This window comes from Humulus lupulus, chromosome 5 (assembly GCF_963169125.1).
Source record: "Humulus lupulus chromosome 5, drHumLupu1.1, whole genome shotgun sequence".
Taxonomy (NCBI): Eukaryota; Viridiplantae; Streptophyta; class Magnoliopsida; order Rosales; family Cannabaceae; genus Humulus; species Humulus lupulus.
Genome location: NC_084797.1, coordinates 114,801,254 through 114,873,342, shown reverse-complemented (window position 1 = coordinate 114,873,342; position 72,089 = coordinate 114,801,254). Strand labels below are relative to the sequence as shown.

General features: G+C 42.6%; 1 protein-coding gene across 1 annotated transcript; it reads left to right on the top strand.

Moving 5' to 3' along the window:
• Positions 1–37,127: 37,127 nt before the first annotated feature.
• LOC133780556 (ubiquitin receptor RAD23d-like) lies at positions 37,128–38,070 on the top strand. The gene is made up of 4 exons (XM_062220223.1): positions 37,128–37,389; positions 37,497–37,544; positions 37,647–37,756; positions 37,851–38,070. Exons 1-4 carry the CDS (start codon positions 37,336–37,338, stop codon positions 37,939–37,941), a joined length of 303 nt encoding a protein of 100 aa, XP_062076207.1. The 5' UTR covers positions 37,128–37,335; the 3' UTR covers positions 37,942–38,070.
• Positions 38,071–72,089: the final 34,019 nt, after the last annotated feature.

Sequence of the window (72,089 nt, the reverse complement as noted above, 5' to 3'; positions counted from 1 at the left end):
AGTCTCTCTCTCCTTCGGTTCTCTCTTTCTCTTCCTTGGTGTTTGAAGGCTTGGATCAATTGGAGGATTTTAGACTTAGTTCTTTGAGGAATTGGAAGCTGGCTGTGGTTGAGATTAGTTCAAGGTTAAAGATATCAACAAGGTAAGGAATTTCAACCATTAAATATGTTAAACTATATTGAATTTTGTTAGAACCTCAAAGCTTGAATGAAAATGGATTCTAAGTATGATTTGGATGTTTGCTGAGTAAATAAATTGTTTATGAGATTTTTCATGGAGAATAGGTTGTGTGGAAGGGAAGTTTAGGCTTGCTTCTGGGTTGAATTGGTGTTGGGGTATGAAAATTGGGGTTTAGGCTCGAGGAAAACGCATAAAAGAGCTGGGATTTCTGGGTTTGGGGGCTCGGGCCGCGGCCCTATTCTTCAGGTGTTGTGGCCTGTGTGTCGAAGAGGCTAGAAAGTCCCTGATAGCCTTGGCATGCCGCGACGAAAGGTATAGCGCGCCGCGGCCTGTGTCCCTCAGCAGAGAGGCATTTTGCCTCTGACTTGAGTGCGCCGCAACCCTTAAGGGGCTGGGCCGCGGCTCAAATGCAAGATATTGGCTATTTGAAGGTTTTTAGCTCAGGAACATAAATGTTAAGGCTCGGGAAGGATTTTACTACCCGGTTTGGTAGAATCCAAGGTCTTGGAGGATAGATTTATATTATGAAGTTATTTATTGATTTATAACTTGATGGATGGTTATTATGAATACGTTTTGACTAGGATTTCAACAAGGCTCTGGTTAGAGGAATGTGCTCGAGATTGTGGTGCTCAGATAGCTCGAGACACAGGTAAGGAAATTGTTGTACCCGTAGAGCAAGGCATGGCCATATTATTTGTATTGCAGGGCGTGGCCCTAATGTTTATATTCAGTATGTGTTTAATTATCTGTTTATATTGTGCTATGTGATGCATATATGTGAGTGAACGACGAAGGTTGGGAACGGCGAAGGCCGGGAACAGCGAAGGCCGAGAACAACAGGAAGCCAAGTACTGCAAGGTCCCGGGATCGGTGTTGATCACGTTGAGTGCAGGCCGTTAGGGCGAGACCCTCCTAGGGTGCTGGAGTCACCCTCTCGGTGAAGACCGCGAACCCAGGGCCTAGTAAGCGCCTGGGACGGCGTTGGTCGCTATATGTTTAGCTCGTTGGCTATTTTTTATATATTGTGGATTGTCATATATATGTTATATGCTTTGTGTTGAATTTTCTTGCTGGGATTCAGCCCACGGGGGCTCTATGGTGCAGGTAAGGGCAAGGGAAAGGTCGACCAACCATGAGTACGGAGAGCTTGGAGCAACGGGTACATGTTCGACCTGCCTGGCCACCATGGATAGGGTTATTTTTTGGAAAATGTACTATAATAGTTGTTTTATTGCTTGGGTCGATCTTAACTATATTTTTGTGTTGTAAAGTATTTTCTAAACAGTATTTTTGGATCCCAAATGTACAACTCTTTACGATTTCAATGAATGAATACACTTTCATACTTAATGTCTTTAAACAACTTTTATTTCAGTTTTAGTTACACTTTTAACTTAAAACCTCGATTAACGGGCTAATGGCACATTTTAAACTCACATAGTAACGACTCTAAGGAAGTAGGGCGTTACAACCACGACCGAGGTTTCTCTGAGGAACTAGGGTCAAACCCTAATTTGTCGCTTAGGTCAGCAGTTTGAAATTTTTGAGTTGTAATTACCCTTTTGAAACTGTAAATACTTACCTAGTTTTTCGGAAACAAGAATACGTTATGAAATAAGAGTTGGAAAGAAAGGATTAGAGATGAACAATCACAACTTTTGTGTGGTTGGGGCCTTAATGAGCCTTAGTCCACGAGTCACTAGTATTAGGCTTTGGAGAGTTTAGACAATGGAACTTTTCTTCAAGGTTTAGCAAAGTTTTTGCTTACAAGAGAAATTACGGGATCCCTGCTATAGAGCACAACTGGTCCTATTTATAAGCAGTCAAGCAGCTTGGGTCGGACTAACTGGGCCCAATAGGGATGTAATTACAATTTGCTCGCTAACAGAGCCATAATACAAAGAATGTAATATAATTAGATGTTATCAATCTTGGCCAATCAGACCGGCTTAGGGTGGCCAAGCCTTATAGCTACCCATTGTACATTACCACAGACTGGTCCACGTGGGCTACTGAGAGGATCCTAGGAACAAGATATGTCAGAGTAGTGGCAGTACTGTTTCCTAGGAACAGTTTACATTCCGTGCATGCCTTCTTTTGCAAGTTAGTTGAGGAGACCAACTGCCGTATTTCGTGGGGACAGGTCAACATCGGGGAAAATTAGGCTTGCCCTATTTGGACATCTGGTTCGGGTTCGTTTACTATTGTCTCAGTTCATTTACCGGAGTCCTGGTTCGTTCACTAGGACCCGAGTTCATTTTCCAAGGTGGACACCGTGACACTGAAGATCTCCCCTGGATTCTTGATAAGGTTCGTCTCCAGTGAAAAGTTAGTTTTCCAGCTTAATTAGCATTCCAGGGGATGTAGGTTGGTAGTGGCTTGGGAGATGAGCTGGGCCTGCATCTCGGTCCCGGTTCCTTCATTATGCTCGCGCCTATTGAATGTTGTTGGGCTCGATAGTGTTAGGGTTATCAGGGTTTCCTCCTTCCCCATTCATTGGGCTCAGGATGGTCCAAACCTCTTAAGAGGGCCCACGGACCCATTGGGTAATGCCATGTGTCATGGGTGGAAAACAGGGATAACATTTACCCCAAGTCTTCATCCATGTTCACACGGTGGAGACTTGCCTCACTCTCCCGGATCAATCTCAAATATCCTGGTTTGTTTATCTAAAGTCGGGTTCATTTACTTGGCAGCCATTTGGGCGATCCCCGTCCTTTGAAATTCTCAACGTCTCAGACACGTGTCTCTAGGTTGATGGTGCGTCTGTGCCACTCGCGCCCTAAAAATCTGAAAAGAATCTTTTGATTACCCAGGCGAACGATGGGTGTTAGCGCAATTCTCAAAACGTCTCGTCTATACGAAAAAGGTTTTTTGGGTACTCGAGTGGGCTGTTTAATGCTTCTGCATTATCCTGAACCATTGGATGGGGATAGTCTTGAGATTTTAAACATGGACCTGGTCCTCCAAGAAGAGAGGATGAAGATGATGTCTCAGGCTTGGGACGAAGGTCGAGAAAAACAAGATGAGGTGGCCTGGGCCCTAATCATTCGGAAAAAATTGAAGTTTGTTGATAGTTCGGAGGCTTTCTATGTGCCCCATCAGATCGTGGACCGACTAGGGGCTGAGATCGGGTTTCGGCTTAAGTTGGGTCAGGACACGGCCCCGTTTGCTGCATAATTGTTGGCCTAGGTGGGGACTATCATGTCCACTCTTGAGATCAAGCGGTACGACACCTTAGCTAGCCAGGATGCCCTCTTTGTCTCCTATAACATTCGTCATCAGGCCACAGCGGTAAGGCACATATCTGCTTTGTCTTTTCTTCCATCATCATTATTTCTTGAGAATTTTCTAACTTTGATTTATTCGAGGATGCCATGTTGGCCCATAGGAATGAGTAGTTGGTGGCCGAGATGGAGGTGAAGCTGGACACGACCTAAATGGAGCTGGAGGGGGCCGTCATTCAACAGGAAGCTATCCTGGAGACCATTGCCAAGGAGGATGCCTGGGTTCAGGCTGAGCATGAGAAGGCAGGTTTGGGCTCAGCACGAGGAAACTTTGTATAAGAAAGACACCGAACATAAGAAGTTGGTGGATGAACTGGAGGCAGAGCTTTCTCATCTTCGTGGCTCGGAGGCAACGACTACAGCCTTTTTGGAGGGGGCTAAGGCCCAACTTCGCCAGGAGCAAGAAAAGGTGGCAAACGTTGGGTCTCAGAATCAATCTTTGGAGGGCATGGTCCAGTAGGAGATGAAGTGGAGTGAGGAGGCTCGCCAGGAGAAGGAGCAGGATAATGAGATGTTGGTAATCACTTTTGACGAGGCCATTTACCTGGCCTGACTTCAGGACAAGAACATGAATTTCCTCCTCTATTTGGATCCGATTGCAAAGAGGGCTGAATTCGAAGCCAAAGAGAAAGCTGATGCGGCTCTCCTAGCTGGGGATCAATAGGATGAGAATGTTCCGGATGACTCGGATCAAAATGAAGCCCAGGCTTAAGCCATTGTATTTTAATTAGGGCTCCATTTCTCCTTCTTTCTGTTTTTGTACTCGTATCATTTTTATGGACACCAATTCTTCCAAGACAATTGTTTATTTGTCTACACTGTTATAGTAGTTTTATGTTTTGTGCAATTATTCTCGTTTTATATTCATTCATTTTCCTCAAAATTCACTAAGTGTTTTATCACTCTGCATGAATCTGGGTTGAATACTGAGTCCTGATTCCAATGGCCAAGACCATTAGGGGAAATATTGTAACTTGTCCTGATACCCTTGTTTGGGTCTTGACGGCCTGGACCATCTTCGAATTAACCAATATAACTTACCTAATTTTCACCGACTCTATGGTTCAGGTTCCAACGGTCTGGACCGTTATGGATTTTTTAGATATGACAGTTAATTAACTTATTCTAGACCCAATGTTCAGGTTCCAATGACCTGCACCGTTAAGGGTTACAAACTGCTGTCTGATTGATCCATCCTAACTCTGATGTTCAGGGTTTAATGGCCTGGACCATTAAAAATATGGCTTAGGTAGAACGTAGTAGATTAAATTATCTCGACCTTGGGGTTCAGGTTCCAACGGCCTGGACCGTTTACATGACCAAATATAATCAATCTAAGCCTAAGATTCAAGTTCCAACATTTCTAGACTGTTAAGGAAAACATGAATAAGGATTGGACTATTCTAGACTATGTTAGGTTTGGACCAATCTCTTGGGAGTTGGATTTTGAACCCACCGGACAACGTGGATCCAAGCTAGGATCGGGCTTTGAGCCTTGCATCTCGTTTTGGTTGAACCCCCCCGGATCACACAGATCCGGGTTAGGACTGGGCGTTGAGCCTCGCATCCATTTTTATTGGGTGTTGGGTTTCGAATCTCCCGAACAATGTGGGTCCGGGCAAGGACTGAGCCTTGAGCCTTGCGTCCTATTTTGTTGGGAGTTGGGTTTTGCACTCCTAGTCTATACGAGTCTGGATCAGGACTAAGCTCTGGGCATTGCATCCTTTTTTTTCTATTATTCCTGGACTTGTATAGACGACCTTACCCCCCAAGTCACCAATGAATGTAGTCTTAGGTCACTTGTAAAAATTAAAGACAGACATGAATTTTTTCTTTCCTTACAACATTTATTATGGTGTTTTGTGCACACCATTTCCATTAACACAAGAAATTGCCCTGGGGAGTACATTGGTAGAAATAAAAAATGTTAGAATAGAGCAGAATTAGATCCTCCTGACAACTGATAGTACCGATGGAGGTGTTCTGCATTCCAGACCCTTGGGACCTCTGTTCCGTCTAGTCGCCTTAAGCGATACGTTCTCAGACAAACTTTGTTTTGGATTTCATAGGGTCCTTCCTAGTTTGGTCCCATAACCCCCACTCATGGATCTTTAGATGCAGGGAAGACTCTTCTAAGGACTAGATGGCCGGTTTCGAACCTCCGGCTCTTAACACCTGAATTAAAGTGTCTAGCGATCTTACCCTGATACATCTTCAGCTGCACTTGTGATTCCTGCCGGATCTCTTCGATGAGATCTAGAGATTCCTGCAGTAAGGCGTGGTTCCAGACAGGATGATATGTGTCCCGTTTGTGAGACGGGACCGCCGTTTCTACTGGGATGACTGCTTCACATCCATACACCATTGAATAGGGAGTATGTCCAGTTGACGTTCTTTTTATTGCCTGGTAGGCCCATATGACGCAGGGAAAATCTTCTGGCCACTTGCTCTTGAAGACTTGTAGCTTTTTCTTTATTGTTCCCATCAAAATCTTGTTCACGACCTCTGTTTTCCCATCTTCTTGAGGCCTTGCAAATGCAGAGAAGCTATTGATGATGCCATGTCTTTCATAGAAGTCGGTGAAGTGGACACTATCAAATTGCTTCCCATTATTGGACATGATTTTGTGAGGGTGAAGGTATCGACACACAATGTTGTTGACAATGAAGTCCAAGACCTTTTTGGAGGTGATGGTGCTCATATGTTCCGCCTCGAGCCACTTGGTACAGTAGTCAATGGCTACAATATTATATTTTAATCCACCCTTCCCAGTCGGGAGGGATCCTATCAAATCGATACCCCACACTGCAAAAGGCCAAGGAATGGTCATCAAAGTTATCTCCGTTGGAGGGGCTCACAGGATCTTCACATACCTTTGGCATTGTTCGCACTTGCAGACGTAATCTACACAATCCTTCTTCATTGTTGGCCAAAAATATCATTGCTTGTGGATCTTCTTGGACAAGCTGAGTCCGGCCGTGTGATCTCTACAAAAGCCTTCATGCACTTCATGCATGATTGTGCTCATTTCGGTCTCAGAGACGCATCTAAGATAGGGCATGGACACCCCCCTGCGATAGAGTGTTTTAGCCATCATGATGTATCTAGGAGCCTGGTACTAAAGTTTTCTGGCGGCAGCCCTGTCCGCAATCAATTCCCCAGTGGTTAGGTGATGGATGACAGGACCCATCCAAGACATAGAATAATCAATGACGTTGATGATTGTGGGGGCTTGAATACTGGGGGCAGGTAGATGGTCGATTGGGTGCACTCCGGAGAGCTCTGCTTCAACATCAGTGGCCAATTTTGCCAATGTGTCTGCAAACACATTCTGATCCCTAGGGATTCGGTGTATGAAGTATTTATTCAAATATTGGAGTAACTCTTGGGATCGCGCCACGTAGGTGGCCATCTTCTCCCCCTTTGTTTGTTACTCCCCCTAAATCTATCTGACCACCAGTTGGGAGTCGCTGTGGACTTCAATATTTGCTGCCCCTACCTCTCGGGCCAAGTGTAATTTGGCCAACATGGACTCATGCTCAACCTCATTGTTCGATGCTTTGAACCAGAAGCATAGGGTGCCTTGCAACTGGTGACCTTGCAGGGATATCAAGATGATCCCGGTCTCGACCCCATTCTCATTGGAAGCTCCATGTACAAAGATCTTCCACAAAGGCATTATGGGGTAGACAAGTTCTTCATCTTCGGTTATTGCAGTGCATTATTAGATGAATTCGGCCAGGGCATGTCCCTTGATGGAAATTTTGGGGACATAAGCGATGTCAAACTAGCTAAGCTCCGTGGCTCACTTCAAAAGTCTTCCTGATGATTCAGTTTTCTGTAGTACTTGTCGCAGGGGATGGTTCGTCAGTACCTTGATGGCGTGGGCTTGAAAGTAAGGTATCAACTTCTTGATGGCGGTCAATAAGTGTCAGCTTCTTGATTAAGGGATATCTGGACTCCGCACCCAGCAACCTTTTGCTTACGTAATAGACTGGGAGCTAGACCTTTGCCTCTTCTCGCACTAAAGCGGCCCTGATGGTGTGTTCTGACACTGCCATGTATAGGTACAATGGCTCCCCATCCACTGGTTTTGGCGAGATTGGCGCTTGGGTTAGCTGTTCCTTCAATTTCTTGAAGGCTTCTTTGCAGTCGGCCGTCCATTCGAACCTCTAGTTTCCGTAAAGTATGTTGAGGAATGGGATGCACTTGTCTGGGGACTTCGAGATGAAGCAGCTCAAAGCAGCTATTCTTCCCGTCAAGCTTTGAACGTCTTTGTGGTTTTGTGGTGGTGGCATCTCGATCATCACTCTGATCTTGTCTGGATTGGCTTCTATTCCTCTCGAGCTTACTATGAAGCCCAGAAACTTCCCGGATGCCACGCTAAACATGCTCTTTTTGGGGTTCAACTACATCCTATTGTAATACCCCAAATTCTCCGATGTGGTTTAGTGGCGGTTTAGTTGGCCGGGAGGGCCGTAATTGTTTAATTACGCCATTAAATGAATATATGCATGTTTATGTGAATTATATTATAATATGATGTCATATGCATGCATGTGGGTCCACATTTGATATATTATGTTGTTTTGATAATTTGGCCCATTGAGGGTAAATTTGTGTATTTGGGTGCATGATGTGATTTGTGAATGAGATTCTATTATTATGGAGATATATTCGAGCTATTCGGCATGAGACGGTCATTTTTAGTGGATTAGCGGTTTTGTCATAACGGGGTCAATTTTGGGGTAATAGAAATGTTTATTTGATGATAAATTGGGAATATTTGAGATCATGGTGAAATTCTGGAAGTTTTGACTATGATGTCCCCGGGGGTATTTTCGGGACCCCGAGCATTAAGTTTTATTTAAGGTTACTTAAGCTTGAAGTAGCTGTCAGATAGAACGTACGATTAGAAAACCTCTCGTTCTCCTTCGTTAGTTCATTTTTGCCACCCGAAGCATAATTGAAGAAATCTTGAGTTCTAGGAGTTGGAGTCGAGCGAGGATCGAGGCCTAGCGATCCTAGGAAAGATTAGAAGCTTCTTAACCGAAGGATTTGGTAGAAAACAACCTAATCGAAGGTAGTCTAAGTTTAAAGTTTGAGCTTTTAGAGTTTCTAAGCTTTGAATTGGACTTTGTGAATTGTTGAGTTTTCGATTCGTTTGAACCTTGGGTTTTGAGGGTTTTGGTGCATTGGGAAGCTTGGGAATCTTGTTTTGATGATTGGGGAATGTTTAGGTATGATTTTGGAGGCTTTGGAGTGTTAAAAACATGTTTGGGAATGGCCCAGAGTTGAGGGTCGCGGCCCTGTTCTTGGGATGTCGCGGCCCTGCCTTGAAGAAGCAGGTGGGGTTTTTGTGCCTGCTGGGCGCCGCGGCCCTTGATGGAGGGCGTCGCGGCCCTTGCCTCAGGGAACTCTGGGGGCCACGGCCCAAGGTGCTAGGGCCACAGCCCTTGCCTAGTTTTCGCCCCGTTTGCTCGTTTTGACCCCGGGAACCTAGTTTTAGGCCTTGGGAGTGTCCTTACTACTTGGATTAGTTTGGATTGATCTCTTGGAGGCTAGATATTGGTTTGAGAACCTTTGATTATCATGTTATTGATGGTATCCTATAATGTGTTATGATTAGGTAACCGCTAAAGGACTAAAAGCTAAACCATTCTCAAAGGTCGTTCTTTTGTTCATTCTAGCTCGAATCAGAGGTAAGAAAACTGCACCCCATATGTGACATGCATGGTTATTCATGAGGCATGTTGGTTGTATAAATGTGGACATGAATTGAGTGTGGAATACTTAGCAAATGTTGCTCACTGGTGCATGGTACTGACTCATTAGTCAGATTTGGCAAAGGTGCTGGTATCAACTGTGAAGTTGTGACTCATTAGTCAGGTTCGGCAGTGGTACTGGGCACTGGTCACATTGCACTGACTCATTAGTCAGGACGGCCTTAGCGTGTTCAACGCAAGCCAATAAAGATTAGATCTAATCGACTTTCTGCATTGAATGACTCAAGGAGCATTAATGCCGGACCGACCTCAAGTTTGAGGAATATTATAAGCGCTTGAAGGCTAGTGGCTTACCCATCAGCCACTCTTCCATTTGAATTAGTGACTTGCTTGTCCGTCACTCAGTATGGTTTCCCAGAACCTATTGAAGGCTAGTAGCTTACCCAACAACCACTCTTCCATTTGAATTAGTGACTTGCTTGTCAGTCACTCAGTATGGTTTACCAGAACCTCAAGTGATATTCACTCAACTGTTTGAAAGCTTTGAGCTCTGTGTGATTATAATGATAATCATTTGATGATGTTTACATATAATGTTATGTTTTCTTGCTGGGCTTTGGCTCATGGGTGCTATGTGGTGCAGGAAAAGGAAAAGAAAAGCTCACCTAGCCTTGAGTGGAGAGCTTAGGTGGTGATGTGTACATATGCGGCCGCTTGACCACCACGGCCAAGGAGTTCTCAGAGGAACTAGGGGGTTTACCCTATTTTTGTCGCTTAGGTCGGCAGGGTTTGAAATTTTGGAACAGTAATGACCTTTTTTAGTTGTAAATAACTTGTAAATGTTCTTGTGGGCCCATGAACAGTTTTATGTATCAATAAAACATATCCTTTCCTTTTTACTGGTTTTCACCTTAACCTGTTAATAACACTTAGATCACGTTTTTAACCAAAGGACTCAGGCAATGAGTCAAATTTCCAGTTCACCGTAATTGTTCTGGGGTAACCAGGGCGTTACACCTATACTTTCGAATAATGGAAAATGCTTCTGCCAAATCATTCGCGTGTTGGGCCGAGGTCTCAGACTTGACCAACATGTCATCTATATAGACTTCCATGTTCCTCCCCAGTTGGTTTCGGAACATCTTGTTGACCAGCCTTTGATAGGTGGCCCCAGCATTCTTAAGCCCGAAGGACATGAAGATGTAGCAGTATACACCCTTGTCTGTCTGGAACCTGGTGTGTTATTAGTCTGCTACATGCATTGAAATCTGGTTGTAGCCGGAGTAGCAAATCGTCCTTGATGTAGTCTGCTACATCCATGAAGCTCAGCAAATCATCCTTGATGTAGCATCCACCATCTGGTTTATTCGGGGCAGAGGAAAGCAGTCTTTCGGGCAGGACTTATTAAGATCCGTGAAGTCGATGCAAGTCCTCCATGTTCCGTTTGGCTTCGGTACAAACATCGGATTGGCCAGCCAAATGAGATACAAGGCCTGTCGGATGAAGTTGATCGAGGAAAACTTCTTGACTTCTAGCATGAGGGCCTTTGCCCATTCCGCGCCTAGGGGCATTCGCTTCTACCGGACGGGAGTTGTGTTTTCGTCAATGTTTAGAGCGTGACATATGACGTTGTGGTCGATCCCGGTCATATCTGAATGAGACTAGGCCAGGACATCTTGGTTCTCTTTCACCTGGGGGATTATGGCAGCCCTGACCTTTGGGTTCAAATTTTTCCCGACTTGGATCACTTTTGTCGAGTCGGTGTCATCGATGCACACCTCCTCCAACCCCTCCATGGGTTCTAATGCCCTATCCGTTTCTATTTGCGGATCCGGTTCATAATCTTCCCGGACCACTTTCCATGTTGGTCGCAGAGGTGGAACTAGATCTACGTCTTCCTCTTCAATGGGTTCTTCGCAGACCATGAAGATTGGTCGACCAGAAATGTGATAGCACATTCAGGCGCTCTTCTGATCTCCCCGAACAGTTCCCAAACCACCATTATAACATGGAAACTTCATGCAAAGGTGGCAAATGGAGGTGATGATGCTGAAGTCGAGTAAAGTAGGACGACCGAAGATCACATTGTACGCAGTGGGGTAGTCCGCCACTATGAAAGTGCAATACTTGAACATGCCTTGAACCTCATTCCTCAATGTCACTGGTAGTTAAATCTTGCCCATCGAGAGCAATGAATCCCCATTGAAGTTGTATTCTGTGTTGGGAAGGAAGCTAGATTTGGCTCTGTTAGGCCAATCACTATAAATACCAACTTGAATAGGACGTTGACGGAGCTCTCATCATCTACCAACACTTGGGATACCCTTTTGTTGGAAATTTGGGCATCAATGACCAAGGGGTCATGATTCGAGAAATTAACATTTCGGGCATCCTCTTCTGTGAACGTGATGGGCAGGTTCATCAACTTTGGGCGTTTGGTCGGAGTTTGGACCAAGGCGCACACCTCATGGCCATGATCGAGTTCTCTAAGGTACAATTTTTGATCGTTTCAAGACGGTCCTCCTAGATGCGGGCGTCCTAATATAGTGGCCATGTGGCCATCTACTTGAGGAGGCACGGTTTTTGGAGGATACGGCATTCCGTGCCCAAGGAACACTAGGCCTTCAGGTGATTGCACTATTGAGGCCCCCTGAGGGGTCGGGTCTCCTGAACCTCGAGCATAACCTCCCCGAGGAGCTCGGTACGATCCCCGTGCACCCAGAGCCAAAGGATGTCTGGGAGTTGTTGGTAGTTCCAGAACTCGTATTGGCATCTTGACCCATTGGTGGAGATGCCCTAGTTTGATAAGATTCTCGATCTCGTCCTTTAGCTGACGACATTCTTTTGTCATGTGGCCCATTTCTTTATGGTAGGCGTACCTTTTGTTGGTGTCCCTTGCATTCCTTCCTCATTTAAAGAAGGGCTTGGTTTCCAGTAATGGATTGCATTGCCTGTTGCAAGGTAGATGTTTTTCCGGGTGTCCACCAAGTTTCCGGGTGTATTAGGGATCATACCCCCTCTTCCCCTTCATTTAGGGCCCTTTTGTAAGGCGCTCTAGACACTGTACCTTTAATTCTTTTAACTCAGCTGGGGCCATTCTGTAAGGCGCTCTAGACACTGGCTCCGTCCCTGCTGCCAGTTCTATAACGAACTCAATTTCTCTGTGCGGTGGCAACCTTGACAAATCTTCTGGAAACACACCTAGACTCTCACATACAAGTCTAGTATCTTCTGGTCTCACTGGCATGACCTGAGTGGTATCAACCACATTGGCTAAGAATCCAATGCAACCTCTTTGCAATAAATCCCTAGCCTTCAACACAGAAATCATAGGAATGCGAGGTCCATGCATAGCACCAACAAACACAAAAGGATCCTCACCTTCAGGCTCAAAGGTGACCATCTTTCTTCTGTAATCAATGGTTGCCCCATACTCTGCCAACCAATCCATACCCAATATCATATCGAAGTCAGTCAGAACAAAATTTACCAATTTTACTGATAGCTCTCTGCCCTCAACTGTCACTGGCAAAGATCTGACCCATCTCCTAGATACCACTTACTCTCCAGTAGGTAACAAGGTGCCAAACCCCACAGCATAAAAATCACAAGGTCTACACAGTCTATCAATAATACTGCTAGCAACAAAAGAATGTGTAGCACCAGAATCAATCAACACATTATAATGGGTTCCAGCACGAAGAAGCTGACCTGTAACAACTGAGGAAGAAGCCTCAGCTTCTGCTTGAGTCAACGTGAACACTCGAGCTGGGGCCAAGCTGTCCACCTTTTTGGGTTCTTCTTTTCTTATCTGAGGGCAATCCTTCTTAAAATGACCCACTGCTCCACACAAGTAGCAGGCCTTTGCCCTACACTCTCCCAAATGACACCTCTTGCATCTAGGGCATTCAGGACGAGTCTTCTAGGCTTCACTACCCCCTGGACGACCCATTGTAATACCACGGGGCTGCCTGTCAGGGCCTGGAACTGGGAAGGTGTCAGGAACCTTCCTCTTCTGATCACTGGGGCCAACACCCCTACTAGAACCCACAAATGGAGGAACTGTCCTCCTGAAATCCTTTCTGGCTGCACTGTCACGCCAGATCTTGTTCTCTGCACTCTCAGCTGTGAGTGCCTTCTCAATCACCTGTGCATAGGTAGTAACCCCAGCCACAGTGGTGATACGATCATCACGGGCTAACCTGGGCTGTAGCCCCTACAAGAATCTCTCTCTCCTGGTCCCATCAGTGGGCACCAGCTCCATGGCAAACTTCGCCAAACGATCAAACTTTAAGGCATACTCAGTGACTGACAAACTTCCCTGAAGTAGCCTGATGAATTCCTCAGCTTTAGCTGCCCTGATGGCATCATTGTAGTATTTCTCATCAAACAAAGTTTGAAACTCCTCCTAACTCACGACATTTACATTCTTGGTCTGGGTAATCACCTCCCACCAAATCCAGGCATCCTCTCGAAACATATAGGTGGCACAGGCCACCCTCTCGTTACCAGTTACCCTCATGAAATCAAGGATAGTGGTAATCATACTCATCCATTGTTTTGCCTTGGCAGGATCTGCACTGCCCTAAAAAACTGGAGGTTGTTGCTTCCTGAACCTTTCATAAAGAGGTTTCCATTTATTTCCTACCTCAGGCAGTTGCTCTGCTGCTGGCACCGACACAAGAGGTGCCTCTGATACATTGGCCACTACAGGCGCTTGCTGCTGTCTTAGGACACGAAGCTCCTCTCCTTGTTTCAATACTATTGCCTGCAAATCATTAAACAACTGCTGCCAATTTGCAGGAGCCGACTGTGGAATCTGAGACTGGTCATTCTCTTGACCCTGACTGTTATTATTATTCTGGCCTTGATCACTTTGGCCAGCTAAAGTGTCTGTCTACCCTGGATTCATTCTGATTTATGATACATTACTGAAACATTGATCAATACGGCCAGTCAGGTAGTAATAACTAAACCTCTTGCCGCCTCACGGTCCAAGAACAAGCAGACAATTGTCATATTCCACAGCATGTTTAGTAATGTACAGGCAGATACATGTTTATAGCATTTAGCATTTAGCATGTATCACATAATAATTCTTAATCAACAATCCTGATGAGTATGTTCCAGCAATTTCAGTACTAATTAGCACACATTTGCTGAGGATATAATATTTCAGGGCACAGGTTTAATAAGGTGTCTCATGCATACAGGTAAAGCATATATACTGTATTTAAGCAGTTATACATATAACTACATAACTAGTTACCAAACCATGAGTCGAGATTGACTTCAGTGATGTGTGTACATGCCCAGCCAGTCTACAGGAACCTTAACCTTGGCATGCTCTGATACCAAGTTGTAATGCCCTGGATACCCTAGAACCGTTACGGTGAACCAAAAATTTGACCCGCTACCTGAGTCCTTTGGTTAAAAACGTGTTCTAAGTGTTATTAATAGGCTAAGGTGAAAAACAACAAAAAGGAAAGAATATGTTTTATTTAATACATAAAACTGTTCATGGGCCCACAAGAACATTTACAAGTTATTTACAACTCAAAAAGGTCATTACTGTTTCAAAATTACAAACCCGCCGACCTAAGCGGAAAAAATAGGGTAAACCCCCTAGTTCCTCTGAGAACTCCTTGGCCGTGGTGGTCAAACGGCCGCATATGTACACATCACCACCTAAGCTCTCCACTCAAGGCTGGGTGAGCTTTTCTTTCCCTTTACCTGCACCACATAGCACCCATGAGCCAAAGCCCAGCAAGAAAACACAGTATTGAATATAAACATTATCAAATGATTATCATTATAATCACACAGAGCTTATAGCTCTTAAACATATGAGTGAATATCACTTGAGGTTCTAGAAAAACCATACTGAGTGACTGACAAGCAAGTCACTAATTTAAACAGAAGAGTGGCTCCTAGGTAAGCCACTAACCTTAAACAGATGAGAGACTGATAGGTATGTCTCTAACTTAACAGATGAGTGACTGATGGGTAAGTCACACAAGCGCGTATAATATTCATCGAACTTGAGGTCGGTCCGGCATTAATGCTCTTTGAGTCATCCAATGCAGATGTCGATTAGATCTAATCTTTATTAGCTTGCGTTGGACACGCTAAGGCCGTCCTGACTTTTAAGTAAGCACTGTGTGACCAGTACCCAGTACCACTGCCGAACTTGACTAATGAGTCACAACTTCACAGTTGATACCGACACCTTTGCCAAATCTGACTAATGAGTCAGTACCATGCACAAGTGAGCAATATTTGCTAAGCATTCAATAATCAATCCATGTCCACATTTACACAATCAACATGCCCCAAGAATAGTCATGCATGTCACATATGGGGTGCAGTTTTCTTACCTATGATTCGAGCTAGAATGAATAAATGAACGACCCTTGAGAACGGTCAAGCTTTTAGTCCTTTAGCGGTCACCTAATCATAACCAAATTATAGGATACCATAAATAAAATGATAATCAAGGGTTCCCAAACCAAGATCTAGCCTCCGAGACATCAATCCCCACTAATCCGGGTAGTAGGAGTGATCCCGAGGCCTAAAACCATGTTCCCGTGGCCAAAACACTCAAACGAGCTCAACCCTGCTCAAGGGCTACGGCCCTGGCATCAAGGGCCATGGCCCCCAACCACCTCTGAAATAAGGGTCGCGGCGCCCAGCAAAGGCAAAACCTCCTACCTGCTTCTTCAAGCTAGGGCCGCGGGTCTCCAAGAACAGGGCTGCGACGCCCAACCCAGAACATGCCCAAACTCATTCTCCAACATCCCAAAGCATCCAAAATTATGCCTAAACATTACCAAATCATCAAATCAAAGTTCCCAAGCTTCCCAATGCTCCAAAACCATCAAAACCCAAGGCTCAATCGAGCCAGAAACTCAACGATTCACAAAAGCCAATTCTAAGTTTAGAAACTCTAAAAACTCAAAACTTTAAACTTAGATTACCTTCCATTGGGTTGTTTCTCGTCAAATCCTTCGGTCAAGAAGCTTCTAATCTTTCCTAGGACCACTATTCCTCAATCCTCGCTTGATTCTTACTCCTAGAACTCAAGATATCTTTGAAAACGCTTCGAATGGTGAAAATGAACTAATGGGGAAGATTGAGAGGTTTTCTAACGTACGTTCTATCTGACAAGCTACTTCAAGCTTAAGTAACCTCAAATAAAACCTAGTGCTCGGGGTCCCAAAAACACTCCCGGGGACATTATAGTCAAAACTTCCAGAATTTCACCCTGATCTCAATAACTCCCAATTTATCATCAAATAAACATTCTTACTACCCAATAATTGACCCCATTATGAAAGAAAACGCTAATCCACTAAATAGGACCGTCTCATGCTGAATAGCTCAAATATATCTCCATAATAATGGAATCTCATTCACAAATCACATCATGCACCCAAATACACAAATTTACCCTCAATGGGCCAAATTATCAAAACATCATACTATTCAAATGTGGACCCACATGCATGCATATAACATCATATTATAATATAATTCACATAAACATGCATATATTCATTTAATGGCATAATTAAACAGTTATGGCCCTCCCGGCCTACTAATCCTGCCACTAAACTGCATTAGGGATTCAGGGCATTACAACTATCCCCTCCTTACTGAAATTTCATCCTCGAAATTTACCTGAACAGCTCGGGATACTGATCCTGCATATCTGACTCCAGCTCCCAGGTAGCTTCCTCGACCTTTCTGTTCCTCCACAACACCTTAACCAAAGGTATCGTCTTATTCTTGAGGACCTTATCCTTTCTGTCAAGTATCTGAACTGGCTGCTCCTCAAAGGAGAGATCTGGCTCAAGCTCTAGATCTTCATAACTCAAAATATGAATCACATCGGATACATACCTCTGAAGAGCTGAAACATGAAACACATTATGCACGGCCGACAACGTCAGAGGCAAAACCAATCTGTAAGCCACTTGACCAATCCTCTCCAGGATCTCAAATGGACCTAAAAATCTAGGACTCAGCATGCTTTTCTTCCCAAACCTTCTCACCCCTTTCCATGGCGAGACTCTAAGGAAGACATAGTCTCCCACTTGAAACTCCACGTTCCTGCGCTTGGAATCTGCATAGCTCTTCTGTCTACTCTGAGAAGCGAGCATCCGAGCTCTAATATTCTCAATGGCCTCACTGGTCCTCTGAACTGCCTCAGGACCTAAGTATCTCCTTTCACCTGTCTCATCCCAATGAATGGGAGATCTGCACTTCCTACCATACAACATCTCATAAGGTGCAACCCCAATGGTAGACTGATAACTGTTGTTGTAGGAGAACTCTATCAAAGGCAGATACTTACTCCAAGACCCACCAAAGTCCAGCACACATGCTCTCAGCATGTCTTTCAGAATCTGGATCGTCCTCTCAGATTGCCCATCTGTTTGAGGATGATACAATACACCAAATACCCATTTCCATAAGACATGAATATAATAGAAATGAAAAAGTATTATGGTAAATGTTATATATGTAGCAAATGAAAAAGGCGGTAATATTTTGGGAGCTCGCCACTTATACATTTTTTTTCAGAAAAAATCACACCAATTTCGGACTCACCATTTTCTTCTTTGGCTAAGCAAAGTCCGAACTCTATCTTCGGTTTCATCATCCCTGCTTCAAATCTGAGCTCACATCTCCTCCATCCCTCAAATCTCAGCCTCCATCCCTCATATCTCCTCCATCTCTCTCTCGTATTTCTCTATCTCTCTGTCAGTAGGGTTCCATTCGTTGGGTTGTTTCACTCCTCTTCGGTCTTGGCAAGCCAGGTAAGGATATATAGTTTTAGGTATTATTGATCTGGGTCATTGGTTTTTTATACTAATCAAGCTTAATTTGGGAATAAATCTAATGGGGTTGTTTGATTTTCTGTTTCCCTCTCGTGTCTTTCTCTCTACCTCTGGCCTCCCTCGACCTCTGCTCTCACACTCTCTCTCCATATTTCTCGGCAATGGACAGTCCAGCAAGCTGAGCAGCGGAGAAAGCAGAGCACCCACCGACGATGACTTCTCCAACAGGCTCTTAGCTCGCTCTCTCTGATTAGCAGCGACGCAGGAAGGGACTCCTCCAACAGGTTCTGTCAGCTCTCTTCTTTCTTTGTATTCAACTTTTTCTTTGTTATTATCGAATTGATTGAAAGCTTAAATAGTTATTATTGAGAAGATTGAATGCTGAAATAGATAATATAGAATTGAGCAGTGGGTTTATACTTTATATTTTTGTGAGTAATTGATGTGGTTACTGGTTTATATATTGCTTAATATCTTGTTTCCACTTGAGAAGATTCATTTGGACATTTGGTTTCAAATCTTTTATTTTGCTCAGCTTTTCATTTTTAAAGCACACAAGTGTTTGGCAAAATGTGTCAGAGAATATTAAGAATATTTGATGTTTTGAACTGATTGTTTGTTTCACAAAATGTCTCAGAGAATTATAAGCATATTTTAAATGATTGTTTGTTTGAATAGTAAGAATGTCTCAGAGAATATATATATATATATATAGGTCATGATCTTTGTAATCAATCTCATTTTTACACACTAGAAAAAACTAAGATCAGTTGGGAAGTTTACATTTGGATTTTTTCCACCCGAAATATACATTGATTTGGTTGAACACTATAATATACATGTGTACCTATAAGATACAAAATAAACATATAAGAATCTGATCTCACTTGGATAGTGGTTGCTCACTTTTTTCTTCTGTTACCAGAAAAAATATTTGGACATGGAAGTAGTGTGTTCGAAAGTTTCAAACTTTGGATTCTTTTGGCTTTGATTGATTGTTGCTTTTAATAGTAGGCAGAAATTAGGCCATGTAGATATTGTTGGGGGCTGCTATTTGGTCAGAAGGCACAGACAATGTTTCAATCCGTTGGTGACCCATAGTAGAAAGAATCGTTTCCCCGTGGTCAGTAATCAGAGGAGTTCAGATAGTGGCGCCAGTTCATCTGAGATTGATGAAAGATTGGTTTTTAAAGATGAGAGTTCTCTTGATGGTGGAGGCAATGGTGCTTCGTAAGACTACTACTTGATGTATTATATGTTTTTCATCTCTGCATTTTTGCGCCAGTTCATCTTTGCATTTTTCTCACTCAATGTTTATTTTGTTGTTCTGGTTTGGTATGTTAATGGGTTATTTAATAGATGATGGAAAATGTTTATGAGTAGTTTTTTTGCTGCGTTAATTGATGGACATGCAGCCTAGAAAGCTTTATATGAACCTACCCACTTAAAGGGAGGAACTTTCACTTCATTTTCGTGTTTATTTCTGCATTGTATTGTTCACTGATCTTTTCAATTGACTTCTAGTGATGATTATATCATGTATAATAGTGTTTCTGCCCTGTGATGGAAAAACTCATTGTTGGAAACAAATTCTCCTTGGTTTTTCATAATTGCCCTTTACATCTTTGCCGCCTCATTATCGCCACCACCACCATCATATCTATCTATCTATCTATCTATCTCTCTTTCATTCCTTCTTTACTACTACTACTACTACTCTCTCTATCTCTTACGAGGTGGGTGAAGATGTAAACGGGCTTTGAAAATAATATGTGGTTAATATTGTTAATGATCTGATATAGCTATGAGATCTGAGGGCTCTCTAATAAAACATTTGTTACATTTAATGGGTTGCTCTTGTTACTTCTATAATTAATTTGTGTTTCCTTAATGGTTGTTCACATCCATAACGGATCCTTAGATCATGTATAACTTGAGTTGCTGATTTGTGATGACATTTGTACTGTGTCAAGATCTTCACTGAGATGGTTCCTGGTCGCAATCCTTAAGCTCTCTTCCTCACTCCTATACTCTTGAAAAATAATATGTAATGTTGAACTGAACTTAATCCATGATTTGTAACTAATGATGTCTACAATATAACTTATGTACTGATTTTTTATTTGTGAGCTGTAAAGTTGATCTTACTATTGATGATCTAAAGGCTTTTAATAACTATTATATGTTACATGTACTGTTGTATGTAAATATGTTCCTCAGTGTACTACATTAACACCCTTTATGTTTTATCATTGATTGACATGAAAAATTCATTACTTGAATCGGGAGAATTGTAAAATCTTATTTCATGTGAATTGTTCTGAACAAGTGAACAAGTTGAATTGTTGAACTAAATTCAATCTGTGTATAGCTTAGTAAAATGTATTTTTCTATGTTCTTGTTTTAATGTTGAGGATTGTAGTTTCATTAGCCCAATAATGAAAATAGTAGTAGTTTCAAATAGGTCCATGATTTTTCATCATAACCGTTTCCATCTTTAGATGGTAACAAGATGATCTTTATTTTTTTCTTTGCATTCTCTCTCTAGATTGGTGAAGATGCAAACTGGTTTTAATGAAAATCATGGTTATGTGCTTGAGTATAAAAAAGGCTCCATTTTAATATGTTTTTAAAATGTGTATGTCTAAAAGAACTGAGGGCTTTATCTCAAATGACTACTATGTTTTGATTTCGTTTCTGTGTTAGTTGTTCATGTTGCAATTTTTTTTGTAAGTGTTCTTATTACTTTTTTTATTTCAAAATTTGTATTTTTCTTAATTGCATTATGACTTCAAGGATATATATGTCTAGTGCTAAAATAATCATAATTTTAAATGTTTTGATTGAAGCTCAATTTTGTGGGGACATTACTTTTACAAATTCTAATTAATTAAACCTGTTTTGAGTAGACAGTCTTTACTAGTTGGCTAGGAGTGTGAACACAGGAAAAATTGTGACAGATTTTACTAGAGCATTGATGATTGAGAAAATAGGATTTCATTCTTTCTGCTGTATTAAGCGTTCTGTTGACCCAGATTTTGGCCAACTGACACGGAGTCAGAATATGCTTGATGTGAATTAATGTGTTGAAAAGAATCGAATGACAAAAAGTAATAAGAACACGATATTTTATAGTGGTTCGGCCCCAGGATCTGGTAATGACCTACGTCCACTCAGATTGTTATTGATATAAGAACCAAAGGAGTGATCAAAGAACAAGGGTTCAATGAGTTTCACTGACCTCTGAAGAACAATACAATATTCCAAGGAGAATTACTCTAGTCTCAAATAATTCAAAAGCCAAAAAAAAGTCCCCTCCCTTGAGCTATCTTTTTCTATTTATAGGCTCAAGGGGGATTACATGATTTAGTTGCCGATATTCTCTCCTAAATAATCGGATATTCAGGAGATTGTATGAGTTAAATTCGGGATCTCCAAAGATCTTTACATTAATATTACATTGCATGCGGAACCATCGACCAGCCTGGTCGCAGGTAAGACTGGGCCGCTTACTGCTTCTAATACGTCTTCTGGTCGATACACTAGTAGAGCTCTTCCAGGCATCAGCCACATGTCCAGGGATTACTTGCCACGGCATCAACTCCAATTTTTTGGATAACATTTTCCCCCCAAGTTTATTTATTACGAGCAATAAATAAACTTTTTGAGCGAACGACCCTTCGGTAACCCCGCCTTACGTGTCAGAACCCTTCATGTGTTCTTGGAAAAAGTAACCTACTCCTGTCTAATCATGACTTTTCGGTTCCCCAGTAATAATTCGACGACTATTCCGCTTCCCCATACTTCGAAAAAGGGAAACTGATGATTACACCTTTTTTATGTCACAGACAAACTTATATAACATCTCCAAACTTCCCTTTTTCTTTTTACGCACGCCATTGCCTTCTCAAGAAACCCTAAAAGCCAGAGCTTTAATCTTCTCCGGAGACCGTTTTTCTGCATTTTCAAGACTCAGTCCGAGAGTTCCCTGACTCCCGAAGACTTTTTTACCATTCTCAACGATCTTCTTTTCGGTAAGTCTTCGAATCTTTATGTTTCAAATTTTCATATTGCATGCTTCAATATGCTGACTTTTGAGTTCATCTGCTTTTGGTTTGAGATGCTTGTGAGTAGAATGTCTTGTAGGCGAAAAAGGGTTACGAGTTAGTTTAATAGTCGGGATCATACTTTTAGGACGTAAAATCGAAGTAAAATTTCGATCTTTAGGCTAGTTGGAAAATAGGTTTTTCCCGCCCTAAGGGGAGTTGAAAAAGCTTTTTTGAAAAACTTTTTACTATCATCCTTTGATCCGTTTCTCAAACTGTTCGTGTGGAAAAATTTAGCTTTTTGTTAGAATGCTGTTGTATAAAAGCTTGATTTTTATACTCGACCAGCGCCATTCTAAAAAGCCTTTAAAAATTCTCTATCCTTACCTCTCCATTCCTCTGTTTGCAGACTTTGATGCCAGATTTGTGGGGAGGTGAACGGCCCATCGACGACGATCTTCTCGCCCAGCAGCTTGAAGGCGAAGAACAACCGGCTGACCGAATCCACGAGATTCCCTTCTCACGATCCTCTTCCAGACCTCGCCCTTCTCCATCTCAAATGGCCCGTTCCAAATCTGTAGGCAAGAAAAGACCTGAATCCGACGATAGTCCAAACCCTCCTGCCCAGCCTGATTCACAGGCTAGGGTTCCCTCGACCAGTGGTCGAGACAATCCTGTTCCTGACCCTAACATCCAAATTAGAGCCCACCCTCGCCATCAGAATCTGCCTGATGTCGAGTGGTATATCTCCCCGACCAGCGTAGTGACCCCTCGGATGGTTGCTAACTATTTCAGGAAGTATCCTCTCACAGGGGTTAACATTAGAATTCCTGCCGCAGACCAAAGGGCTAACCTCCCTGGAGGTATATATAGCGCTTGGTCTCGGTATCACATAGAGGCAGGGGCTTTCCTCCCTCTACATCCTTTTTATCAGGGGGTGGCTAATTATTTCGATGTCGCCCCCTTCCAAATTACTGCAAACGGATATAGAATGCTGGCCACACTCTATATCTTGTACAAACTTAAAAAATGGCCTGAACCTACCCCTCACGAGTTCAATTATCTTTTTGACCTTAATTCCAACCCGCAACAATATGGGACGGGTTTCTTCCATCTTTGTCACCAGGAGACAAACCGGACGTTCCTGAGTGACACTACGCATATATCCAACGTGGGGCAGTACAGTAAGGAGTACTTCCTTACTCCAGACATAACCAGCAACAACCTGGCCTTCACTCGAGGAGGTAAGTGCTGTCTTCTACTGGTCGATACTTTTCAATCATCGAAATTTCCTTCATCTTTTTTAAAGTATACTTTGTTTTTCAGGCCCATGGTTACGTCCGACCCCAACACCAGACATGGTGTTGAGGTCCAATGCATTGGCCAGGATGACAGACGCAGAAAAAAGCGTCAAGTCCCTGGTTACTGATGAAAACATGAGGCTGTCTGGCCTCCTGGCTCCTCGCCATGAAACAAGAGGACCCGTGGTAGCCGATGCCGCTACCGAGGGGGTTCCTGAGTAGCAACCTCCTGCGTCTCCTCCACGAAGGAGGCCGATGGGGGTTACAATCAGGGAGCCCACGGGCAATCCTTCCGCAGAAAGGCCTTCTGCTCCCCAAGGCAAGGGGAAACAAAAGGCCAAAGAGCCGGTTGTGGACTTGGGGGAATCCTCTGATGAAAACGGTAAAGTTATTTTGCTTTTAAATAGCTTGCCAATTCCCTGTCACTTGTTTGACGGGGAGGGCAACTTTACATATACTCCAAATCTAGGGCCAGGCTTCTTCATGCCAGATAATGAGTGTATGACTAATAGAGTCAATAGTATAGCGACCAGTAGTTGTAGCTCGGGTATTAACTTTGTGACCTTCTTTTCTATTTGATAAAGAGTCTTCATTTGCCTTTATCTTTACCCTTTGCATGTGTTTACTTGTATGCAGATATGGCCACTCCCAACGTCTTCGACCTATACCAGGCTGAGGAGGAAGAGGAGGTTCCTCAGCTTCGGCGAAATTCGTCAAGGAGACACAACGGCGAAACAAGCCAGGGCCTTGCCAAAAAGAGTCGAACAGAAGACCCTTCCAAGGACGTGCCAACTGGGCAAACTTCTGCTCATCCTCCAGCTCTTGCTGAGAAGGAGACTCCTCCTGCCCCGACTCCTCTTGCTCTGACAAACCCTCCGGCTGCGCCTAGCAGGATACAAAACAAGTGGGAAGAAACTCTTGGGGCCAAACTCTCGAGCCGTGCCGTACGAGCAGCCAAAGACTGCATCACGCACATCGGGAAGAACGACCGTGTCAAGGATACAATGGTTGAGGCAGAGAGTATGGCGGTCGACCAAATCCTGAACAGGACCCTGAATGAAATAGCCAGCGTAATTGCTTCTTCATCTTTTTGGCCTTAGTCTTTTATTCTTTGCAGCAGGTTCTAACATTTTCCTTTGTTCACAGGCTTTGCTGTCTGCAACTGTTGCTTGTACCCGTGCCCAAGCCACCATCGAACAGGCTCGGGCAAAGGCTATCGAGAGATACCGGGTGAAAGCAACCGAAGAACTTTCGGCTGCAGAGGCCAGGCACGCAAAGGAGTTGGAGGCGATGGTTCAGCAGAGGGATGCCGCGGTGACGAAGCTATCGGAGGCTGAAGCTTCGAAGGCTGCTATAATAAAGCAGAGGGAGGAGTATCAGGAGGCCAGCCGAGTCCAGTATCGCGAAGTCAAGAGACTGGGTGAGGAGCTTAAGTCCAAGGATGAGGCCATCGCTACTCTTGAGGGCTAAGGGGAGCAGCTGAAACTTGATAACTCTAAAAATCTGGAAAGATATAAGAGGACGACACTCCGGTGTTTTTACAACTTCTGGAAACATAACCAAGGCGCCGACTTCAGCTATCTTTCGGAAGATGTTGGGACTGCTGAGCTGGCTCGCTGCACTGCTCAACTGGCTGAAGAGGAGGCCAGAGCAAGGATCCCTGCTTCCCCAAGCATTGCTGGCGCAGAGGAAGAAGGAGTCATTGAGGATGCGACCAATCAGAATGCCAATAAAGACCCTCTTGCTCTCAATGCCTCTTGAGCTTTATTATTTTTTCTTTCTTTTGATTACACGACCCACGGGTCGTGATGTAAAGACAATACCTTTTTCGAATTTGCTGCATGGGCAGCAAACTTTTCCTTTTATTTGAACAGTTACATCCAAGCAGTGATGCTTGCGGTGTAAAAGATTGCTTCATGATGCTATAACATTTTCATTTATTATAACATTTGTCCGTATGACCGAACTTAGCATAGTACTTTGGATTGATTTAACAAAATATAAATTTTGAAAAATACTCTAAATACCTTAGCATGCTTTCACTCATTTTGTTCATGTGTTTACATACCTCATGGTACGCTTTGCTATCGATGTGCCTTATATGCCCCCCAAGTGATCGAGGAGCTTTAGGTCCTTGGTCACTTGCCCTGACCATGACCTGTTCGATCATTTTTGCTCGGGTGAAAAGTAATACTTGTAATACAGCAAAACAACACACGTAATGAAAAAATACTTGTAAATATAAATTTACAAAGGTTGGCAAGAATGACTGGCTGCGCACAGTCCCTTATAATCTCGTATTAAAAATGGACTAAACATGTCTTTACGAGTGATTCTAAAATAGAATCTTACATATACGAGCGATTAGCCATACAATGTGGCTAACCCTCTTTGCAAAACTTGTAAAAAGTAAAATTTAATACAAGCCAGTCCTTTAAAAAGGACTGTTCACTGATAATACTTGCGCAGGTGTTTTCCATTCCAATAACGTGGAACGAGATCTCCGTTTAGGCATGCAAGTTTGTAGGTACCCGGATGAAGGACTTGTTTGATCTGGTAAGGTCCTTCCCAATTAGGTCCGAGTACTCCAGCAGTGGGGTCGCGGGTGTTTAAGAAAACTCATCGTAGCACCAAGTCACCGACGTTGAATTTTCTTTCTTTAACTTTGGAGTTAAAGTACCGGGCGACTTTTTGCTCGTAAGCAGCAACTCGGAGTTGGGTCTTCTCCCGTATCTCATCAATTAAGTCTAGGGACTCCATCATTAGTTGGCTGTTCTGGTCCTGGTCGTATGTTAGGCGTTGATCTGAGGGGGGATCTAACTCGACAGGCAACATAGCTTCATATCCGTAGGCCAAGGAAAATGGGGTATGACTTGTCGCTGTTCGGTGAGATGTTCTATACGACCAAAGGACTTCAGGCAGCTGCTCTGGCCATGCCCCTTTAGCATCTTCAAGCCTCTTTTTCAGGGTATCTTTAAGAGTTTTATTCACGGCTTTGACTTGCCCGTTTGCTTGGGGATGCGCAACTGAAGAAAAGCTTTAATAATTCCATGACTTGCCCGCTGTCAAACTGGGTTCCGTTGTCTGAAACTATCTTTCGGGGAAAACCATAGCGGCAAACAATGTTCTTAATGACAAAGTCAAGAACATTCTTGGTCGTTATGGTAGCGAGTGGTTTAGCTTCGACCCATTTAGTGAAGTAATCAACTGCCATGACTGCGTACTTTACCCCGCCTTTCCCTGTAGGAAGGGATCCAATCAAACCTATCCCCCATACTGCAAAAGGCCACGGGCTTTGCATCTGTTTCAATTCGTTTGGAGCTGCTCGTGGAATCTTGGAAAATCTTTGACATTTATCACATCTTCGTACAAACTCCATCGAATCCTCGTTCATGGTTGGCCAAAAATAGCCTTGCCTCAGAATCTTCTTTGCCAAACTCTGCCCCCCAGCGTGATCCCCGTAGAAGCCTTTATGCACCTCTTTCATGAGTTCCTTAGCTTTTTCTGGTGTAACGCATCTGAGTAGTGGCATTGAATATCCTCGTCGGTACATAATACCATCGACCAGTATGTGTCTAGCGGCTCGCCTTTGTAGAGTTCTGGCTTTGTTTCTATCTGCTGGTAGCACACTGTTCGTCAGATACTCCAAGTAAGGTGCCATCCATGTATCCTCCATTCGAATCTCCATATTGGTCTCGACCGCTTGTATGCTTGGCTCACTCAGCCTTTCTACTGGCACAATGTTCAAGGTGTCAGCATCTTTTGCGCTCGCAAGTTTTGCTAAGGCATCTGCGTTTGAATTCAGATCCCGTGGTATTTGCTGGAGGGTGTACTCTGTGAACTGGGCTAGCAGGTCTTTTGTTTTATTCAAGTAGGCCACCATTTTTAAGCCCCGCGCTTGATATTCTCCTAGAACTTGATTCACCACCAGCTGTGAATCACTGTAAATATCAAGCGTCTTTATGTTCATGTCTTTCGCCATTCTCAATCCAGCGAGGAGTGCTTCGTATTCGGCTTCATTATTTGACGCGGTGAAGTCGAACTTGATGGCGCTGTGAAATCGATGCCTTTCCAGCGTTATCAATATCACTCCCGCTCCTGCGTGGGATTCGTTGGATGACCCATCCGTGAATAACCTCCACGAAGGAGCTTTCTCTTGAGGCTCAGGCGCACTAGGCTGTTCGTACTGTTCGCTGCCTGGGAGTTCGGTGAACTCTGCAATAAGATCGGCCAAGACTTGTCCCTTGACTGCTGCTCGTGGTGAATAGGTTATATCGAATTGCCCTAGTTCGACTGCCCATTTTAACAATCGTCCAGCCGCTTCTGGTTTTTGGAGGACTTGCCGAAGGGGCTGGTCAGTTAAAACTGTGATAGGATGGGCTTGAAAGTAGGGGCGTAACTTTCTAGAGGCCAGGATTAAGCAATATGCTAACCTTTCAATTGGCGGATATCTCAACTCTGCCCCGATCAGTCTCTTGCTAACATAGTAGACTGCTTTCTGCACGCCTTCGTTTTTTCGCACCAACACCGCTCTAGCAGCAACTTCAGTAATTGCCAGGTAAATAAACAAAGTTTCTCCTTTGATTGGCTTTGACAAGATGGGAGGCTATGCCATATGAGTTTTCAAGGCCTGGAATGCCTGTTCGCAGTCTCCTGTCCATTCAAACTTCTTATTTCCCCTAAGTAGATTGAAGAAAGGGACGCACTTGTCTGTTGACTTCGAAATAAATCTACTTAGGGCTGCGATCCTCCCGGTTAAACTTTGTACATCTTTGATCCTTTCTAGCGACTTCATGTCGATCAGGGATTTTATCTTGTCGGGGTTGGCCTCAATTCCTCTTGAATTTACAATGAACCCCAAGAACTTCCCTGATCCAACTCCGAAGGAACATTTCAGGGGATTTAACTTCATTTGGTATTTGTTCAATACATCAAAGCACTCTTGTAAATCCCTTACATGTCCTCCTGCCTTTTTAGACTTTACCAGCATGTCGTTCACGTATACCTCCATGTTTACTCCAATCAGCTCCTTAAACATGTGGTTGACTAGCCGTTAGTAAGTCGCACCTATGTTTTTCAGTCCGAAGGGCATTACTTTGGAACAGTATAAGCCCGTATCGGTTCGAAAGCTGGTGTGATCCTCGTCTTGGGGGTGCATGCTAATCTGGTTGTAGCCCGAATATGCATCCATGAACGAGAGGATCTCGTGCCCTGCAGTTGCATCGACCAGCTGGTCGATTCTTGGGAGTGGGAAACAGTCCTTTGGGCAGGCTTTATTGAGGTCTGTAAAATCCACGCAGGTTCGCCATTTGCCGTTAGGTTTGGGAACCAGCACTGGATTGGAGACCCACGATGGATAAAATGCCACCCTGATGAAACCATTCTCCTTTAGTCTTTCAACTTCTTCTTTTAAGGCTCGCGATCTATCCTTATCGAGCAGCCTTCTCTTTTGTTGCACGGGTTGAAAGGTCTTGTCTATATTCAGAACATGGCTGATAACTGTAGGATCTATCCCAGCCACGTCTTTGTGCGACCAGGCAAAAACCTCCTGGTTCTTCCGCAAAAATTCCACCAGTGCGTGCTTCGTGGTGGGCTCTAGGTTCTTCCCGACCTTTACGACTCTGGTCGGGTCTTTTTCGTCTAGTTGGACCTCTTCCAGGTCCTCGACGGGTCCAACATTTTCTTCAAAATCCCCAAAGCGAGGATCTAAGTCTCTATCCTCACTTTGGGCAACACTCTATTTGGCGACTCCATCACCGGATTGGGCTTGTGTATCAACTGCCATCTGCAACCTATCCGAGGTAGTGCTCTTCGGCGTTCCACTCTTCGCCTTTGTGATTGAGGTGTTGTAGCACTCCTTGGCTTCTCTCTGGTTTCCCAACACGTGTCCTACTCCTGCGTCTGTTGGGAACTTCATGGCTAAGTGCCACATAGAGATGACGACCCGTAGATAAACTAGTATGGGCCTCCCAATGACGGCATTGTACGCCGAAGGACAATCGACCACTACAAAAGTGGCGAGTAATGTCCTTGTAGCAGGCGTTGTACCTGTCGTCACTGGTAGCCTGATCAATCCGGCGGGGGCGAGTCCTTCTCCAGAGAAGCCGTATATCTTTTGGTTGCAGGGCTCCAGGTCCTTAACGGACAGCTTCATGCGTTCCAGCGAAGACTTATACAGGATATTCATCGAACTTCCTGTATCGACCAGCACCCTTTTCACCATCATGTTGACCATTTGGATGTCCACGACCAGCGGATCGGAATGTGGGAACCGGACGTGTTGGGCATCGCCATCAGAGAAGGTTATTTTTCCTTCGTCTGACCGAGCCTTTTTTGGTGCACGGTCCTCAACAGTCATCATCTCGATGTCCTGGTCGTGGTGCAAGGTCCGAGCATATCGTTCCCTGGCCTTTCCGCTATTTCCCGCGAGGTGCGGGCCTCCACAGATGGTTAAGAGTGTGCCAGTCACGGGGGCAGGCTGTAAGGGTGGCGAGCGTTGGCGCGTGGGAGCCTGCTCGTTGCTACCTGGAGCTTCTCGTTGGGAATTTCCCGAGGCCCGTACGTATCTCCTCAAGTGTCCTTGTCTAATAAGGAACTCAATTTCGTCTTTCAGCTGGTTGCATTCGTTGGTGTCATGTCCGTAGTCGTTATGGTAACGACAGAACTTGGTAGTGTCCCTCTTTGAAATATCCCGTCGAATGGGGCTAGGTTTTTTATAAGGCACACTAGAGCTTGTGGCCTGATACACCTCTCCCCGAGACTCAACGAGAGCACTGTAGTTAGTGAACCGAGGCTCATAACGGTTACCCTTTGCTCGTTTATTGTCGGAGGTGGAAGGCTCGTTATATGGCCATTTTCCACCATTCTTGCCGTTGCCGTTTCCTTCGCCGTTAGGTTTGGACCCATTGGCGGCTTTGGCGGGCTAGGCTGCTTTCTTATCCTTGCCAGAAGGCTTTCCATCGTCGGCAATGGCATCTTCGAGTTTGATGTAACGATCAGCCCGGTCCAGGAATTCCTGGGTAGTTCTTACTCCTTCCTTTCGAAGGCTTTTCCAGAGAGGGGAGCGCGCCTAACCCCTGCGGTTATGGCCATCATTTTTCCTTTGTCTCCCACCGTTTTTGCCCCAGCTGCTGCTCGCATAAAGCACTGGATGTAGTCCTTCACTGATTCTCCATCCTGCTGGCGAATTTCAACCAGCTGGTTTGCTTCGGTCGGATGCACACGACCTGCATAGAACTGTCCGTAAAACTCCCTTACGAACATTTCCCAGGAAACTATGCTTGCAGGCGGGAACTTATAAAACCATTCCTGTGCGGCTTCAGAAAATGTTGCAGGGAAGATCCTGCACCGAGCGTCTTCGGACACTTTCTGAATATCCATCTGTATCTCAAATTTATTGACATGAGATATCGGGTCTTTGTACCCGTCAAAGTTTGAAAGCGTTGGCATTTTGAACTTGCTTGGAGTTTCTGCATTAGCTATCCTCTGTACGAAAGGAGTGCCTTTCCTCCTATCGTGGTCGATATAAGATGTCCTTCCCCCGACCAGCTGTTCCACTGCCTGGTTGAGGGCATCTATCTGGGCTTGTACAGCAGCAGGAATCGCTGTGGCCTCTGTTGCTGGGGGGACATTCTCGCCATGCCGCTCGCGGCGATCGTTGAGTACGTCTCGCAAATCCTCGTCTCTTCTCCACTGCTCGCTACTCCCGAGCCGGTTGAAGACATTATTTTGCCGGGGCTGCCCCCCAGCATCCCGTCTGTTGGGTTGGTCATCTTGAGGCACCTGGCTCCCGCCTTTACCTCTTTCTTCATTCCTTCGGCCAGCATTTCCCTTGCCTGAGTCGGCCTCGTTATATCCATGGCCGTCTCTGAACCTTGATTGGCTATGGTGGGACTGACTGTTCCCTCGATTTCCATTCCTGGCTGAAGCGTCCCGAGCGTTAGAGGGCGGCCTGCGCTGGTCGTTGTGTCCCCATGCATTATCATGCCGTGGGGGACCACGGACTGCAGAGCCTGACTCTGAGTTCCTCCTGTTGCCAGGAGGATACTGACCCCTGTTTGGTAGGTTTGGCTCATCGCCCCTACGGCGTCTAGGACTACGAGGCTGATGCTGGGCCCTATTCTGCCTCTGTTGCGGGGGATTGCCGCGACCAGCCTGGGATGGAGGCTGTGCCTCAGGGTCCATCGGGACATCGTCATGGGGCACCTGAGGCTGCTCGGGCCTTTGTGGACTCGAGGGCTGGATTGGTGGGCTAGGATTTGGACCCCTCTGGGGTGGCCCATCGACAGGTTGGTCAGGCTGCGAAACAGGTGCGGCCTGATTCCTAGCCAATTGCAAGGCTGCCTCGAGGGCTGCCATGGCTTCGCTCTGGCGGCGGTCCATCTCCGCCTGCCTTTTGCTTAACTCCGCGCGCTGCCGTTCAATCTCCTGCTGCTGCCGCGCCACAACTTCGGTAGCAGTCTCTTGACTGGCTTTCAGATTTTCTAGCTCTTCTTGCAGCGCTCCCATAGTACTCTTCAGCATCGCATCATCCATTTCTTCCTCCTCAAAATCTAAATGTGGCTCATCCTCAGCCACGCTTGCAGGAGGAGGAGGAGGTGGCGGGTTTGACGGTGCAGCGGCGGCCGCCTGTCCAGTTTTCCTTGCCGTTTTCGCCATTGATTTTCTCAACAATGATAAATCAAGCTCTCAATGAAAGCACCAGAATGTTGACCCAGATTTTGGCCAACTGACACGGAGTCAGAATATGCTTGATGTGAATTAATGCGTTGAAAAGAATCGAATGACAAAAAGTAATAAGAGCACGATATTTTATAGTGGTTCGGCCCCAGGATCTGGTAATGACCTACGTCCACTCAGATTGTTATTGATATAAGAATCAAAGGAGTGATCAAAGAACAAGGGTTCAATGAGTTTCACTAACCTCTGAAGAACAATACAATATTCCAAGGAGAATTACTCTAGTCTCAAATAATTCAACAGCCAAAAAAAAGTCCCCTCCCTTGAGCTATATTTTTCTATTTATAGGCTCAAGGGGGATTACATGATTTAGTTGCCGATATTCTCTCCTAAATAATCGGATATTTAGGAGATTGTATGAGTTAAATTCGGGATCTCCAAAGATCTTTACAGTAATATTACATTGCATGCGGAACCATCGACCAGCCTGGTTGCAGGTAAGACTGGGCTGCTTACTACTTCTAATACGTCTTCTGGTCGATACACTAGCAGAGCTCTTCCAGGCGTCAGCCACGTGTCCAGGGATTACTTGCCACGTCATCAACTCCAATTTTTTGGATAACACGTTCATTATGTGTTTTTGACTTGTTTCTCTTGGAAATTAATTATTTGCAGACAAGTTTATGCTTTATAACTAAGAGACTTTATAGACACTATTTATTATTTTCAACTACTTTATAAATGTGAGAGATGTCTTAAATCTGGATCATTAATTACTTTGAAATTATTTTTATCACCTTAAACCCTCTATAAATGTTACCAAGTATTTAGTTGCATATAATTATCTCAATTATCTATTGATAAAAAAATGATTCTATTTTTTTTTTCAGAGTATTTTATTAAATTGATGTCCTTTGCTAATAGTTCAACTTAAGTAACAGTAACTCCTAATTGTCTTCTACGGTCATCCCATTATGTGAAAATGGTTATGATATTTTCTATTCTTTATCCAGGCCTACATGTTTAAATATGACTCTACTCATGGATTATTCAAAGGAAGCATTAAGGTTGTAGATGATTCAACCTTAGAAATCAATGGGAAGCGGATTAAGGCTGTGAGTAAAAGGAAATTTTAATCAGATCTTAGCATGAAAGTGTATACATATTATTTATTTGCTTATAGCACTTGCAAATGTGGGTGTTTTTTGTTTAAAGCTTAATGTAAATTGAGCTGACAAGTAAAATCTAAACCTTTAATCAGGGACCCTGTTGAGATTCCTTGGGGTGATTATGGAGCTGAGTATGTTGTTGAATCTTCTGGTGTTTTCACAACAATTGACAAAGCTTCAGCACATAAGAAGGTTTCTTTTACTAATTTATTCTGTTCTCGGTCTCAGGCAGTCAAATGTGTGAGAGCCCACCATGCACGTACAAATCCATTTACATTTGCATGAAATTCTTTGTAACATTGAACTTTTCTGTCTTTGTAGGGTGGAGCCAAAAAAGTAGTTTTATCAGCTCCATCAGCTGATGCTCCCATGTTTGTGGTTGGAGTAAATGAGTAGACATACAAGCCAAACATGGACATTGTTTCAAATGCAAGCTGTACTACCAACTGTCTTGCTCCTCTTGCTAAGGTCGGTTGCTACTTGTTTTTATTGTTTTTGATTTGGTTCTTGTTGTAGTTGTTTTTTCTTCTTCTTTGTGTGTGTGTGCGCGCACGTGCTCTGGATGAGTAGAAGAAACAGAAACAGAATTGATTTACAAAGAGTAGAGAGACCAAAAGAAAAACCAAAGTCTGACAGTCTTACTAGAAACAACAATATGAAAAGTATGGGAAATTTCTTTATAAAGAACAATGAGTTGTGATTTTTGTAATGATTAGTGAAATTGTTCAAACTTGATTTTGAATTTATGAATGCATCTGGTTATATTTCCTTTTGCTTTTGGTTTTAGCTAATACGATTTTGGTCTTGCTCCTCTTGCTAAGGTGTGTGTGTGTGTGGAAACAACAAGCTACAAGAATAAGAAATTTCTTTAAAAAGTAATAAATGAGTTGTCATTTTTTGAAATGATTAGTGAAATTGTTTTTTTTTTGGTGACCTTATTTTTTTTTTGAAAAAGATTATTCCTTTTTCACTTTTCTCTTATTTTCTTTTGCTTGGATTTTTAGAGGAAAATATATGTGTATTTTGAAAAATGAGGATTGATAGTTTTCACATGTGAAACTGAACTGATCTGTTTTCCTGTAGTTATACACAAATTTTGTCATTTTGTATGTGAAGTTTAGAGATAATGTAAGGAAAGACTGCTCCTTCTGTTGATCCTAAAGCTCCATAATTCATAACTCAAGATGTAACTTTGGTTATGGTATTTATTTTTATTGAATAACTTTTATTCGAGTCCCAATTGGGCCTTGTTGATATTTAAATTTGGTTATGGTATTTATTTTTATTCACAATAGATGTCTGTGCATATGATTGGAGCAGAAAAAACAGGGTACATTTGTTGTTTAGTTTGTGTAGATAACCAACCTTAATGAAATTATAGTGTCTCAAATTACTTGGGATTGCAATATGCATGAATATAACAGCAGTCCGAAATCACATTCCCCGTAAGACCAACCATCTAGGGGACTCAGGAACAAAATGTAGACCAACCAGTAAGACAATGCATGGAACAAGTCCTTCAGATAAAAAAAATAAAAAAACTCAGAAGTCAGTACCTTAAATTCTTGTATGTTTCATTGAAAAATTCAGTTCAATCACATAACATACACATATATAGTGATATAGGAAAAAATTTTAAAATATGTTATTGTAATCACTATTTACATCAAAATGGCTCTGATTGAGTTAGCTGACAGAAAATCCAAGGTGGAACATGCATCTATAATTTGTTTTCTCTACAATAATCATATGGTAATCTCAAGCCTACTTTTCTTTTTATCTTTAGTCCATTCATTCCATATCAACTAAGCTTCGATTTTACCCTGAAAAATGGTGCTCTTATGAATTTCTAACAAAACAAAAGACTAGGAATCACAGTCTTTTTAAAGTGTACTAGGAAGAGGGCATACAAAAGATGTAAGCCAATCTTTTTTTTTTTTTTTTTTTGGGTAGTGATCTTCTTTTTATTGTTTTTTCTCATGTATAGTAAAATCTTTCCAAAGCTTCTTTTTGCTTCTTTCACTTTAACTTTGTTTGCCTTCCATGAAGATTGGGCGAAAAAAGGTCTAGTTGAAGTAGCAAAGAGAAGCTGGTAAAAGGTCAATCCCCTATTTTTTGTTGTGTTATTTGAATTTATGTCTTTCTTTTTTCAGTAAAACATGTAAGTGGTTGACAATTAGTTTGATTCGGGTTAGGATTAATAGTAACTTAACTCAATCTGTTTATTATGCTTGACCACTTTCACATCAACAGAATAATGCCAAAAACTTCCCCCTTTCATACAAAAAATAGAGAATAGAACTAATATAACAAAAAAACATAAATATATACATATAGATATATATACAGCTTGATTCATAGAGAGAGAATGCTGAGAGAGTGAGCCAACTAGCCTAACAAAATTTCTATATATAACATAAAAACTGAATAAACTACACACACATACAAAAAAATGCTTGTAAATATATAGTAGCGTATGTAGACAAGCTTTTAGATTTAGTTCTTTTCATTGCCTCATTTTGTTGGAAATTTTTAAGTCTTGGTCAACACTATCATAACATCTATAAGTGTAAATAGACTTCTTAACAAATCATTCTATGGCCATTAAGCTTTTGGTTTGAGCAAGTGTTGATGGGCTGTACTTGAAGCATATATAATAGCTATTTTTGGCCAGCCATTATGTTGCTATTGCCAAGTCACACAATTATCTTGCCATATTTTACATTTCAGGTTCTCAATGAAGCTTATTAGCATTCATGTATTTTCTCAATATATGTACGCTCTTCAGTGTTTCTGGCTTGTAAGTGAATTTACTTGCACTTGATTCTTAAATTTTATTTTATTCTTTTTTAGCTACATGATTTTGATACGTGCATTGCAAAAAATGAAGAAGCTATTCAAATTGATCCTCACTTTGCTGAGTGTTATGGCAAATGCTTGGAAGGTAATCTTTAGTATCTTTTATGGTTCCACTGTCAAGTATTTAGCCTGCAAGCATCTAATAGATAGTTATTATGTTTCTACTGCAGGAGAAGGGCAACATTGATGTTGCAATCCAATTGCTATCGAGGTTTGTTACAGCCATTAATCTAGTCCATAAGTGGGGTTTTTTGTGTGATGTGTTTGCAATATATACTTTTTGAGTTCAAATTATATTTTCTATTTTTGGCTTACAGTTATTAGTTAACTCCTGATATATTCTTTCCACTAGTGGGGGTGTTTATGTTAATTAAAAGTGTTAATAATCAATTCTTTAGCTGATGTAAGTTGGTGCTTGCTTAAATTATTACTTTAGTGTTGATAAATTCCAGTGAAACTTAACCAACCTGGCTAGAGAAAACACTCCAACTAGGTTGTTTTGAAGTATTGGATAGAGTCAATTTGATGGGAAGGTTTTGGTTGTTATATTAGCTAATATCACTCCTAGTACTAGGAATCTTACACCTAGTGGCGGAGCCAAATTTGTTTTTTCGTGGGGGCATGATCATCAAGAGAAAAAATATATATTCTTTCTTTGAATTCTTTTTTCCATATTATACTGATTGTTTTATTTTGCAGCTCCGACCAAATTTTGCTGATGCATGGTCAAATTTAGCAAGTGCATATATGCGTTAAGGGCAGTTTAACGAGGCAGCTCAATGTTGTCGCCAGGCTCTTGCATTGAATCCACGTTTGGTAGAATTTCTTTCTGACTCTTGACACTTGGATATTCAATGATTTAACAAAATCTTTGAATAGAACATAACATTTCTTCTTAATGTTACAGGTTGATGCACACATTAATCTTGGGAATTTGATGAAAGCTCAAGGATTAGTTCAAGAGGTGAGGAATCCATGGCCTTTTTTTTCTTTCTTGATAGGTCTGATATTAGGTGTACATGGTTATAGGTAGCTATTGTTCTACCTCTTAACTGGGTCTGCTGCACCTGCTGTTGTCCCTAATGCAAATCCACTGGATCTCTTCTCACAGGTAGCTATTGTTCTACCTCTTAACTTTTGAATTCTTCCCTCAGATAGATGCTCCTTTGAAGTTTGAATTGTATTTTATGATCAGCTAATTAATAAAATATATTACTATTCTTGAATCAGGGCCTACCAAATATGGGTGCAAATGCTGGTGCTGGCAATTTGGATTTTCTTCGAAACAGTCAACAGGTACTTGATTTTTTTTCCTTTCTTTTTTTCTCTGATCCATATGGAGCTTTACTCTTTTTTATTGCTGTAGTCAAGGTTGAATTTTTTTTCTCTAACTTTCATCGTAGTTACAAGCATTGCGAGCTATGGTGCAAGCAAACCCTCAAATTCAGCAGGTTAGGCTTCTCATAAAGAAACTAAATGCCTGTTGATAGCTTGGTCATTTTGGTGGCAGACAGACACTAAATAGTACTCATGCTATACTTATTGTTTTGCAGCCAATGCTTCAAGAGCTAGGGAAACAAAATCCACATCTTGTGCATCTCATACAAGAGCCTCAGGCTGACTTTTTGCGCCTGATAAATGAACCTGTCGAGGGAGGAGAAGGGTGAGATGAATGCAGTTTTTTTTTTTTTTATTATTTATCAGTTTTTGTTATCTACTTGACACATGCTAATTTTTCATTTTTATTATACAATCAGGAACGTTCTGAGCCTGATGGCTTCAGCCATGCCACAGGCTATGACTGTAACTCCTGAGGAGCGGGTAGCCATTGAACGTGTATGTTTCTAATCTTTGTTTAACCTCTGTGTAGTCCCTCTCTTGTTTGTGCTTTTATCCAAGAGTCAAGATGGCTACTCAAGAACATTTATTGCATTTTTTTTATTCTTAAACATATAATTTAGACGGTTGAAACCTTTACTGCACTATTTTATAGTTAATTTTATTAAATGTTTCAGTCAGTTCTATGTATCAACAACCATTCAGATCAATCACATTTTAGGACCAAAATAAATAAACAAATAGTCAATTGAACAGAGGGAAAAACTCTAGTGATGGTTAAAAATATAGAAGTGGCTGTTAGACAAAATAATGCGAAAGACTTGGCACTTGATCATGCTATACATCTGTTGCTCGCTGGTATGTTTGCCAAGTGTTTGTGTATTGGTTCAGGTTCAGTTTTCTCACCACAATCACTGGAGTAGACAATGATGGACTGCTTTTGAGTACTGCCCTTGGGGTATGTTCATTTCTTCATTTATTGATTCTTTATGTTATTTTTCTTCTATTTCTTATTTTAAAGTGTTATTTGTTTCATTTGGAAAAACAGGGGAGGCAGTATTTCTAGGTTTTCAGCACTACATTTTGGCCCTTGGAACTGCAGTGATGATCCCTTCTTTCCTTGTTCCTTACATGGGTGGTACTGATGTGAGCTCATTTTTCATAAAAGACATATATTTCTTTTTAAGCAAGAAATTAATATAGTTTGTGAGCGGATCCTTTAATGTTTCCTCATACTAATTTTGCTCATCCTCTTTTCTTTACTAAAGTGATAAAGTCAAGTTTTTGGAGTTGTTTATGTATCAAAGTTGAAACTTTGTTAATGATTTTATGAACCATCTTTGAAAAATAAAATTTCATCAGGGTGATAAAGTCAGAGTAGTATGGACTCTACTGTTTGTTGAAGGAATTAACACACTTCTTCAAACTCTCTTTGGAACTAGACTGCCTACTTTTATTGGAGGGTCTTATGCATTCATGGTCCCTATTATAGCTATCATTCCTTTGTTTTTAAGTGTCAAGTGCAGTACCAATCTTTCAAAATCCTGATATTTCTATGCAATTTATGGTATTGAACTTGGTTTGGTCACATTTTTAGTCTTACTGAACCATTTTCTCTAGTTCAGACATGATATGGACTAGTCCTTTATGAATGCTGAATGGACATTTGACCATATGGTCCCCATGCATTTTTCTGTTGAAATATGTTTTACTGTACATTGGCTTTAAGGTCTGTTAACTATTTTTTGCACTTTGGAATTGGCACAAATGGGAATCTTCAATTTGTTGTGTTTTGATTATTTAAAAATTTGCCAAGAGTTTCTTTTCTTGATAGGCTTGTTTGATTTTTCTATAAATTTTTTGGTTTACCTTGTTCTTTCTATTGATATTTTTTTTCTTTATGCTCTAGGCGGTGTGTTTTGCTTTAATGGGCATTGGCAGCTCATTTCATGCTCAAGAAACTGCTATGAGTGGGTAATTGGAGAGTCGAGTGTGGTAAATATTGTTCTATTCTTGTGTACTGTGTTATGTTTGGGGTCATTTGGGACATGTTACTTTCTGATTCTTTTGAGATCTGCATGTAAAAGCCTCAACTTATATGTTTGCATACATTTGTTGAAAACATCAGGTTCTGGCCTTTGGGTACTGTGTGAATTCAGGCCATCAACTACAGAGGTTAACATAACAATAAAGCTTTTACTTGTGTTGCTTTTCTCGACAGTGGAGTTTTGTTGTCTCAGTTCACGTTTTGGTGGCATGATAGACATGGAATCTGTCGAGGATGTGGCTAATATTTCTAATGTGTTTGGGATTACTACCCATTCTTTGCAACTGTACAGTCATTGCTGACCACTGGACCGTCTCCCTGCAAATGTACAGTCATTGCAACTATTGTTTATTTCTTTGTGTTGAAAGTAGTAACTTTTAACTATGTTGAATAATTAAGACTCCTTGAATACTTAAAGAACATTTTGTTGTTGATGACAATGTTGAATGTTTTAAACTAATTTGTGGATTGTTAATACAATGTTGAATGTTCTTACTTTTTGTTATTTGAAAATCAAGTTCATTTGATGATGCTAGTATATATTAGAAAGCTAATTTTAATTATATAAAAAAATTAAAATATAATAGAATAAATTAGTGTTATATAAATAAAATATATAATGAGAATTTAAACTTATCTAAATATTAAAATAATACAAAAATTGTGTTATAATATCTATTACAATAACACTTTTTATACAAAGAATTGTGTTATGCAAACTTCATTATATAACACAAATAATGTGTTATACTAAAGTGTAGTATAATAGAAAAAATGTGTTATACTAAAGTATAGTATAACACAAAAAATGTGTTATACTAAAGTGTAGTATAACCCAAAAAAAGTGTTATAACACAAAAAAAGGGTTATACTAAAGTGTAGTATAACACAAATTTATAAGTATTGAAATGTGTTATATAATCGACTATAAATAACATAATTAAACACTTATCTATATATTAAAATAACATAGAAAATGTGTTATAGTTGACAGTATAATAACACATCTGTATAACAATGATAATGTGTTATGTAAAGTACCCTGACCTACGATAACATAGTCGGTCTTAACACATCAGAAAGTGTTATGGTATGTTTTGATAACACATTTTTGGTGTTATTAAAAGCATTTTTTCTTGTAGTGATAAGCTGTACTGAACTTCAACTGTGTCCCCATGGATTTCTGCAAACTCCCCCAAAACTTGGAAGTAAAAGTAGGGTCTCGATCTGACACGATCGACCTAGGAGCTCCATGGAGGCGCACGATCTCTCTCACATAAAGATCTGCATACTGGTCAACTGCATATGTAGTCCTCACTGGCAGAAAGTGAGCTGACTTGGTGTAGCGATCCACTATCACCCAAATAGAATCATGCTGACTAACAGTCCTAGGTAAGCCCACCACAAAATCCATTGTGATGTCTTCCCACTTCTACTCTGGGATATCTAGAGGCTGCAATAACCCTGCTGGCCTCTGATGCTCAGCCTTGACCTGTTGACATGTCAAGCACTTAGCCACATACTTTACTACATCTCTCTTCATCCCTGGCCACCAATACAACGATCTCACATCCTGATACATCTTCGTGGTGCCTGGATGCAAAGAGTAAGGTGTAGTATGAGATTCATCTAGAATCTCTCGCCTCAAAGCAGTGTCTAGCGGAACACATATCCACCCCTTGTATCTCAGCAAGCCTAACTTAGACACTGTATAATCTCTGGATGCTCCAGCCAAAACATCCTCTCTAATCTTGATCAGCTGTGGATCACTCAGCTGACCCTCCTTAATTCTCTCCAACAGCATAGACCGTAGAGTAATATTAGCCAACTGGCCCACCAGCAACTCTATACCAGGTCTGGTCATATCATCTGCTAACTCTCTGGCTATCAGCCTCATACCATGAATCTGTCCCGGACCTTTCCGGCTTAAAGCATCAGCTACTACGTTGGCTTTTCCTGGATGATACATAATCTCACAGTCATAATATTTTACTAATTCTAGCCAACGCCTTTGCCTCATATTCAGGTCTTTCTGGGTGAAGAAGTACTTCAGGCTCTTGTGGTTTGTATAGATCTCGCACTTCTCTCCATAGAGATAATGCCTCCATATCTTTAAAGAAAAAATCACAGCCGTCAACTCTAAATCATGAGTAGGATATCTCTTTTCATACTCCTTCAACTGACGAGAGGCATAAGCAATTACCTTCTCTGATTGCATCAAAACAAGATTACTACAATTCTGGATTTCATGAGGATAGAGGGGCATGATAATGTGGCCTGTGCCACTTATATGTTGAGAGAGGATGCCCGCATCTGGTGGGAAGTGGCATCGCAGACCAGGGATGTTACTGCTTTGAGTTGGGAAGGTTTCAGAGATTTGTTCAGTCAGAAATGTTACAATGTTGTCGTCAAGGCAACAAAAGTCAATGAGTTCGTGGGTTTGGTTCTGGGCGGTATGAATGTTACAGAATATGCTCTAAAATTTGACAGGCTTGCAAGGTTTGCACCAGATCTTGTGCCTACTGATGCTACTAGGCAAGATCGATTTATCAGGGGGCTTAATGCTATGATAGTCCGGGATGTCAGGATTACAACGGTACCTGGAGGAACAACTTATGCCCAGGTCGTTGAGAAGGCTCTTACCGCTGAGGAAGTGGAGAACAAGATATGGAGGGAAAGTGTAGTGAGGCGTGAGGGCCGCAGAGTAGTGCCTCCCTATTCAGGGACAGGTAGGGGCGGGGGCCCTAGTGACTTCAAGAGAAAGACTCCTGACACTTCGACCGCTGCTGGTTTTGATAGGAGGGGTCGAGGTGGTCAGGGTGGCCGTCAGGGGGGCCGTCAGGGTGGCAGCGAAGTATGGTGGACTTATCTGGAGTGCCCGAGGTGTAGAAGACGCCATCTAGGCGAGTGTTGGGCCAAGGCTTGCTTTGTGTGCGGGACAGTAGGGCATCTCAGGAAAGACTTCCCAACAGTGAAGAAAGGTGAGGCAGGAAAGGTGGATAGTTTGACCTTGACCCAGGCAGAGGCCGAGGCTAGTCCCTCGGTAGTGACATGTCAGCTTTCTAGCACTGGCACTCCTTTTACTGTATTGATTGATTCTGGTGCAACACATTCCTTTGTTTCCAGTAGAGTGATTGATAGATTGTGTAGACCTAGTGAGTATCGAACTGCGGGGTTTAGGACTTTATTGCCCACAGGGGAGCTGGTAGTTTTTAGGAGATGGATTAGGGCACTGCCAATGATAATTGATAGTAGGGAACTTTCGGTAGATTTGATTGAGTTAGACATGGAGGATTTCGACATGATTCTGGGGATGGATTGGCTGGTCAGATATGGGGCTACTATTGACTGCAGGAAGAAGATGGTGACTTTTGAGCCTGAGGGCGAAGATCCTTTTGTTTTTGTGGGTACGGTATGTGGACCCCATGTACCCATGATTTCAGCGTTGAGAGCCAGAGACTTGTTACAGGGTGGATGTATAGGCTTTTTGGCTAGTGTGGTGGATACTACCAGGGTTATGCCGACAGTGTCGGGAGAGACCAGATTGGTGTGTGAGTTCTTAGACGTATTTCCTGAGGATCTACCAGGGTTGCCGCCGCGCAGGGAGATTTAGTTTGAGATTGAGTTAGCATCGGGGTCTGAACCAGTATCACGGGCACCATATAGGATGGCACCAGCAGAACTGAAAGAGTTGAAGACATAGCCGGAAGAACTTCTGGATTTGGGTTTTTACTCTCCATGGGGCGCTCCAGTTTTATTTGTGAAGAAGAAGGATGGGACGTTGAGGATGTGTATAGACTACCGGGAATTGAATAAGCTAACCATCAAGAATAAGTACCCTCTACCAAAGATTGATGATTGGGTTGATCAGCTGCAGGGAAAGACAGTGTTCTCAAAGATTGATCTTCAATCTGGTTATCACCAGCTGAGGATCAAAGATGAGGATATACCGAAGACGGCCTTTCGGACACGATATGGGCATTATGAGTTCTTGGTCATGTCTTTTGGTCTGACCAATGCCTCGGCAGCATTTATGGATTTGATGAACAGGGTGTTCAAGGAATTTTTGGATCAGTTTGTCATTGTCTTCATCGACGACATTTTGGTATATTCCAGTTCAGAGGCAGAGCATGAGCAGAATCTCCGACGGGTTTTACAGAGGTTGAGGGAGCATCAGTTGTATGCAAAGTTTAAGAAGTGTGAGTTTTGGTTGCCAGAGGTGACTTTTCTTGGGCATATAGTTGGTGCAGAAGGGATTAAAGTGGATCCGTCCAAGGTAGAAGCAGTAAGAGATTGGCCGAGGCCAAGGAACGCCTTGGAGGTGCGGAGTTTCCTTTGGTTGGCAGGTTATTACAAATGGTTCGTAGAGGGATTCTCAAAGATTTCTTCACCAATGATAGAGTTGACGAGGAAGAATTAGAAGTTTGTTTGGTCAGAGAAGTGTGAGAACAGTTTTCAAGAGTTGAAGCGATGACTTATTTCTGCACCTGTGCTGAGTCTTCCTTGGGAGGAAGGAAAGTTTGTAGTCTATTGTGATGCATCGAGGATGGGTTTAGGTTGCGTGCTGATGCAGAATGAGAAAGTTATAGCCTACGCATCTCAGCAGCTGAAGGAGTATGAGCAGCAGTATCCTACTCATGACTTGGAACTGGCGGTAGTGGTATTCGCACTAAAGATTGGCAGCATTATCTGTATGGGGAGAAGTGCGAGATATACACTGACCACAAAAGTTTGAAATATTTCTTCACTCAGAAGGATCTGAACATGAGTCAGAGGCATTGGTTGGAGTTGGTTAAGGATCATGACTGTGATATTCTTTACCACCCAGGGAAAGCCAACGTGGTGGTGTATGCATTGAGCCGGAGGGGCCCAGGACAGTTATATAGTTCCACCTAGATCTCGAGAGAATTAGCTGATGAGATGGCCAGGGCAAAGATAGAACTGGTGGTAGGCCAGTTAGCTAATATTACCTTGTATTCGACCCTGTTAGAGCGGGTCAAGGAGGGTCAGTTGGTGGACTTGCAGTTGTAAGAGGTTAGACAACATGTCTTAGCGGGGACAGCTAAGGATTATTCTGTTTCTGAGACAGGTTTGCTTCGATATCAGGGACAGATTTGTGTTCCGATGGATGAGGGGATTAGACGAGAGATACTAGATGAGTCACACTACGCAATACCGCTTCATCTGGGTACCACGAAGATGTATCAGGATCTACGGACATTATATTGGTGGCGCGGGATGAAGAAGGATGTGGTAGAGTATGTGTCTAAATGTTTGACATGTCAGCAGGTAAAGGCTGAGCATCAGCGACCTGCGGGATTGCTGCAGCCTTTGGGTATCCCAGAGTGGAAGTGGGAGGATATCACGATGGATTTTGTGGGAGGATTACCCAGGACAGTGGGACTTTGTGACTCGGTGTGGGTGATAGTAGACAAATACACCAAGTCAGCTCATTATCTACCAGTGAAGGCGACCTATATAGTGGAACAGTATGCAGAGTTGTATGTGAGGGAGATAGTTCATCTCCATGGAGTTCCAAAGTCTATTGTATCTGATCGAGACCCTATCTTTACCTCAAAGTTTTGGGGAGCTCTGCAGAGAGCCATGGGGACTCAGCTGAAGTTTAGCACAGCTTTTCATCCTCAAACTGATGGACAGTCTGAGAGGATGATTCAAGTATTGGAGGACATGCTAAGGGCGTGTGTGATTGATTTCGAGGGGTCTTGGAGTAACTACTTACCGTTGATTGAATTCTCGTATACCAACAGTTATCAGTCCATGATTGGGGTGGCCCCTTATGAGATGTTATATGGGAGAAAGTGTAGGTCACCCATACACTGGGATGAAATGGGTGAGAGGAAATACTTGGGGCCAGACATGGTTCAGGAGACCAATGAGGCTATTGAGAAGATTCGAGCTAGAATGCTTGCTTCGCAGAGTAGACAGAAAAGCTACGCTGATCCTAAGCGTAGGGACATGGAGTTCGAGGTTGGGGACCACATGTTTCTGTGAGTTTCACCATTGTGAGGGGTGAGAAGATTTGGAGTAAAGGGCAAGTTAAGCCCTCGGTTTGTTGGACCTTTCAAGATTTTGGAAAGGATTGGACATGTGGCTTATAGGTTGGCCTTGCCACCGTGGACCTACAGGATTTCATGATGTGTTCCATGTCTCCATGTTGCGGAAATATGTTTCAGATATGACACATGTGCTAAAGTATGAGGACTTAGAGTTACAGACAGACTTGTCCTATGAGGAGCGACCAGTTCAGATTTTGGATCGGAAGGACAAAGTCTTATGGAATAAGACAATTCCGTTGGTGAAAGTGTTGTGGAGAAATAGTGAGGTCGAGGAAGCGACCTGGGAGTTAGAGACAGTGATGCGGGATCAACATCCCGAGCTATTCAGGTAAATTTCGAGGAAGAAATCTCATTAGGAGGGGATAGTTGTAACGACCCCAAATTCGCTAATGAGGCTTAAGGGCCTTGATTAGTGTGCCGGGAGGGCATAATTGGGTTAAATATGGTTTGCATGAATATATTGAATTAAATGCATAATTATATGATTAAAATGCCTGTATGACTATATTGATGTTAATGTGATATATATTTGGTATTTGTGATAACCACATTATTATATGGGTAGGCTTGCAGAGCACGACTCGAGGCGATCCTAGGGCTAGATAGCAGGAAAAATCACAACGGGGCTTAATAGTTGACTTTGGATAAGTCTGGGGTATTTTAGGTATCGGGTAGTTATTTAGACTATCGGGTTATGAAAATAAATATATGGAGATATATTTAAGGTTAGAAAGTCTAGGCAGGAATATTGAGGAATTTTACCGTTTTTCCCTCGGGGACGTTTCCAGCACCCTGAGCCTCGGGATTGACTTAAGGGATAAGGATAGGCTAAAGTTAAAGGAAAACAATAGAAATAAATAAACCGACCTTTTTCCTTCTCAGCTATTTTCTTTCTCTCAAGGAAACTAAGAAGAAAACACAAGGAACACTGATAATTTTGGAGAAATTGCTGGAATTTGAGCTGGGATTTCAGAGGAATTCAGAGGGGAAATTAGAGGCTAGCTCAAGGATTATCTAGGGAACATTTAATCAAGGCTAAGGTAAGAATTAAACTATGTTTTGAAGTTAGAAACTTTGAGCTTTGGCTGAGTAATGAGATGATTGTGATATTGATGTTTAAGGTTGAATTGGAGCTCGAAAACTTGGGAATTAACAGGGATTCTGCTTAGAGAAGGAGTTCAGCTGAAGAGGTAAGCTATAATCCATGATTTAGAAGCTTAAATTTGAGTTTTGCATGGCTGGTTGGGTGTTTTGAAGTTCTTGAGTTTCAGGAATTGAAAAGAGATTTTAATGTGTGTTGGGCTGGGTTTTTCTGTTGAATTATGTTGCTAGATTTATTGTAAAAATGTTGGGATTAATTGTTGTTGAAATAGGGAACTTTGGGGTGATTCTGGGTAAGGTTTTAAGCTTGGAAATGGAGGGATTTCTGGGTTCGAAGGGAAGGGCCGCGGCTCTTCTAGAGCACTGCGGCCCTAGGATGAAGATGAGCCAGGAGGGCTCGGCCAGGGGTGAGTGCCGCGGCGCGTGTCTTCTTCCAGGGAGGCCTTAGGTTCTGTTTTAGGGCAGGGCCGCGGCTAGGCTTCAAGGGCCGCAACCTTTAGATGCATACTTGAATGTTTAGGGTTTTAAAGCACGGGAATGTAGCCTAGAGTGCTCGGGATTGATTTCACCACCGTGCTTGGTGGAATTTGGTTTCCAGAAGTTAGTTCTGTATCCGGAAACCCTTATCTGAATATTAATGGAACCCTATATCTTGGTTGTGACTAGGTGTTGAGGCTAGGGCTCGGGAGCGGATCGTGCTTGAGAAGCATTGCTCGTAAACAGTAGCCGCAAAGATCAAAGGTAAGAAAACTACACCTGGTTGAATATCTGTAATGGGACTAAGGGTTACCTATTGTGTATGCTTGAAAGGATGGTATTATGCCATGCAAGCTAATTAGTGAACCAACGACCTAAGGGCGCCAAGGGTTACACTAGCGCACAGGGCGCGGCTTGGCCACTGATAGCCGAGGACAGCTTAATATGCACTGAGCTCGGTTTAAGCGGGCCGGAGTCAGTGGGGTAAACAGAGGGTGCGGCCTAAGTTGTCGACCCTGATTATTATGTGACTTGAATGTTATAAGTGATTAATTGCATCCTTGATTCTGAGTATATTCTGAATGTTTAATGTGGATTATTTGATGAAAGACTATGCTTAGTGAATCTACTATTTGTTATTATTGCTTGTGTTGCACATTATGATTTCTTGCTGGGCCTTGGCTCATGGGTGCTATGTGGTGCAGGTAAAGGCAAGGGCAAACTTCATCAGCCCTGATTTGGAGAGCTCTGCGAGCGGAATGTACATGACCAGCTGTTCAGCTGTCACAGTTGAGGTTTTAGGCGGGGACGCGAGACCCAGAAATGTCCATTTTGCCTTGGTATGGCTGACAGTTGTCTGTATTTTGGAGAGTCTGTAATCCAACTTTTAAACTTTGGTTCTTATGGGATCCCATGTATATAATCGTTTGATTATACAAAATGTAACTTTTGAGACCAAAACCTTTTTTTTAACCCTAGCTCATACATGTTTGGTGACACGTTTTTTTTTTTAAATTAATGACTTGATTAGCAAGTCTTGCACCTTTAAAAGTACACATTGTAGCGATCTTAGCTATCCAGGGCGTTACACCAGGCGCTGTCCGTCATCCACCTTAGGTTTTGAGGATTCCTTTGTGAAGCGTTGGATGTAAGCCCTGAGGGTCTCTGTGGGATGCTGTTTGATATTGGCCAGCGCTCTGACTTCCATGTCCAGCTTTATGGCGACCAAGAGTTGTTTATGGAAAGATGACTGCAATCCGGACCAATACTGGATCGATGCCGTCTTGAGTCTCTTCCACAACTCTTCTACAGGTCTAGCCAGAGTGATTGAGAAACATAGGCACATACTGTTGTCACAGACGTGAGCTACCGTGATCAGGCGATTGTAGCGGGATAAGTGATCTATGGGGTTAGTGTTTCTGGTATAGGCGGGTATATTCGCCATCTTGAACCCCTTTGGTATCACGATGTCCAATATGTTCTTGGCGGATGGCTCCTTTTCTTCTTCTTCGGAATTAGAACCTCCACCTTCTTGCTTCTGGACCAAGAGGTTCGTGACATTTTTAGGAGCAGCCAGTTATTCCATGAACTGCCTATCCATTCCATCATCCAGGGGGACTCTCTCGTTCCTCTTGTCATTGGGCTTATTTCTCAAGCCGCCTGCTCGAGGGCAAATCTTTTCTTTCTGGGCCCTCTCCTTTCGGGCGTTAAGGTCGTCGCTCAAGTCCACTCGAGAAGTGTCGTCTCCAGAACTGATTGGTTCCGGCTCTTCAATGCATTTGCAAACTCTGTGATCTTTGCTCACAGAGGCACTGGGATAAAATCATCGTCCGTGATCGTCCTGTCTGGGGATGTTCTAGGGCTTAGTACTCTGCAGGCGCTTGCACTGTGGATCATTCAGATTGTCCCATCCTGGGACATGATTCATATGTTCTTTCCTAGGGAATTGCCCTGGGTTAGCCTTGGTTTTCGGAACAAGATGAGCTCTCTTTTGGGGGTTTATTTTCAATTGGATCAACCATTTTGGCTTTCCCTTTTCCTAAGCAGGGTTCGACGGGCCGGATCTGGGATGTGGCGATGGTCCCGGAGGAGGAATAGGGGTAGCATTGTTGGGCACGCTGGCCCTTATTGGTGGGACAGGATGCTGCGTTCGTCGGGAAGGAACGACTGAAGGATTGGCTGCTAGTCCTTGGGCAGCAATAAAGGCCTAAATAGCTAGGAGGGACTCTTGCATCCGGCGGGTGGCCTCCTGTTGTTCAGCCATCCTGGCTTCTTGATCCAGGACCTGTTGTCTCAAACGGACCACCTCTGGATCCGATTCTTCAGAATCCATATCTTTCTCGTCAGGATGAATGGGGTTTTTGGCCTCGTGATCCTCATACTCCCCTTTGACTTCCTCGTAATAGCCTTCGTCATAGTCACCCCCATCCCTGAAGTTCTGGGAGTCGTCGGACAGAGGTCCCTGATAAGGCGTATCCTCAGGTTGGTCTTAAGGAAGTGGTTGATTGGGCAGTGGTTCTCCATTGTCTTGTTGTTGTTGGTGAGCATAATCAAACATTGTATGCCTGGTGTTCACCATTTTCGCAGATGATCAAGGTTGACTCAAGCTTTCTTCTGCTCTCTATGAAAGCACAAAAATGTTTACCGAGTTTTTCGGAAACTAGAAATATATTATGAAATAAGAGCTAGAAAGAAAGGATTAGAAATGGACAATCACAGTTTTTACGTGGTTGGGGCATTAATGAGCCTTAGTCCACGAGTCACTAGTTGTTGACGCAATTTTTCGCCAACAGATAATTATATGAATAAGTAGGATGGATTAGTGCTGATTGATAAACCGTAATACGAAAATGATAGTAATCTAGAAGGTGGAAATTAGTTGCAAGGAAAAGATGGTCACTTCCTTTTTATGTGGTTCGGAGGTTAAAATCCCCCTAGTCCACCAGTCGATATTATTGATATCTCCTTACTATTTCTCACAAAGTATTTGTTTTTACAAGAAGAAGCCAACCCCTTGCACTACCCAGGGTTTCGGTATTTATAGGAGATTGATCTTTGAGTAGGTATTGGGGTCATCCCGTGATCTCTTCATCCATCATGTCATTTATGTGACAAAGATAATTAATTCCTAAACCTTACAGTAAAGTGTGGTCTAATCAATAGGTAAAGACGGATTTGGGCCGCATGGCCCAAATCAGGCGTGGGACGTCTAAACACACACGTTTATACTGCGCACCCGAGAAATCAAGAATGGAACAGACATGTGATGTCTGGTATATGCACGTTTATAATGCATGGTTGACTTTATAAGGATTCGGGGGTGTCAGACATCTGACGCACCACGAACTTAATGTGGCGCCAGCTCGTGGCTTTTATTATGTCGACACAATGGCTCCGCACGGAGCAGCTAAATGATCCCTCAGCTCAGGCTGATTATTTAGAGGTCCATAACAATCAGCTTCGGGTGGACTGTTGACACGTGGCATATCGATTTAGGCCCTGTTCTAGCTCGCCAAAGTGTGTACGGATATTCAGGGCGTACATTTGCCCCCAAAGCCCCTGCTCGTGACCTATGACGTCATCTTTGATCTTCACAGCGGGGGCTTTTAAACTTCCCTTTCGACTCTTAATGTCCTGCCCACTACATGGGTATCGGACACGTGGGACGCCGTGGTTGGCGACTGTTCGGATTCCGAGAATTGCATTAAATGGCCTAGCCACTTTTCTGCCGTCGCTTCGTCTTTTGAGTTATGACCCTCGTATCTCGCATTAATTTGATCGGATAGTCCTTGTTTCCTTATGCCTCTTACGTATATATTAGGTTGGCAATCTTCAGTACTAGTCACTCTTCATTTGAATTTTTTTCCTTATATTCTCTCTTCTGAGTTTCAGAAGCTCTTCTTCTTCTTCTGGTCATAATCCCAAAAATACTTACATTCTCGCCACAAGAGCCTTTCAGAAGTCCAGCTTTAAGGATTCCACCAGGACTCCTACTCCTACGCAGCCTGTAACTTTCATTCGGAAAATACACTGTAAGTTCCCTGTCTGTTGTATGTTTCGATTTTCCCGTTTCATTGTTAGGCAAACCTATTTCCAAGTGGTAAACAATAGGTTGTTTTTGGCGCATAGGTTTTGATTCTAGGCATATTGATTATATTTAAAAACATGTCTAGGAAGGCGACATTCATAACTAGGTAATTTTTGGGTAACTTTAGGAAATGCCTATTCAGAATATGGAAGGTGAGAGGTTTTTAGGGTGTACAACAGGTAGCTTAGGGGTCACGCTTCCTAGGTGGTTTTCCTCTCAAAACTTCCCCTCCAAGGCAAGCAATAATCTGACCCTCCTGACACAAAGATCCCTGGAGATCAGGGATCTGTTGGAAACGTGGGTGCGTGACTATGACAGCGCATGGCTTCACACACTGCAGGCTGAGATTACCTTAGCCTGTGTATGAAAGTCACTTCTTCTTGCGCTGCTCATCTTTTCTTAGCTTTTAGGTCGCCCACTAAGTTTTCTTTTTCTAATTCTTATTCACTAGGCGATAAGATGGGGCCCAAGAAGAATGTGCCCAAGAAAAATGCGGCCAGCTCGTCATCCTAGCAATCCAGCAGTGGAAAAGAGGTTGCGGTTGAATCCCCCATCCCCCAGTTTGGTCCCACGGTGGAGAAGGAGGTCGAGGTGGGACCTGATGCTTTCTTCGAGGTGGAGAGGATAGTCTCGAAGATCCCGACCCAAGGGAGGGTCAACAAGATACTGCTATCCCATAACATCGAGGTGGGGACATGCGCCCTTATAGCCCGCCCTCCCCTCGAGGGTGAGAGGAGATGCGCGCCTCTTGACGAGGAGTTCGCGGTCTGGAGTGACGAACATCTCAAGGTCGGGGCCTTCCTCCTCCTGGACCAGTACTTCATCGACTTCCTGAATTATGTAAAGCTGGCCCCTTTTCAACTGCCTCCTAATTCCTACCGTCTGCTGTCGGGGCTGAGGTACCTCTTCTTGAAACACGAGTGGGAAGTCCCTACTCCTGTAGACATCCTCTATTTTTTCTGCCTCAAAGCCAGCCCGGATCAATGGGGACGAGGCAACGGGTTCTACTACCTGACCTGCTTCCCAAACTCTCCTGAGGTCATCGAGCTGCCCAGCCATCCCAACGACTTCAAGGACCAATTCTTCATGTCGATTGGGTTTCACAACTGCGAGTACCATTACTTCAACTGTCCTCGTAAGCTTTCAATCCTTAGCTCGCGTTTAAAAAAAAACTTTTCTTTTTCATTCTTTCGCGTGTACTGACTTGAGCATCATCGTGCAACCATTTTTGCGATGACGACCAAATCAGTGACCCTTGGGGGTCAATACGATACTTTGGCGGGGCTTCCATCTAGTGAGAAAGACTATCGCCAGCTCGTGTCTGATGAGACGATGCTGGCATGTAAGTTAATTTCTGCGGGCCAGACTCTGGCCTTGAGGAGGATGCGGGCTAACTACCCAGTAGCTCGTGACCTGGTGCTTATCCACCGAGGGGGATGTCGCAAACGGTGTCGGCGATGAGCACGACGAAGAAGATGAGGTGTCGCTCATGCGACGAAGGCGAACTCCTTATGCTGCTCGAGGCCCCGATGTGGATCGGGCTCAATTGGGGGCAGCAGCCGGCCCCTTCGGCCAAGGTAACGCATACCCGTTTAGGGATCTAGACAGGGCTACCACAGACCTTAGGCTTGTTAGGTTTAACCCAAACCAACTCGTACACTGTCATCGAGATGACCCGGACCTTAACATAATCCTACTCCAGTGTGTAGACCAACTAGAATTACGCCATGATATGGGCCGTCTTAGGGGCACCGTAGTAGTAGACAACACCTCGTCCTTTAGGTTGGCCTTCTTTGAGGAGTACGGGACCAACCTTATGTTGTGGCCCTCCCTTCTGGAGGGTGTAGTCGCTCTAGGACTTAGACAATACGTAGTGGATTCCAGTCTTGAGGTAGATCCAGACCCAGAACCCTCTCTGACTCGTGAAGTAATAAACTTAGACTCCCCTATAGTAGTTACGAGGCCGGAGGTCGTGGAAATAGATTCCTCCTCTAGCTCGGAGGCTAGGACCTTTTCAATACCCCTCTATATTTCTCTTGTAATAAAACAACCTTACATGTATAATAACATCCTTTTCCTTTTGTTTCAGGCGAGGAAATGGCACAACCCGGAGATAGCGCCCTACGATCAATCTTCCAGGGGTGAACCCTTCTTCCAGACCATCCGAGCCATTGGTCAAGAGGCCCCGGCTGACCAAGAAGACTCCTGCCTCCGGGACAACCTCCAAGTCCCTCGCCAAGGGGAAAAGTCAGATCCCTGCATCCACAGAGAATATGCCTCCACCTCCCTCGCGACCTCTAGCCCCTGCTGGGGAACAGGAGGCACTAGCTGGACCTCCGTCAGTCCCCGCTCCCATCGTGCACATCTCAGTTAATGCCCAAGACCTGGAGAAAATCCCAGACACCTTCCGCGGGACAGTCTATGAGACCGCGAGCTACACGGTGGAATATTATTATAAGGCCAACCCGAGGGACTTGAGGGAGATCGAGGCGAGGAGCCCCGAGAATGTCATAGAGTCCGCACTGGGGATGATCCTCATGGTAAGCTTACTCAGTTAAATTCCTTTGCTTTCTTTCCAGCACGTGCCTTACTCTCTTCATTTCTTTGCAGGCGACTTTGGCTCTACACCGCAGCATAGCTCGGACCAGGGTTAGGACTGACGAGCTCAGGGGCGAGCTCTAGACTGCTCAGGCCGCCCTCGCATTTGCTCAACAACAAGAGCAAAGTGCCAAGGTTGCCTTGATGGCTGCCAAAAAAGGCGAAAAGGCTGTGCAGGCCGCCTTGGTCACCGCGAAGGCCGAGCTCGAGGAGGCCAGGGCTAAGCAGCTGGAGGCCAAGACCACCATCGTGGCAGAGAGGGAGTCCTCCAGCTCTTCCATGGAGGCCATGGTCTACCACTGCTGGGCCTTCAACCAGGACAGTGACTTCTCTTTTCTGGCCCCCGAGGTGTGGGAGCTGTTCCTCTAGAAGTTCTAGGCCCATCTTCAACAAGAGCCGCCTTCTGAGACTAGGTAGACTTCCGCTGTCGGCGATCAAGAAACCGAGGGGGTGACTTCTTCGGAGCGACTTGGGGGGGGGGGGGGCTAGAATTTTTGTATTTTCATTTTTATTTACCTCTGTAACTATCCACCACGAGGTTTTTTCTCCTCGTGACAATTGATTTCAGTTACTCCGAGTTTTATTTCAATCTATCTTATTTTTTATTATGATGTGTTTGGTAAAAACTTATTTCGTGTTAGTTTATTGACCGTTTTTTCTTTCTTTGAGATTGCAAAGTACTGCTAGTCATTTTTAACCAACTCTAAGTTTTAGGACTTGGTTATGTCTAGGATTTTTAATTTTAGAAACTTAGTTCGCGTTAGTTTTATCGACACCTCGTGATTTTTAGAAAAAACACTGGTTAATCAATTTAACTAACTTCTAAGTTTTAGGACCTGGTTGCATCCAGGATATCAATTTTAAAAACTTAGTTCACGTTAGTTTTATCGACACCTCGTGCTTTTTACAAAAAACACTGGTTAATTAATTCAACTAACTTCTAAGTTTTAGGACCTGGTTGCGTCCAGGATAATAATTTTAAAATCATAGTTCGCGTTAGTTTTATCGACACCTCGTGCTTTTTAGAAAAAACACTGATTAATCAATTTAACTAACTTCTAAGTTTTAGGACCTGGTTGCATCCAGGATATTAATCTTAAAAGCTTAGTTTGCGTTAGTTTTATCGACACCTTGTGCATTTTAGAAAAAACACTGGTTAATCAATTTAACTAACTTCTAAGTTTTAGGTCCTGGTTACGTCTAGGATGTTAATTTTAAAAACTTAGTTTGCGTCAGTTTTATCGACACCTCGTGCTTTTTAGAAAAAACACTGGTTAATCAATTCAACTAACTTCTAAGTTTTAGGACCTGGTTCTCGGGGTATATGCCCCCCAAGTTATCAGAAAGAGATCTTTCTCGGTTACTTTGAACACGCTCTTTTAAGCCTATACGCACATGGAAACATACAATGATACAAGAAATATACTTCATTTTTTAATAAAAAAGGGTGGCTTTTATAATTAAGCCTTACAAAAGTACGACTATTGATAATATTTCTTTAGGTGTACAACGCTCCATGTCCGTGGGATTGTTTCTTCATTAAGCCGAGCTAGTTTAAAGGTCCCTTCCTTCACAACCTCTATTATTTGATAATGTCCTTCCTAGTTTGGTCCCAAAACTCCATCCTTGGCATCCTTCCGGCTAAAAAGAGCCTTCGGAGCACCAGGTCACCTAAGTTAAAGATGCATCTGTTGACCCTTGAGTTGAAATAATAAGTGATTTTTTGTTGATAATACGCGAGCTGCAACTGTGAAGCTTCTCGTTTTTCGTCAATTAGGTCGAGGGACGCGCTAAGCAATTTATCATTCTGTTCTTGGCTGAACGCTCAGACTCAATGCGAGGCTATCTTTGTTTCGATAGGAAGGACAACTTCACTTCCGAAAGTCAGGGAGAAAGGAGTATGCCCCGTCGAAGTTCGGTGTGAGGTCCAGTATGCCCATAGCACCTGAGGGAGCTGTTCGGGCTAAACTCCCTTAGCTTCATGCAGCCTCTTCTTAAGGCTTGCCTTGAGCGTTTTGTTCACAGCCTCGACCTGCCCATTAGCCTGGGGGTAGGCCACGGAGGAAAAACTTTTAATTATGTCGTGCCGTCCACAGAATTCGGTGAAGAGGTCGCTATCGAACTGGGTTCCGTCATCCCGTGATCTCTTCATCCATCATGTCATTTATGTGACACCGATGATTAATTCATAAACCTTACAGTAAAGTGTGGTCTAATCAATAGGTAAAGACAGATTTGGGCCGCATGGCCCAAATCAGGCATGGGACGTCTGAACACGCATGTTTATACTGCGCACCCAAGAATTCAGGAATGGAATAGACATGTGATGTCTGATATATGCACGTTTGTATTGCGTGGTTGACTTTATAAGGATTCGGGGGTGTCAGACCTCTGACGCACCACGAGCTTAATGTGGTGCCAGCTCGTGGCTTCTATTATGTCGACACAATGGCTCCATGCATGAAGTAGCAAAATGATCCCTTAGCTTGGGCTGATTGTTTAGAGGTCCGTAACAATCAGCTTCGGGTGGACAGTTGACATGTGGCAGACCGATTTAGGCCCTGTTTTAGCTCGCCAAAGTGTGTGCGGATATTCAGGGTGTACACTAGTATTAGGCTTTAGAGAGTTTTGACAATGGAGCTTTTCTATAAGTTTTGGCAGAGTTTTTGCTTACAAGTGAAATTCTGGGATCCCTGTTATAGTGCACAACTGGTCCTATTTATAGGCAGTCAAGTAGCTTGGGTCGGACTAATCCGGGCCCAGTAGGGATGTAATTATAATTTGCTCGCTAACGGAGCCATAATACAAATAATTTAATATAATTAGATGTTATTAATTTGGGCCCATAGGACCGACTTAGGCGTGGCCAAGCCTTACATCTACCCATTGTACGTTAGCACGGACTAGTCAACGTGGGCTACTAAGGGGATCTTGGGGACAAGATCTGCCAGAGTAGTGGCAATACTGTTTCCTAGGAATAGTGTACATTCCGTGCATACCCTCTTCTGCAGGTTAGTTGAGGAGACCAACTACCGGATTTTGTGGGGATAGGTCAACATTGCGGAAAACTAGGCTTACCCTATCTGTACATCTGGTCCGGGTTTGTTTACGATAGTCATGGTTAATTAATCGGAGTCCTAGTTCGTTCACCAGGACTCGGGTTCATTTTCCATGGTGGACACCATGACATGGAAGATCTCCCTGGATTCTTGATAAGGTCTGTCTCCATGAACAATTAGTTTGGCACCTTAATTAACATCCCAGAGGATGTAGGTTGGTCATGGCCGGGGAGATGAGTTGGGCTTGCCTCTCAGTCCCGATTCCTTCATTATGCTCGCGCCCATTGAATGTTGTTGGGCTCGATAGTCTTAGGGCTATCATAGTTTCCTCTTTCCTCATTCATTAGGCTAAGGATGGGACCGCACCTCTTAAAAGGGCCCATGAACCCATTGGGTTATGCCACGTGTCATGAGCTTGGCCCGATTTTTAAACTTATATTTGATGGATATCTCTTATTATGGTTGTGACTAGGGTACCGCTAGCACTCTGGATGGGATCGTGCTCGGGGGTCATTGTTAATTAACTTGTGCTTAGATCCAAGGTAAGAAAACTGCACCCAATACGTGATGTATGTGATTAGGGCTTGGCCCAGTTGTTGAACATATATTTAATTAAGGATCTGGTCCCTGTGAATGAGCATAATTATGATTGTGCCTGTGATTACTTGATTAAGCATGATTGAATACTCTTTTTCTGAATAATTATTAGATGATGTATGCATGTTTGCATTATCTTATTCAAAAAGCAATGACTTATAAGTCAAGGGTGGAAATAACGCTGAGCGTTGGTCGATATGGTTAGGCCTAACCAGGAGCATGACATACGCTTGTCCAACCTAATGGTCATTGGAAAACTAACGCGCGATGTATGCTAGGCCATCACTAAGCTTGGTATGCCTTGGGGTGACTCCATGGTCCCGTATCCTATACCATTGGACCCAAGTATGACTTATTAGTTAGTTATTTGGTGCAACGGGCCCTGATATGAGGCTGTAGTCATTTATTTGAATAGAATGCATGCATGAGTAGAGTTATTACTGCTAGACATGCTTATTATGATTATGTAATATATTAGTAATTGCTTATGAGCATGTTTAAGTTTTCTTTTTGAGCCTTGGCTCACGAGTGCTATTGTAACGACCCAAAATTTTCTAATAGGGTTTAGTTCCTTGATTAGCGTATGAGGAGGGTATAATTGGTTTATATATGTGTTTAATTGATTAAATGAGCGATTATGTGGCAAGCATGATTTATATGAATATGTGAATATATTATATGCATGTTTATGAGTATTAGATATGCATGTGGTCCCTTTGCTGTTTATAAGGGTATGATTGTAATTTTGGCCCATTGAGGGCATAAATGTGATTATAAGTGAAAAATGGTTGAGGCTACATTATTATGTGGATATATTTGTAGTATATGGCCCGAGACAATCCTAGTGAGTAGAGTAGCGGAATAGTCACAAGGGGAATAATACCCGGCTTGGGGGAGCCTAGGGGTATTTTGGGAATTTAGAGAATATTTTGGGATGTATTTAGTAATGAATAAGTATTTGGTAATTAATTGGACACGATAAGATTAACTAGTTAATGTTAAGAACACTTGAGGAATTAGCGGGAACTGGGGAAAATACTAGTTTACCCTTAGAACAAATTAAAGGACTAAGTAAGTCAGGGGGGGGGGGCAGTTTGGTGTTTTTGAGTTAAGAGATTAACTCAGTGGGAACTCTAGACTTAGCCAGAAATCACCCCCAAGTGTTCTGAATTCTCAGCCTTCTCTCTCTCCCTCATACACGTATCCCTCTCTCTCTTTCTACTTGAGTATGGAAGCTAAGGGAAAAACAGAAAGAACTTGAGACTTGAGCTGGGAACTTTGGAAGGGAATAGGCTGGAAAGTCAGAAGATTGCTGAGGAATTAGGCTGAAATCTAAGGGTTATCGCTAAGGCTCAGGGCTGAGGATCATGCTCGAGATCGTTCTTAATTCTTCGCTCGGGATTCAAAGTAAGAAAATTGCACCCTTGTGGTTGTAAACGGGATTGAGATCCCCAATAATTGAATATGTGTATTGTGTGATTATATGATTGTTATGTTATTTAAGATTAAATGAACTAAGGGTGTTGGGGCTGATGATAAGCGTACTAAACACAGCTCGACCTAAGCGAGCCAGGGTCAGCTAGATAAACAGAGGGCTCGACCTCAGCTTGCCAACCCTGAACATTTATGCAACTGGCTAAGATATGAACTTGAAATTATATGTTTACCATTGTTTAGTTTAATACTCATACTTTGTTATATAATTGAACTAATTAAATTAAGATAGATTGAATACTACTGTTGCTATATGTGCTTGTTGTTTATGGTTTTTTTGTTGGTCCTTGGCTAACGGGTGGTACGTGGTGTAGGTAAAGGCAAACAGAAACCGGACCAACCATGAGTTGGAGAGCTCTGGGGCGGAGTGTATATAGTCAACTGCTCGACCGCCATGACTGAGGGAAAGTTACAGGGACAGAGCCCTAAAACTTATATTTTGTCATTAGATTGGTGTGTGTTGTATCCAGTTTTGGGAATTGTAATTACCACATATACCCTATTTTTGGGATCCCATGTATTAAACATCTATTTTAATGAAAATAAACCGTTTACGATCAAAATCTTTTAACCTTAACCTGATAGTTGACCTTAGGATCACATTATTGTTCAAACAACTTGATTAGCAAGTCTTGCACTATTTTAAAATACACAGCGTAACGGTCTTGGTTATCCAAGCAGTTACAACTATGTGGTGCAGGTAAGGGGAAAGGGAAGTTGGACCAACCATGAGGTGGAGAGCTTTGGGGACAACGTGTACATATGCGGCTGCTGGCATGGCTTTTTAGGGGAACTAGGGTCAAACCCTAATTTTTTGATTAGGTCGACTGTTTGAAAATTTTGAGGTGTAATTACCCTTTTGAAACTGTAAACGACCTTGTAAACGTTTATTTTGGGATCTCATGTACAAAATTCATATTTTAGTGAAAAGACTTCCTTTCGTCCAAATTTTTTAACCCTAAGTCATTAATCACGTTTAGTTGCACGTTGATGGCCAAATGACTCGATTAGCGAGCCTATCACTATATACAATACACAGTGTAACGGTCTTGGCTATGCAGGGCGTTACAACTTGGTATCGCAGCGTGCCAAGGTTAAGTGTAACAACCAAATCTACTAATAAGGCTTAGTGCCTTGATTAACGTGCCGAGAGGGCAATAATTGATTTAATTATGTTATTACATGGATTAAATGATTATATGAATAGATATGCATGTTTAGGAGAATTAAATATGCATGTGGGTACGTTCTTGTTAATAATGATATATTTGTAATTTTGGCCCGTTGAGGGCATAAATGTAAGATATGTGTGTTGTGTTTGAGACCACAAGATTGTGGAAATATATTTGTGATGTGTGATCCGAGACGATTCTAGGGAGCGAAATAGTGGAATAGTCCCAACGAGGTCGAATACCCAGCTTGGGGTGAGCCTAGGGGTATTTTGGGGACACAATACGTGTTCCAGATTTACTGGTAGCAGGTAGTGATTTAGTGGTTATTTGAGTATGTTAAGGTTAATTGAGGATTTTTAGGAATTAGCAGGAGGTGGAAAATGCGGGATTTCCCTTGGAGGCATTAAGTGGCTAAGGGTTAATTAGGGGCATTTTGCAGTTGGGGATAGACTTTGATTTGGCTTAGGACACTAGAACTAACCAGAAAAAAAACATAACTCTTTCAACCTTTTCTCTCTCTCTCGACACTCCATCTCTCTCAAAGCTAAGGGAATTTTGCTGAAATTCAAGGAGGAAAGCGTGGGATTAAAAGGGAATTGAAGAATAAGTAGTTAGGAGCTACTCAGAGCTTGAATCACACAATTGAGTTAAGTACTTCTGCTGATCTTGTTGAGTTTTTTTGTTGTGGTTTAGAGGTCTTATGGGGTTGAAGCATAGGATCTGATTTTGAGTTTTGATGAGTTTATGGGATAAGATTCTGGGTATCTATACTGGTTATGTTTCTTTGATACGAATTGAAGACTTGAATCCTAATTTTTGGGGTTGAATTGGTAAATTTGGTTGATGAAAACGTAGTGAAAACATGAAGGATATCTGGGTTTTGGGATCGAGCTGCAGCCCTGTTCTTTAGGCGCCACGACCAGTGTGTGCAAAGAGGCCTGGGGAGTCTCTGATTTTGCCCAGTTGTCGTGACGCAAGTAGGCTCTCTGACTTGTAGTGCGCCACGACCCTAGGGGGGCGAGCCGCAACTCAAATTAAGGAAAGTGACCAAAATAGGTTTTTAAGCTCAGGAACCCATATCTAAGGTCTCGAGAAGGATCCCACTACCTGATTTAGTAGGAGTCAAGGTCCCGGAGGATAGAAAACTATTCTAAAGTTATTAATTGGGTTAAGCCTTGATGGATGTTATTATTATTGCGTTGTGACTAGGTTTTACCGCCAAGGCTCAGGTTTAGGAGATCGCGCTCGAGATCACACTAAACAATCAAAATGGGACACACGCAAGAAAACTGTTTGTGCCCATAGAGAAGGGCATGGCCCGATTATATTTGTTTAATGTTGTGTATGAATATTTGAAATTGTTATGCCATGTTTATCTGATTATGACTATACGACGAAGGCCAGGAACGACGAAGGCCAGGAACAGAGAAGGTCAGGATCGGTGAAGGTCGGGATTGGCGAGGAGTGAGAACGACAACAAGCATGTTGAATGTAGGCCTCCATGACATGGCCATCTAGGGTGTTGTGCTCACCCATTCGGTGAAGACCGCGAACCCAGTGTTTGGTAAAGCACCTAGGTCGACATAGGCCGTTATGTGAATAGTCTGTTATCTGTTTAAGGTTGTGTATTTATTTTATTAAATTGTCATATGCTATATGTGGAATGTTTTTGGTTGGCCTTGGCTCATGGGTGCTCTATGGTGCAGGTAAGGGCAAGGGAAAGGCCGACCAAGCATGCGTTAGAGGTCATGGAGTGGCGCGTACATGTTCGGCCTACCTGGCTGCCACGGCTGGGGTTGTTTGTGAGACACATTATAGACATATGATTTTTTCGCTTAGGTCTACTGTACCTTAAATTTTGAATTGTAAAAACATTTTGAAACAGTATTTTGGAATCCCAATGTATCACTTTTATGACTTTAATGGACGTCCAACCCTTTTATACTTAAATTTTCATTAAATGAATCCTTATTCTGGCTTAATTACTGTTTTCGATCTAAAATCTCAATTAGCGAGCTAATGGTACATTTTAAAATCACATGATAACGACTCTAAGGTAGTAGGGCGTTATAACTTGGTATCAGAGCGTGCCAAGGTTTATGGTTCCTAGAGATTGACCGAACATGTATGCTCGCTGCTAGAGAAAAGCTCGACTCAGGGTTGGTCAGTATTAAGTGAATTATATGTTTATTGCTTGCTTGAGTTTTCCTGTTTGCCTGATTAATATAGATAGAGCATGATGAATATATATATATGTATATATGATGCCAGGGAATGGCCCCTCTGATTTTTATATGTCTATGTGATGCGTGCATTATGTTGACTTGATGTTGTATTTGACTGATTGGAATTGGAGGTGGTTTTTCGATGTTGTTATCGTGCCTAATGTACGACATCATTGATTGCAGGCATATTGAAGTTATGACTCTGCGATCGATTAGACTTCGAAACAATGTCGCTGAAGATGACAACCAGGGTCAGGACCACCAAACTGGCAACAAATGTTTGTCGAAATGCAAGCCAGACTTCAGCAAACTGAAGATGAACTCTGAGAACTGAGGCAGTAGGCCCCTCCCCGGGGTGTGGGTTACAGATTCCACAAGCTGTGGCACTAGTACCAGCCTAGCTTATGATGGAGAACAGGTAGGAGCCTTTGTATGAAAGGTTCAAAAAGCAGCACCCTCCCACCTTTGAGGGCGGTCCAGACCCACTGTTAGCAGAGCAGTTGATGAATATGATTTCTTCCATATTGGACTTCATGGGGGTGGAAGGAAATGAGAGGGTGGTTTGTGCCAGCTACATGTTGAGGGGTGACGCCCGCATCTGGTGGGAAGTTGTGTCCTAGAGCAGGGTTATGACCGTTATGATCTTGGATGAATTCAGAGATGTATTCAATGAAAAGTATTATTGTGTTGCCGTCTGAGCTACAAAGGTGGATGAGTTTACTAATCTAACTCATAACAGAATGACCGTCCCATAGTAGGCTTTAAAGTTTGACCAGTTGGTGAAATTCGCGCCGGATTTGGTGCCTACAGATATGGTACAGAGATTGAATGTGATGATAGCTCGAGATGTCAAGATAGCACCAGACCCAAGGACTACCACTTATGCTCAGGTAGTGAAGAAAGCCCTTACAACTAAGGGGCCTGGAGATCAGATATAGAGAGAGGGCACCGCTAAGCGCGATGCTCGGAGGACAATGCATCCCTTCACTTGTTCTAGTTAGGGTAGTGGCCCCAGTGAGCAGAAGAGAAAGGCCCATATTCTTTTGTTCCACTTGGTCTAGATAAGAGGGCACATGGTGATGTTAGTGTCCGTCAGGGTGGGGGAGAGAATTGGAGAAGCTTCCTAGATTATCTGCGGTGCAGGCGGCGACATCTAGGGGAGTGTAGAGTCAGAGCATGATTCATATGTAGGAGTGTCAGTCACCTGAGGAAGGACTGCCCATAAGTTAGAAAGGAAGAACCCAAGAGGAGTGACAGACTTAACTCAACCAGAGTGTTTACTTTGACCAAGATCGAGGCTGAGACTCGTGCCTCGGTCGTGATAGGTCATATTTCTAGTGTCGATTCTTCATTTACTGCATTGATTGATTCAGTAGATACTTATTCGTTTGTATCTGCTAGGGTGATAGACTGTTGTGTAGACCTTGTGATTTGTATGCTAGGGAATTCAGGACTTTGTTGCTAATTGGGGAATTGGTAGTCTTTAGGAGATGGGTTAGAGCATTTCCGATAGAGGTAGACAGTAGGGAGTTGTCTGTGGACCTGATTGAACTGGCGATGGATGACCTTGATATGATTCTGGGAATGAATTGGTTATCAAAGTACGGGGTGACGATAGATTGTAAGCATCAGATGGTGACTTTTAAACCGAAAGGGGAAGAACCCTTTGTGTTTGTGGGGACAGTGAGTGGGCCATGAGTGCTTATGATCACAACACTGAAGGCTAGAGGCCTATTGAAAGAAGGTTGCATAGGATTCCTAGAGAACATAGTGGATACCTCTAGGATCTTTTCAGTTGGACTGGATGAAACTAGACTAGTGTGTGAATTTCCTGATGTATTTCTAGTAGAACTGCCAGGGTTTCCACGACACTGAGAGATCGAGTTCGTTATAGTGTTGGTGCTAAAGGCGGAGCCAGTATTGAGGACACCCTACAGAATGGCTCCAGCAGAGTTGAAGGAATTGGAGATCCAGTTGCAGGAGTTACTGGATCTAGGATTCATCAGACCTAGTTTTTCGCCATGGGGTGCTCCAGTATTGTTTGTTAAGAAGAAGGATGGATCCTTAAGAATGTGCATCGACTACAGGGAGTTGAATAAGTTAACTATTAAGAATAAATATCCACTACCCAGGATCGATGACTTGTTTGACCAACTACAGGGATAAATGATGTTCTCTTAGATTGACCTTCAGTCTGGCTACCATCAGTTGAGGATTAAAGAGGAGGACATACCAAATACCGTATTCCATACGCGGTGTGGAAATTATGAATTCCTAGTCATGTCCTTTGGATTAACCAATGCCACATTAACCTTTATGTACTTGATGAATAGGGTTTTCAAGGATTATTTGGATAAGTTTGTGATCATATTCATCGATGATATACTGGTGTACTCCCAATCAGAGACAGAGAACAAGCATCACCTTTGTTTGGTACTACAGCGGTTGAGGGAGCATAGGCTATATGCTATGTTTAGTACATGTGTGTTTTGGTTGCCCCAAGTAACATTTCATGGTCACATTGTTAGTATGGAGGGGATTCTAGTGGACCCAACCAAGATTGAGGCAGTGAGGAATTTTCCAAGGCCGAGAGTGTACTAGAGGTTAGGAGCTTTTTGGGATTAGCAGGGTACTATTGGCGTTTCGTTGAGGGATTCTCCAGGATAGCCACACCGTTGACTAAGCTAACGCATAATAAGACCAAGTATGTCTGGACAGATAGATGTGAGAACAGTTTCAAGGACTTAATGCGGTGACTGATCATCGCTCCGGTGCTGAGTCTTCCATCAAACAAGGAGAAGTTTGTGGTCTACTGCGATGCTTCACGACAGGGTTTGGGGTGTGTATTGATGCAAGCTGGGAAGGTGATAGATGAATGAGTATGAGCAGAGGCCTGTTGTGGGCATAATTGTATATATGTGCATATATGTGATAAATGTGAGAGACCACATTATTATATGGGTTTATTTGGGTTGCTCACACGAGACGATCCTAGGGAGTAGGTTAGCGAGAAAGTCATAATGGGACCCAATACCTGATTCGGGGCGAACATTATCGGGTAACGGGAATAAGTATTTGAGGATATTTTTGGAGTCAGTGAGATTAGGAGGAAATATTGGGGATTTTGACCATTTTTCCCTCAGGGATGTTTTTGGTTCCCCAAGCCTCGGGATAGCTTAAGTGACTTAAGCCTTGAGGAAACGCAACAAACACTATTAGTAGCTCTCCCAACAGACTCTCTCTCTCTCTCTCATTTTTTCTATGTGAGTTACTTGAGGAAAACTAAGGAAATTTTTGGCTGAAGCTTGGGAGATTGGAGGCTTAGCTCTAGAATTGGATTAGCTACAGCTAGGGGGACTGAATCATAGAAGAGGTAAAGTTCTAACCTCTATTTTAGTTTAATTCTATTAGAAATTTTAGTGCTCTTGAGGTGTTCTTTAGCATGTTGCTCAAGAGTTGGATTTTGGGTTTTTGATGGGTTTTTAATCAATTTTAAGTTGTGTTTTGATGCTGGTAATGTTTTGAATATGTTCTGGGGATTGAATTGTGGTTCTAGAATGATTTGGGGTGGTTTGTGGTTGAGTTTGAATGAAGAAAATCCAGAGGATTCTGGGTTCTCGGGGTGCTGCAGCCCTGTTCTCGGGGTGCTGCGACCCTCTTGAACCAGAGGCCAGGGAGGGTTCCGATGTGAGGTTGCACCGCGGCGCATGTTAGGCTGCATTGCGACGCGTGTTCAGTGAAGAGAGAGGCTGGAGCCTCTGACTTGGGCGCGCCACGGCTCAGATGCTTGGGGCCAGGACGCTTAAGGGGTTTTGATCCCCGGGAGGGTCTTTGAGTGCGGGAACTCAACCCTAAGAGCTCGGGATCGATTCTACTACCTGATTTAGTAGAATTCGACATCTCGGAGGCTAGGACTGAGTCCGGAAGCCTTTAGTTGCTCGTTATTGATGTGATCCTATATAATGGTTGTGACTAGGTTATTGCTAGGGGCTTGGAACCGGGATCGTGCTCGAGGGTCGTTCTTATTTTACGGTGCACTCAGACCTGAGGTAAGAAAACTTCACCCAATATGTGATATATGTGATTAGGGCTTGGCCCAGATGTTGATTATAATTATGAATAGGGCTCGGGCACCTGAGAATGTTTGTGTTTGAGTCATGATTGCGCTTGTTGATTAAACATACTTGAATATCCCGTTTCTGGCTAAGTGTCATATGATTGTTCCCATGGTTTGTGTAGTTAGGGCTCGACCCCGTTAAGGAACATGGTTATTACTATATTTACATTTAATTGATGGTATTATATGATTAATATGTATGCATACTTGTATTGTATTAAGCATGCTTATATGTATTTGTATCTGTATTTGAATACCTGGCTCAGGGCTTGACTTATTAGTAAAGGGCAGCAATAGCGTGTGGCGCGTTGGTCAAAAGACTTAGGCTCAATCAGGAGCGTACTATTACATTGGTCGACCCTCTTTTCGTTTAAAAATTAAAGCGCCAGATACGCTGGACTAGCTCTATGGATAGTTACTCAGAGCTAAGGGCAAAGGCACCAGGTGAGTCTATGGTCACATAGCTAGGGCATAGGGCCCAGGCTTGACTCTATGGTCAATTGTACATTGCTGTGGGACCCAGAATGATCCAATGATCATTTATTTGTAATTGTATGCATGCATTAGTAGGTTATTACTGCTAGGCATGCTAGATATGTATTTACGACCTGTATTTACTGTTCATGCACATGTTTAAGTTTTCTTGCTGAGCCTTGGCTCATGGGTGCTATGTGCTGCAGGTAAGGGGAAAGGAAATCTTGACCAGCCATGAGTTGGAGAGCTTCAGTGACGGCATGTACATATGCGGCTCCTTGTCCACCACGACCGAGGGTATCTCAGAGGAACTAGGGCTGTATCCCTTATTTTGCCTCTTAGGTGGGCCGGTTGTAACTTTTTATGTATATACACCCTTTTAATGGTTGTTTGTGATATTTTGGGATCCCATGTGTGTATGAACCTTTTAAATGAAAAGTCAACAGTTCCTTTGACCAAAATTTTTAACCCAACCCCTTTACGTTAACCTTAGTTACATGTTTATAAACAAATGAATTGATTAGCAAGTCTAACACTATTTAAAATACACAGCGTAACTATCCTAGATTAGGAGGACATTACACAATACGTGTTCGGGACCTAGTGGGTAGTGGGTAGTGATTTAGCGGTTATTTGAGTATGTCCGGGTTAATTGAGGATTTATAGGAATACTTGAGGAATTAGCAAGAGGTGGCAAATGACGGGATTGACCTTGGAGGCATTAAGTGGCTAAGGGTTAATTAGGGGCATTTTGAACATGTTGCAGCTGGGGATAGACTTGGATTTGGCTTAGGACACTAGAACTAACCAGAAAAAAAAACATAACTCTCTCAACCTTTTCTCTCTCTCTCTCTCTCAAAGCTAAGGGGAATTTTGTTGCAATTCAAGGAGGAAAGCGTGGGATTAGAAGGGAATTGAAGCCTGAAGTAGTTAGGAGCAACTCAGATCTTGAATCACACAATTGAGGTAAGGACTTCTACTGATCTTGTTGAGTTTTTCTGTTGTGGTATAGAGGTCTTATGGGGTTGAACCTTATGATCTGATTTTCGAGTTTTGATGAGTTTATGGGATAAGTTTTTGGGTATCTATATTGGTTATGTTGCTTTGATATGAACACTAGACTGAATTCTGGGTTTAGAGGTTGAATTGGGTGTGAACTGGTAAATTTGGCTAATGAAAGCGTATTGAAAACATGAAGGATTTTTGGGTTTTGTGCTCGAGTCGCGACCCTGTTCTACAGGCACCATGACACGTGTGTGCGAAGAGGCCTGGGGAGCCTCTCATTCTGCCCAGGCATCGCGACGGAAATAGGGCACGTCACGGTCCGTGTTCCCCAGAAGAGAGCCCCAAGGCTTTCTGATTTGTAGTGCATTGCAACCCTATGGGGGTAGGCCACGGCTCAAATTAAGGAAAGTGACCAAAATAGGGTTTTAAGCTTGGGAACCCAAATCTATGGGCTCGGGAAGGATCCTACTACCCAGTTTAGTAGAATTCATTTTTCCCAGAGGCTAGAAAACTATTCTTAAGTTCTTAATTGATTTAGGGATTGATGGATGTTATTATTATTATATTTTTGTCTAGGATTTACCGCCAAGGCTCAGGTTCAAGGGATCTCTCTCCGGATCACACTAGATAGTCAGCTCGGGAAACAGATAAAAAAATAATTTGTGCCCATAGAGCAGGGCATGGCCCGATATCTGTGTTTAATGCCATGTATGAATATTTGAAATTGTTATGATATGTTTGAGTGATTGTGATTGTATGGTGAAGGTCGAGAATGGCGTAGACCGAGATCAGCGAGGGTCGGGAACAACAACAAGCATGCTGAATGCAGGTCACCATGGCATGGCCATCTAGGGTGTTATGCTCACTCGTTTTGTGAAGACCGCAAACCTAGTGACTGGTAAAGCACCTAGGTCGACTTAGGCCGTTATGTGAATAGTCTGTTATCTGTTTAAGGGTGTGTACGTTGGAAAAGCATTGAGAGCACGCATCGAAATTGGCGAGGTGGGCCCATTGTTTTAAGAACAAAAACAACAATAACAAAATTTTATTGATCATATAAACAGTTTATATGACCAAGAAAACAATTCAGAAACATTAACATACAATATTATTAATCATGCAACAAATATATAAATATATAATATATTTATATTTAACATATTAACACAAAAAATTCAAGAACATAAACAATTGCCTCTTGATGTCTATCAAGTGTCCTTTAGTCTTCTTGTATATTTTTCGATCTTCCTATCCAAAGCTTATTGAACTCAAACCAAGATCTTCCGGAGTGTTCTCTACACTCAAAATGTGTGTGGGCACATAGAGAACATAGGTTTGCAATTTTAGGAATCACAAGTATTTTTCAACACATGAGAACTTGGATTAAGGTCTGAGAATGACTAGAATAAAGAAGAAGAAGAAAGAGTTTTTTTTTGTTTTTTCTTAAAAAAACTCTAAGAACTATTCTAAATTGTCTATTCTGTTGTACTGGTCAAAAAATGTTATTCTCTTCTTCTTCAATTTCATATATATAGAGATATTCCTATTACCTTATCGTTCATAATAATAATAATAATAATAATAATAATAATAATAATATCATATTAATGATAGGATTTGATTTAAGTAAATATCTAACTTACCAAATTTGATATATATGACGTTCCTAATAGCATTTTCTAAACGAATGTAATGCATGCTAATTGCATACTGTGTGGGTATATGAATGATGTGTTATAATGCATGACAAAATATCAAACATTTTAATCACATTCAAATATTTATACTAAGTAAATAAAAGCGGGTATGGTAATTTTTGGGTATTTCTAGAAAAATTACAACACTTGAAAAAATATACATGAAAAAGTAACCTAGACTAACTAAGGCCTGACAAAGAGCACTTTGATCTTCAACCTTGAGAAGTAGTCTTGTTGAGCCAATGCCACCCTTTTCCATATCCATTTTGAATTATAATTTTTTTTAATTATTTTAAACAAACTTTTAAAATAATTAAACTTTGGGTTTTAACACCCAAGAGTTTCTAAGCCCCAATTTGAATTTGGGTAATTTAATTCAACATTATTTCAATTAAAGAATTTCAAAATTAAAACTATTTTAATTTAATTTCTAATTTTTAATTAAGTAAATAATTAAAAATAATTATAGTAACAATAGACTAAGGTTTGTTTGACATAAACCCTAGGTTGTACCTGTAGATGCGGTTTTTCGCCAACAATATATTAAGAAATAAAAAGGGTAGAATAATGCTTAATATTAAACTGTAAGGAAATAACCAGGACTCGCTAAAAAACACAGAACTTTTACATGGTTTAGTAGTTAAAATCCACCAAGTCCACGAGCCAATATTATTACTGTTTCTCTCTCTATTTTGGCAGAGTTTCGGTAATACAGAATAATGGTCCCCTTCCCTGTCCAATATTCCCAGTATTTATAGGGAATTCCATGGACAGGTTTGGGTAACCGTGTCAACACACCATGTAATTATACATATGGTATATAATTAATACAGTATATTCCCATTTACATTGGGATATGATTTGATAACATAATAAATAGGTTTGTGCTATCTTGGGTAATAAATGACATAAATATGATACAGCCTAGTCATTAATGAGCATATAAAGAATCCCTGAGCCTATTGGGATCCTTCAATGTGCGTTATATCTAGGTCCTCCCGAGCTAAATATCTCATACGAGCTTAAGCTTGACAACTATTTGACTCCGAGCTCATGCTTGATAGTTATCTAACTCCTAGTTCGTAATAAGTCCAGGACGCCTAATACTAGATTTTACCACTACGAGTCTCGAGCTACTCACATGGTTAATAACCAGATATTCTACTTGGTTATTTTTTCACATATTTACCTGACAATTGTACCTGACCTGAGTGAGTGAACTCGTGTTAAAATTAGGGCACAACATTTTTCCCCAAGCTCCTGCTCGTCACTTTCTGACATACACAGTAGGGGCTTTTAGACTTTTGTCACATAAAATCGTGCCTGCCTATTACTCAAGTATTGGACACGTGGCTTTCTGCGACTGGCATCATTTTTGGTTTTGAGGACTGAAATAACTATCTTGTCAACTTTTTGCCACCATTTGGTCTTTTTAATCTTAGTCTTGGATCTCGAGCTAACCCAATTGGATGGCCCCGATGAATTTTCGTAGTTTACGTATAAATAGGGTGATCAATCCTCAGACCTCTCCACCTTTGTATTAAAAAAATCTCCCTTTTCAAACTCTCAAGCTTCCTTTCTTCTTCTCCAGAATCTCCAGTACTTTTCATCGTATCCCAGACCCCTAGAAGCTTTCTAGCTTCCCGTGGCCATATCTACACCCTATCTCAATCGAACATATTTCATGTAAGCATTTCATCCCTTGGTTTGAATTTTTTTTTATTTCTACTTTGAACATGTTGAATGTTCGGCATCATTAGGCTATTTCTATGTGCTAATATGAAATAGTTTTTGGTTTAGGTTCCATGAGTGAATCCAAACGTATTATAAAAATAAGACATTCATAAAACTAGGCAAATTTCTAGGTTAATTTGGGTTGCTCTAATGGCAAATCGATTTAAAGAATACTTGTTTTGGGTACGGAAACTGAAGGGTTTTTAGGTTTAATACCTGGTAGCTTAGGGGTTACAATTCCTTAGGCGGTTTTGCGCTAAACTTCTTTCCAAAGGATTGTAGTGGGCCTGACATTTCTAAAACGTGGATCCCAAAGTGTCTGGGGATTTTAAGAAACCAAGGCACATAGCCTAGGATATTGCGTGGCATCGCACGATGAGGCTAGGAAAAACTTTAGCTCGTATAAACTTTCAAACGTTGAAAGTAGTCCTTTTCTTCCTCCGTACCACCACAACCATAGTTATAGACCATCTTAGGTCGCTTGCTAACTAGGCCGGTTTGTCGTCAGGCAATCTGAAACATGGCACCTCCAAAGAAGACCACCGCGAGCTCATCTACCCAGCATAAGAACAAAGGCAAACAGGTTGCCTCCGAATCTCCTATTCAACATTTTGGTCCTGTGATGGAGAAGGAGGTCGTCGTCAACCCCAACACTTTCTTCGAGGCTGAACATATAGTCTCAAAGATTATGACTCTG

Coding starts and splice junctions, on each gene's coding strand:
- LOC133780556 (XM_062220223.1), top strand. CDS start 37,336: ATGGGTGCAAATGCTGGTGCTGGCAATTTGGATTTTCTTCGAAACAGT. Junction 37,390..37,496: donor TTCTTCGAAACAGTCAACAG/GTACTTGATTTT, acceptor CTTTCATCGTAG/TTACAAGCATTGCGAGCTAT. Junction 37,545..37,646: donor CAAACCCTCAAATTCAGCAG/GTTAGGCTTCTC, acceptor ATTGTTTTGCAG/CCAATGCTTCAAGAGCTAGG.